We start from the raw sequence: 71,446 nt of genomic DNA, 5'->3' as shown, positions 1-71,446 counted from the left end.
TGTGCTAAAGACTATCATGTTCATCTAGGATAAAAGGAGAAGCAAGGTCTAATATTGACAAGCATAAGATACCTAATTTTTATTAGTTTCATAATTCTCCGCCTTAATCAACAACTTACAAAAGGAAAAGTTGACGTTCGAAAAGGCAAGTTAAAAAATATCTGAGAGGAGCTAGAACTTTATGGGGCTAATTATATAACAGATTACCTGCTCGACATTGATTCAAAGTTTATCATATAATATTAGCTTCTTCATCACGATTTGTTGTGGATTTTAGATTTTTATGAGAGCGAGTAGTACTACATTAATTTATTGAAACTTGATAATGAGTTTGGCATAAAATTATTCATATAAATGCAATATCCTTTTTTATAAATATACCACTCGATTGGCTGGTTCGGAGGAACGTAGTTTGACCATATTGCTCATTTTCATTTCTATTCTCTTCATTATTGGAAGTAAAATTTTAAACTTCTCAACATGTAAATAGATCACGCAAAAAGTAAGCAAATTGGTGATCATAACTAATGGAAACAAATGAATGTTGCTTAAAAGCTGTCACATTTCCAAATGGTTACCCACGCAAGCAGTAGTGAGGAAGTCAACAATTGATGGTCAATATATATCATTAAAGTTCAAAGGCGCCCATAATATAAAATTTAAGTGGGAAATATCTTTAAAATTGGCTTCTATTTCCATTGCCAAAATAGGACTTGGATATATATCAAGAAATGCCTGACATGATAGCTACCAACCTGAAAATACCAATTAAAACTGTTCTTAATCAAGAAATTAAGGGTACATGGATGATCTCTAGAGTCTTTGGCACAAACAAGAGAGCAATATTAGCTCTTGTACAAGTGTAGGTTTAAACCTAACAAGTTGAGTTCCTTTTGAGTGAAGCCTTGATGGCAATTCATCTTGTAAGTAGTTGAAAGCTTGGTTAACCTAGTAACGTGTAAGATTCTCAGGTTCTCGAAATTTGAACATTAAACCTCCCATTGGCCTCATAGATCTGGATTATACTGTCCACTCTCAAACTGTTGACGGTAAATCTCTACAATCTGCCTACCAATAGACAGAGTCTCAATCGAATCAAAAGCAGCAGGAAATTAATTGCCAATACATGGAATTTGTCAATTATAATATCCTATATATATCCTTGCAATTTTGAATCTACTAGGGCATTGTGTTGCGCTTGTGCGCCTACTTATTGGTACTGCTACGAATCAAGGACTTTAATTGATTTTATTTTCGTGCACTTTTCCACATAGAAAATAATTAGAAAGTTAACAAACAGAATAAAGTAAAAGTGATCTTGGTTATTCAAGATCATTGAACAGTGATGTTCTTGTGGGGGTTGGAACAACGGTCAGGGAAATGGCTAGTAGGCAGTTAGTTTTTGTTTTAAATTATCGAAGTGTCAACTCTTTGTGATGTAAAAAGAGGACTACTGACACACAAATTGAAGCGTGGTGGGCATGGTACCGTGAAAGCAAGCCTTGTACCCTAAGGGGATGAGGGGTTGTTTGCGAACTTCGGCTTTCCTCTGGTTAGTTGGATGAAATACTCCTCCTGCTCATCCAAAAGATCTTTGAACAAAGAGAGAAAGAGAGAGATATATATATTTTATTTCTACTTCCCAAAGACATAAAAGACTATAATAACTGTTTACGTGATCATCAACATTCAAGTGATTATTTAATAGCTAAGTTGCATAGTTCGAGCTATAATTTATGAGGTGTACTACATTAGGAGGTAGCTGGATCAGTAGGGCCTAGGTAGTCTACCTCTTCGGACTTCGGTTATGCACTTATAACAACTACTCGCTATCGCTTTTGACAAGTAATTGTTCCAGTAGTTATGGATCATAGACCAAGCTATGATGCCACTTTAGTTTGGTCATCGATCGGAAATCCAATATTGTATATTGAAAAGAAAACCCTCTTTTGTAGTTCCCATATATTTGTGAATTTTTGTTCCATTTGCTGGAAGTATGTGAACGAAACCTTTGAAAAGCTCATGCTTTGTAAAAAGGTTACAGGAAAAAAGATTTTTGAGTATAAAGTTTCTGAGCATTATATGAACTATAATTTCAAGATCAATGATTAATTTGCACATGTGATGCAGCAACTTCCACATACAACAACGTTATACTGTTTAGTAGCAGTTTCTCTTTCTGACTAACATTTTATTTATTTGTTTGTTTGTTTGTTTGTTTATTTATTCGCTTGTTTTTAATCTAAGTTGTAGAAACTTGAGCTGAAACATATATAACGCATCAGCCAACTCAAACTGTCCGCAGAAATTAAATAATTAATCGCTTATTATTATTATTATTATTTTGAGAGAGAGAGAGAGAGAGAGAGAGAGAGAGAGAGAGAGAGAGAGAGGAAATATATAAGACGAAGCAGACAAGCAGAAAACAGATGAGCGTGTAAGATGTGGTACGACATTAAGCGTATAAGACTACGAACAATTGCAGCAGCCCACGTGAAATGTACATGGTAATGGCGTGAGCCAATAATTGAGGTAATGATGAACATCTTTTTTCATGGGTCAAAAAAACTTTTGGGATTTGATCGAAGTCCTTTGGCTTTCCGTTCAGCGAGAGAGAAAAAGAGGGAGACGAGGAACTACGATTTGGTTTGATGCAAGTAAGGAATCAAATTAAACCAGTCTTTCTCTTTTTCCCTTTCCTGTTCCTCCTTTAATATGCGGCGATTTTGGGGAGTTTCACTGGGAGGGGAGAAGGCATTCAAAGTTAACGTAGATCATAGATTCCTGTAACCCATGTGATTTCGAGGTGTAGTCACATGTCAGGACCCTCTTTTCTCTTTCCCCTTGACAATAAAGAGAGAGAGAGAGAGAGAGCAGAAAAATCCACTAGTCCACCTGCAAACTTAAATATCAAGTAGAACCAGACCATTTAATTATTGGGTCATGATAAAGTAGATAGATCATGAGCTACCAACGATTCCACTATTCTTTTCTTTAATTTCTTCTTTTCTAGAAGTTGAGAAGGAATGAAAGAGGGAAGGAATATGTTGGAGATGGGAAAGAAGCCCAGCTGATCCGCCGCGGATTCTGGCTCTGTCCTTTTGACTCTCTCTCTCTCTCTCTCTCTCTCTGTTCTTGCTTCACACACACACCACACACCGCACACAGAGGGTGATGGCTCTGCGGCTCACAACATTCCCATGGCCCCACGGCCCCCGCTCACGGGGTATCCGATCAGCTCTCCTCTATCAGTTTTGCTGTGACTCATTTATTGTTTGGTCTCCCCTCTGGGATTTCCTTTAATAAAATAAAAATGGAAGAAGGGAAAGGGAATGTCAACTATTCTCCACTACCTGAGTTAATCTCATCCTTCATCCCTCGCAGAGCGTGGCGCTTCATCTTCCACACCCTTCATATTATGTACCCACCTCTCCCTCTCCCTCTCTCTCGTTCTATAATACGAACGGTGAGGAAGAAGGAGCGCCAACTGATCTGAAAACTCAAAATATTTTCTACATGCAATTTACACAGGTCTTTGTTTTTAGCTGATTTTCAGGAAAGATAGAATCAAGAAAATCTGAAAATCTTTCCTGTATATTAAAGAGGAAAATCAGCAAGATAAATTTGAGGAAAGAAATAATAATCTTTCCTTCTATTGTTGTAAATCACAGGATTGTGATCTTTCAATTCCAAAATTTTGGATCTATACATACCTGTAAACTTGTATAAATACCCCATCATATATGAAATGAAATGAAGTATCTCTTTTGGCTCACTCTTCTTCTTCTTTTCTCTTTTTTTCTCACGCCTTTCTTCTCAGTTTTCATGAAAGGGAACTTTACAAATCGCGTTACGATCTTAATCTGCACGAGGAAGAAGAGTATTATCGCAAGTAAATGGTTGTCAAACTTAATAGTAATTCATAATTTTGCAATGTATCTCAAAGAAAATGACCGAAATAATGGTATTCTTAACAGAAATGTTGTTCTTAAATAATCTATGTGTGCCATTTGATTCGGTCAAAGTTTGTTTACGGCCTGGAGCACATGGGAACAAGTGGGAACTTTGGAAACACATCATTATTGAGATTTCCGTCTACTTCGGACGTTGAATATCATGAACCCAAAATGAAAAATATATATATAAAAACCCAAAGTCTGAAATAATTATGTACCAAGAATCAGATCTGATTGGATTCATAAGGATTGTCAATTATTTTTCTTCATATTTTCTTCTTGGAATATTTTGCACATGTCGTGTTAGTCCACCCCCATGTATGACTGTTCACGCGCATAATCTTTTGCTTAAAAAAAATGGCGGACCTTAGCCAAATGTACATGTCCAAAGCAACTATATATCAAAAGTAATTGGCGTTCTTTCTTAAAATTAAGCAACTGAGCAGAAACAAGGCCACGTTCTTTTAGAAAATATTCAAGCATATGTGATGAACATCATGAACTTGTGGCAAATAGTTTTGACTTTTTGTAATTTTGACATAAGAAGAAAGATACAATAAATAATTGCATCCTCCGGTGGGTCTCGTGATCATAATCCATTTGGGCAGAGTCTTATTTAATAGCAGATTGAGCAATAAATAGCAGATGCTGGATTCTGCAGTTGTAAGCAAATCGCAGAAGGCACATTGTTTTAAGCACAAAATGGGTTTAACATAGTTTACTGCCTCCTCCATTTTGTGGGCTTGCTCTCTCTCTCTCTCCAGATCTCTCTCTTTCTGTCTCTGAGGAGATGCATTAAGTATGGGGACAGTTGGGCACAGGGAGTCGTCAGAGCAGAGGGGTTCCCTTTTAACTAAAGCCATGTACGCTTGCTTTTGCATGGGAGAATCTTTTTACGTCTCTGTCTTTTCTGTTTATAAGCTTTCGCAACTTGTGAAGCATTACCAATGCGTTGTGGCCGTCTTGATTAAAAGCAGCCATCTTTCAGCGCTCTCTCTCTCTCTCTCGCTGGCACCCGCGCGCACACGTACATCCATATTAGATCCTGTCTACGGAAAATAAAGAAGACGCGCGCGCTACTGTCATTTATCTTGCAATATTGAATGTTTACCCTTTAGCATTAAATACATGATAAAATAAAGAAGGAATACTTAATGAGTTTCATGCGTTTAATAGTCAGAAATACATATATATATAGACACACACACACACACATGAATGTGTGCATGTATACATAATTAGTTTCGTTGATAAACAAGATCTAATATTCATATGTTGTAACGACTTACATAACAGTGATTTACAAGTTGACATCTATTTATCTTACTCTTTCAAAAGAGTTATGAGAGCTACCTCTACATGCTCATTCCATGAGATTCCTTTAAACGTGTGGAACAATTCAAGCGTTTTATGCTCATAGGTACTCTCTGTGAAATTTTTATGGCTTGTTCGACCAAGGATAGTAGAGTTGGTCACATTAAATTTAGAACTAAATGCATGCGATATATTGCGGCAAAGTTAGAACGTAACTTTTCCCAAACAATGACAAAGGTAACTCTTCCCTTTTACTTTTTATGTGGCGGGTTTGCAAGTCATTCAATCATATTGGTGGACTGATTCATCTTTATCTTTCAACATTTCTTATAATTTTTGCACTGGATCTTGGCCTCTACCAACTTGAACAACTCTAAGTCTCTTATTTTGGACGAACTATATATTAAGTATATAATGAGGAAAATATAAACTAACTCGTACAACAAAGGTATATTAAGAAGGACATATGAACAGGGATCCATATGTGCATAAACGCTATATCTTGACTGATCGGTCCTTGCAATCTTAAGATGTGCAGAATAAAGATATTGTTTTCCAATATGTTTGGGCACTAGACCTTAACTACCACAAAATTCTTGTCAACTTGACTTTTTAGACTACCACTCGTTTTCTACTAAATATGATTTAGTTAAAGGAAGAGGTAACAGGAGAGATAACTAGGCACCGAGAAAAGTACGGTTAGTTTTCAATACATACATAATTCTTTTCTACAATACGGTCACTAACATATTATGAACACTAGTATATGTATAAAAAAAACTACTATGAGACAACCAATAAACATGATTAGATGTCTTAGAAATAAGTATCAAATGTAAATATCTTTCCAAAGGAGTAAATGTCAAATAGCTTCTGAGTTTGCAGCTACGCACCTAACTTTCTCCTTTAGGGTTTAGCAGCATTTATGCAATGACGGAGCCAGAAACTTTCGGGTGAGGGGCACCGGGTCATAAATTTTAGGCCCTCTCAAGTATGTGGTAAAATGAATGAGGGACGCTACATATAAATATGTAAATGATTGAGGGAAACCAATATACAAAGTAATCAAATAAGCAGGACCAACTACTAATTAATTTTTCAAGTATTGATTTTTTTTTTTTCAAAATTCAAGATGTACAGTATTTATAGCCTTTATTGTTTGTGCTCTAGTTTAAATGCGTAAATTAATAGTAAATAATTAATTTGGCGATCATTTTTTTATTTTGAAAAAATCTTTGAGGTTATAAAGTTGCATCCTCTTACGTGACAATTAGCGACTTAATCCCATTCCCTCTCTCTTTTTGCTTTTTTTTTCACTCTTTTCTCGGTCGCGTAGGTTAGAAGAATTATTGCAGAAGCGGTTTTGTGCTATTTGGCTGGTGGGAGGTGCATGACTAGCAATTGCTTCTTCGAGCTCCGAAGAGATGAAAGCTTAAATTAGGCTGCATTGTACTGAAGTTAAATCAAATCTCTTGTTCTAATTAATTTGGAAAGCTCGATTCTTTTAATTTTCTTCGATGGTAAGGAACCATTAAAGGCACAAACATTTAGTTGGCCACATTTTTCAAAGGGTAACCTTAATCTGGTTGAGACGTCGTAGTCCCCATTCATGGTGGGGTTTCGGTTAATGTTATCGGAGTTGGCCTCAATAGGCTGGTTTGAATCTAAACAAATTTGGTAGATTTAAATAAATATCTTACATGTTGAAAGTGATCAGTTCTTAGTATGGTTTAGATTCGGATAGAAAGACATTTGGAATTGGTTATGAACTTGCAAAATGGTTTTAGATCAGATTTAGATCCAGATATTGTAAGAGTTTTGTTCTTAATTTGAACCTAAATTTGTGGATACATCAAAAGAAAGAAATGGTAAAGAATATTCTGATTCAAATCAAATCGTTGATATCCCTAAGTTTGCCTTGTCTTTTCAACATTATCGGTGGGGTTGAGAATCGATCAATGGACGTCATTTCAACATCCATCACCAGCAGTACACGATGTGCTTTTGGATTCCAACACTCTCTATCAACTAGCAAGCCTTTTGTTTTTCCATTTTATCCTAATTGGGGGGCCTTTTTTTCATTCGCTAGCTGTCTTTCCTGGTTTCTTGAAGAGGTGTTTTTTGTCTTTTTAGGCACTTGTCCTGTTGGATATAATCAGCTTCACATCATAAGTGATTCGATCCCTCAAGTAGGTTCCACCATTGGCCGAAAGATTTCTTAATTTTAGGAGAGACGATTCATGTCCTCTAAAAGTTCTGGTAATTTTCCACAACTTTTACATTATGAACATACTTTTATAGACCGCCCGCCCGTTATTTCTTCAAATCATAGCCACAACTTTTAGACCCAGATCACAAATAATCCTTGCAGTCTTTGCGGACCCATTAATGATCTTCAGCTGTTCCTTTTCTCAAGAAGATTTAGAGCCCAAGCCATCCAGATCGCAGTTCTAGCCTTCTGAGGCAGTTCCATCTATGTGCAATCCACCTCTGGACAACTCCCCACCTCTGTAAATCAAGGCCAACCTGCTCTATATACCTTTCAACCTTCAACTGCTTTACCTTCGTCCTGCAACAAAACGCGGCCACCAGTTGCATCTACCGGACGCAACATTGCCTGGAGCGTGCAGCAACGGTAGTACATCTTTCCGTTACATCCACAGATACAGTAGTGAGTCGTGGTAAAAAATTAGCCATATTAGCAGTGAAAAAGACAAGATGGGAGCCAATTCCAGTATCCAGATAGAATTCAAAAGTGGAGCCTCTGTGTGAGAGAGAGAGAGAGATCATGACGATGAGGGTAGTAACATCCAAGACCGAGAGACAGAGGTAATAACGAAAATGAATACTACTGTTTGAGTGCTTATTACTGGTCAGACTGCAATCGAAAGCAATATCGAAAAGGAGGGTAATGGTACCCGTGACTCTCGATCTGTGTTAAGGAGTGGGGTCATTCCTTTCCGTCTGTTCCCGGATGTCTCTGGTTTTCCGGGTCATATAAATTTGTTTCCTGTCAGTTCACAGTTACCTGTAGGGTGCCTAAAGGAACTTGCTTAGAATACTGTAAATTGGGCCTTCGAATCAATTTTCTTTTTCCTTTCTCGAAGAGAATGAGAGAGAGAATAGAAGTCCATTTGGGCAGGGCGCCACAGTTATTGAATCACGAGGACAGTATGAGGAGTCTTGGGAAATGAATGCAGCAGAAGTGCTTTTAGTACTCACTACCTGTCTTCATCAGTGTAATAAATGGACCATCTTATCTCCTGCCATATAAAGAATTGGTCGTCATGTCATTCAATTGTTGCAGTTACGGGCTTCAAGGATTAAACCTTTCCTATGCTGTGAGTCTGGTCTAATTAGAGAAGGAGCTATCAGCTGGGTGAAAGTTCATGGCCTTCAATTAGTCTTGAGGTTAGAAATTGTGCATTGTCAAGGAGGCCTCCACAGGTACATCAGATTAAATTACCATGGTCAGGTTAAAAGTCATTTTCCAGCACGGAGCAAAGAAAAAACGAACGAAGAATTGGCGTTGTAGATTTGTGCACTTGAATTGCTTTTTTGATGCACAGAATTCTTTCTGAATCTGGTTCATAATGCACAGATTTAGAGATATCTCTAAAACTGAATCACATTTCAAATACTAGGCATGTTGAATCTGTTGCAGCAAAGGCACAAGGGAGTTGATCTTGGCTTGAACGTCCAATCTCACGTGGTGTTCAGCAGGGATTCTACCCATCTCGTAGGGACAACTGATAGATGTCACCAAGTTGGTAGGATGTCATAATCTTAAGGTGCATAAGAGGCGTCTTTAACATAAAGCAGAAGTTGGGATTAATGAGCTTTAAGGGCAACAAAAAAATGAACAAGTGTAAAAGATGGGAGTTCATTTCCCCTTGAATATTAGCAAAAGAAAATGTCTCTCATGGGACCAATATTGTCTGAGACATCAGAGCTTGAACTTAAATTTTGTCGAGAAAAAAAAAAAAAACGAGTGGTGCTTGTCAATCTAACCACTTCGTAATTCTTTGACATTATAATGGAGAAAAGCAAGAACCCTGTCATCATGTTCATCGGAATCCAACAGCGAAAGGAACAGAAGACAAGACACTGACTAGATTCAAACTCATGGCAATGTGAGCCCAACTTATGACAAGGCCACCTTTTGATCATCAAACATAACATGACTGAATTTATGTATCAAGAAGTTGGGAGCTTCGAGTCCAGACTCCAAGTACCTCCAAAGTGGTAGTTAAATAAATTTAGTTTTCCACATCAAGCTAGGCAAGGTGTATGTATTCTAGAAACAAACTTGTGTACATACTAGATGAGGCATATATATATATATATATTTATATTTTCATGCGAGATCATTCGCACTCTCCTTCCTAACATAAAAGAGGCATCATAAGCTTATATAACTTTCGTTAGATATCAAAGAAACTATATTTTTTGTTGAAGTATGATTTCCAAACTTAATGGCATATTCTTTCGTATAGTTATTTTTTAAAATCATAATTAAGAATGTGAAATTAAGTCAAAACCGTGGGAGAGAGAGAGAGAGAGAGAGATATGTGTTTAACCAGTTCTCGGCCTGTTAGCCTCGTCATGGTGGATATAATCTGCACCCCAAAAGATTGTGAATGGCAAACTTTCTGAAGCATACACAAAGGATTGGGCAACAATAAAAGAATATGCACAACTTTTCACATACCTAAGTTTTTCGTCGTCAATCAGAATGATTCTTAAGATTATTTTTGAAAACTTAATCGTTAAGTTAGTAAAAGTTATAATTTTACCTTTGAAAATTATAACTGTAGCCTTATTGATTAGTATTCCAACGAGGCCAGAACAAGAGTCGTTTCTTCAACCCAAAGTCGCCGACTAATTCACTCAAGGTATAAACCGGAAGTTTCCAACCACGGTTAAAAAAGTGTAAAAAAAAACAACGGAAGAAGAAATGAGCAAAAAAAGCTGGATCTGTACTGGAAGGGCAGGACAAGATGTGCCTATGGAATTGCGGGAAGAGTGAAAAGAAGAGACAGAGAATTAAATGGAGAGGGGACAGCGGCGACTGGCATAATTTACTGTGGAGGGGACAGACATGTTCGGGGAGATAAATTATTTAAAGATGATTACTCCATCATTCATCTCCTCCCCATTTTTCTATTCTCCTTGTTCTGCTTTTTGACTCAACTCGAGGCCGTACCACATTCTTTTCTCCTTTCGTCTGTTCTCTGATGTCCCGTCCATGACGGATACCAAGGCGCCATTAAAGAAGGTCGACGTCCCTGTGCAAACCTCTATCCCCAACCGTTCGGTTTCACCGTTCCCGATCTTCCATGGTGGAAGAGTTACGAAAAGAATACCATTTTCTGGCGTTAAAAGAATTACATGACCGGTCTAGTTTCCCGATGACTGAAGCACCACCAAATGCACCGCAGCTAAGATTGACGATACGCGGAACAGATACGATCACAGGAAGCATTGTGCCGTGTTGAATGAGTGCCCCCACCAAAAAAATTTCTTTGGCTCGGGTGTGATCGATGTGGTGTTCGTGTTGACCCGTTACAGTACTCGTACCAAGCGCCGATACGTGTACAGGAACTTATTTTTCTGGAAATCTTTAATATGAAGGAAATATATTCAAAGTGGTCGACGGGTAGAGGTCCCCAATGGCCAATGCCCGTCTCAAACTTCTTCATTATCGTCCATAGGATTTCAGAAATATTGCAACATGAACGAGATGGAGGGGAGAGAGTTCTCCCCAGCACCGTTATATGAGTTCAATCTTCTCCGTTCGAAAACAATAAAGTTCCAGCTGAGCTTTCTTCAATGAAGAAACGGAGAAAGCATGACCATGCTATGTAAAATGCAGTCAGTCATAGTGAAATCCTCCAGCTATCCTGATCTTTGTCCAATTATGTCTGCCATAGAATGAAAGTGACTAAACACACCCCCAAATGCAGCGAGAGGATGGAGGATTTTTGAGTCCAAGTCCGAGAAGGATGCTATAAGAGGCTCAAGGATACTCTACCCAAATCAAGATGGAGAAAAAGATGATCACCATTTTTGTTATCGAGTATTAGTTCATACACTTTTTTCCTTGCTTTTCTCTTGCCTTCCAGACGCCTCGTATGAGTGAGTAGAGTGACTCTGAAGTGTCACAATCACTAATTCAATTTATTTTATATATATAATGTAAACTATATTATATCAACATGCTTATGTGACCTTATGACACCGCATCATTTTGGTGAGGCCCATATGCTGCAGCATACCGAAGGACAAGCATTCTTCATCCATGGAAGTTTAAAGATCTTAAAGAAAAACAGAAAGAAAATAAATTAATCCTGGTTAGTTCAAGTAATATGCCTTGGATTAAACCGTGTCAAGTACTAGCTAGATAGTTGAATATTATTAAAATAAGTGGGCTTAGCTTTCCACTAATTGGACAATGGGTCAAAGCCTTTAGGTCTGACCTCAACTAAAAAATGAAGAGCAATGGATACAGGTGATTGAGTTCAGTGGTTAATTCCTCTTGTAAAACTAATATAGAGAAAACCAAATTGTTTGAAGCCAATTTAGAACTGGAAGAGCCCCTTGTTTCAAAGAGACGAGGACGAGTATTTAATTCACATTTCATTTGATCTCTACAAACAATAAGCAAAAGTAATTTTAAAGATCCATTAAAGGATCAAAGAGAATATGTCTCCTACGTCAATGATTTGAAGAATTTCATCATAATTTCATTTCACATTTGGACTAAGGTCCAATCAGATTCGCTTCTGCATTTGTAGGCCTTATCTTTCTAAAATGTTCTTCATATGAAAGGTCGGCAGTTTTTATGTTTCTCTGCTTTTACCGAATTGTTTGGACTTCGAAAAATCCAGCTATATGCTTGTCCAACGACTGGATGTTTTGAATGAACAAAGCAATCGGGGAAGGCCCAAAGGTTTCTTTTTCAAACTTATTCTGAAAAGGAGAAAATTAAACAAAAGAGGGTAACTATGGTTTTCCTTTTTCTTCTTTCATGATTTTCAGGCTTCTAAGCCATTATTTACAAGGTTCACTTCAAGGGAAAATGCTTTACTTCATAGAATGACAATACTAATATTAACGAAAACCACAATCTTTAGATTATGTAATTCTGCATTCTGGATTTAGATGAGGATGTTTCATGCCAGCAGAAAATTTGGGCTACAGGTTTTCTTTTGGAAGAAAATGACCATGGGTACGTATGTGTGTTTAAAGCATGCATCTCTGGAAAGCAGAATCTTGGCTTCCTGGATAGGAGTCTGGTACCACTCCAGACCTGAAGGGAAAACATAGTTTTCCGGACATCGAAAGGTATACTTAGATGGTTTTATCTACCATTGTTCCTATGATGATTTAGGTTTCTTGAATTCATGCATTCAAGCAAGTAATGCTAACAGTAATCGAAACTACAAATAACAGAAGGATGGATGATAGCAATTAGTTGGTCAACATAAAATTCATGAATTTGGATCGAGTAAAAGAATGTTCCGTCCTTGATCAATTGGGGAAGAAATAAGAGATTGAAATTAGAATAGAGTCATCAATATTCAGAAAGGCATGAGGAGCTACAGCTTCACTTATCGATGTTCTTCATGAGGTCATCCATTTGCTTCTTTTTTCTAGTTCTTTTGCTTTTTCTCGCAGTACCGTCGTCACCCCATCAACCATCATTAATCGAAGTTCATTTTTTTAACTCATTACCACAATTCGGACGATGCGTTTACAGTAGGACTTCTTCTATAACATTTGAGTCGTGCTCATCGCTCTCTATCTCTCTCGAGCCAATTTGCACCAACCTTTTCTTTCTCTGGTCATGACATGACTGAACAAAAAGCACACACATTCATCTCCTCACCTTCACAGAGAGAGGGAGAGAGAGAGAGATTGTTTATATATATTTGATGGGCCATCACATTCTTTATGAGCTTTTAACATCGGCAATGAAAGGACGTTGCAGAGATTTGGATGAGTCGATAAGAGTGGACGTGTGGTTTTTGTCTCCTCCGCAGGCATGCGTCGCTCTCATCTTTAAACCCAACCGCGGTACCAATGCCTGTGAGAAATAAAGAGCGGCTTTACACCCAAAAGGCAAACCGTCTGCCCTCGCCCCATCCGAATCGGAAACAACAGATTTTGTCCACTCGATGCCCATTAGTTTCTCCTTGGCAGGAAAACTGGTGCTGTCACCCTCCAATTTCTTCCTTTCTTGAGGACCACAAGCCAAAAGCGATAGTACAATGACCACACATGGCGTCAAGTCAAGATCCTTGTTAATATTGCTCTAGATTGCATGTTGGGGTTCCTTTCTGCCTCACCTTGCTTGGCTTTCTTTCCTCTCCACCATGTGAGTGGCTTGATACCACATCAGACTGATCTATCAATGCCATTAAAACCTTTCAAATCCATGGCATTTGTCCATGAATGAGCCCTCTCTCTCTCTCTCTCTCTCCCTTCTTCCTTCCTACTAGACCAAGTTCATCCCTCAAATCATAAATTTGGCCTAAAATCCGTGGATTTATATAGTTGGCACTATGTATGGAGGAAGGGGGTGCTCGTAGACATGTAATTCCAAGTTCAAACCTTGCTGCAGTCCCTGAGTTATGCATCAGTTGTTCGGGGCTCACGGAATATTCCTCTTGGACCTCTCAGTAACTGAGAAGTAAACATATCCACTGCAGGAGAAACCAGAGCTTCCTCCTCATAACTAGGCTGCTTTGAGTAAGAAAAATGCCAGAGTATGTAGAGAACTCGAGTACTGCAAGAGGGCTGTTTGGTTTGTGCACCATTTCTATAAAGAATAGGGACTGACGAATTTGTGTACTTGTAAGTTTGTTTCAATATTTGAAGGAGTTTTCACCTCTGAGTTTTATTCTGTTCAAGAGGTGGCTGAAACACCCACATAGGAGGAAGACTTAAAGAGATTAATGATCCTAGATCAAACATTCTGAAGAAAATCAAACATTCTGAAGAAACTTCAAGTGTTTAATCTACATACCAGCATGACCATACCACCAAATGATTATGTTCATGTGCCATACTACTACATGTCATCATTTTTAGCTTTTCCAAATATGAAAAGCTGGTCGTAGGGATCCACCAAACCAAGCACCCGGGCCAGCTTTAAGCCAGTCGTTGCAGTACTGACTACTGGTATGACAAGCCAAACCAGCTGGACTAGATCTCCCAGCTCAAGATTGGTTTCTTTCTCTTCTATCCAGAGGAACAAGCAATAAGTAAGATCGAAGCAAACTTTGGCATGTGCAAAGTTCAAAAGCTAACAAATGTCAGATCTTCCCTTTCCATAGTTGCAGACTTGGACTTTCTAAAAGCCTGAAGCAAATACCAGAAAGTCCATACTTGTGAGATGCCAGCCATTTGAACCAGAAGGAAAAAAATGAGCCTCCCTAGACTGGTCCCCGTAGCATTCAAACCAGATCGATCTCTAAATACACTAACTAAATTTTTATGCAGTGAACGTAGGATTCAGTGCATGACAAAAATAACTGAAACATGGAGTCCCGATCCTCAGTTGGGTCTGGCCAGTGGGCGTGATTCATGGGTGCAAGATAGATGGTCCTAGAAGTAGAAAAGAAACTTTTCTGAAACTGATCAACTCAAATGGCCGTACTGACTGATGCATCTGCAATTAGAAAAAAGCAGCTAGCCACATGAACAAAGTTTAACTAGTGAGCGAAAGGGACTTGAAGGTGGGTATTAATGAACCATGTGGTATTATCATGTAATATGACTGCATAGTGAACTCCTCAAAGAGAATAATACGTCAGGAGAAGAAAGCACACACACATTCTGGCTTACAAGAACCTGTGCAACAATGTATTTTGACAGAAAATTGTTCAAAAAATTCGGATGGCCGTCGCAGTTTAGCACCTCACGGGCGCCATCTAAGGCTTCAACCTTACTGATGTTACAGTACTAGAAACAAATTGATAAATTATGAGTGCCCTTGTATTGCCATTGGCTTGCAACAACCAGCTGTTTTTCTGTAATTGCATGGACGGACTCATCTGACAACTGGATCTCAAAGCTTAAGAAGGGTAAAGGATGTAGCTATTTCATAAAAGTAATCAGAATTGGGGAATTTTCTTATTCTTTTTTTTCTATCATATCCTTATCAAATTTCCTACTCCGGATTCTACTTCTCTCAAGCCCATAAAGAGTAGAGCGCTGATTTTGGATTACATAAACAATCACTTTTGTCCTTTGAAGCCCTTAAGATTTGTTTAATGAACATGCAGATGACGAAATTACCAAGGTGCAGTCCACGAAGACCACCAGCACAATACCATACCCACGCAACCAAACCCCATGATCATGTCTTTGACAATTTTTAACACCATCTGGTGGGCCTTAAGTTTAAAAATAAGAACCAGCCAGAGAAGATGGAAATAAGCCATCTGCAATCAAGATTTGCTTGAAAGCTTTTCTAATTATAAGCTGTCATGTACAGCGACCGGGGAAATATTTATGCATTATGATCTGTTGCTTATAGTTAGCTGCATAATTGTTAAGATGCCACCTTGACTAAAGTTTGATAATGTACGGCAGGATAAATATGTTCTAAGTTTCAGAATATTTAGGTAATAAATGTTTCATCGTGGCATGAATCAGGCCACTCAGGATTTCAATTAGCAGCAAAACATTTTAAGTAATTATATACTTAATGAGGTGAACTGAAGCAGAAAGCTAATCTTAGTAGGTTTCGTTCCATTAATCAGGAGTCATAGTTGCATGAAAATATAATGTAGCAGTCTCTTGAAGAGCAATATTTGAAACAGGAAAACTGAGTGGTTGCCCTTTGTTTTGACTTTTTGCTGTCACAATTGGAAAGGCATATTTTTTAACAGAGGAGACAGGAAAAGAAATGAGGGAATACATTCAATGTAATTGACAATTGCAAGGTGGAAAGCCCCTTGCTAAATCGAACTCAAAACTACCCACTGTAGCATGAAATTAATACGCATCCAGGCGGCTGCGTTTGCACTGCTTTCACATTTTTCACTGTCTAATGTCATAGAAGATAAAGAAATAAGAAACAGGAATCGTGTGGTGTAGTTTATGCACACTTGAAGAACATCACCGATTGTTTCAGGATATTCAGGTTATCGACTCGAGCCTCAAGTCATCAAACATATGAATGCTCTGTTTCTAGTGCGGTGGCCCTTTTCCTCTGGTAGTCATGTAAAGATAGCAAGCACCACTCTCGTAAAGTCATATGATTATGGAAAACCGCTAAGAACAACACAGGATTCATGCCGACAATCTATGCCACCAACATGAGGACAGAGTAAAACTAGCATAAGTTTGAAGTATATGCACTTAATTTTCAAAGAGAATAGAAATATGAGGATATGTATCGTTGTCTCTCACTTTTCTTTTGTAGTGTGATATACAAAAGAGGCAACGAGTTAACTTGGTTCGGGTTAAGCCCCTACATCCACGATAGTCGTCTCTCCATTCATACTCTTCGATGGAGGTTCCACTCAAGAAAGACCAATGTTTGATTTACTCGAGATAAGGAAGGAGGCACACTCCCCTTCCTATAATTTAGTTCAATCCAATGCTGAATTCTTATAATCTTTATCATTAAGCTGTTGAACATTTTCTCTATCATTTGTAGATTTGCCTTATCTGGGAAGGTGGATACGGTTAGAAAGGTTATCACCGCCATCTCCACAACTCTTGCGCGGTGGCCTGATCCTGATCTGTTCCGGCTAACACTAAGGGCACAACCAATATTTGCAGATAATAAGTTTGTGTTTAAGCAGCTTAAATACAATTTTCAACTATCCGACATATTAAGGAAAGATACGTATATCTGGTACCTTTGCAGGGAAAACAATCTCTATTTTTCAAGCATCTTAGTTCCATAATAGTAAAAAAAAATTCTTCAACACAAAAAAAATTGGAACCAGCAGAGTATAACTTGGAGTTCCTGATTCCTTTCTGTTCATTATAGAAGTGGGTGGCTTCCGGAACCCCAAAGAATAGTATGTTACCATTCCCATTTCCAAACGACCCAGTAATGTTTCAAACGTTTTAGTAACTTAATAACCAAAATCCTGGAACCAACATGTAACTTGGGATTCGTGACTGCTTTCTGTTGATCTCAGAAGTGGGTGGCTTCCAGTACTTAGGAACCAGGGTTTCCTCTGCTAAATGCTTCTTATCTAGTTGTCTTGGTTGATCCAGGAAAAAAGAAAAAAAAAATCAAGTATCCGTTACACCCAATTCCATGCTCTATAACATGACTATTTATGCTTGTAAGAAATCGATAATTTAGTAGTTGACACAGTGAATTAGAAAAAGCGCAAGGAACTCAAATGCAGCATCCAAATGTGAAAGACGATAATTTAGAAAAACGACCTACCAAGATGGACCCTTTGGAAAAATATCACTGGCCTTGACACTTCCCCCTCAAGCTGAAGTTGTGGGGCCTTACGGGCTTCAACCTTGTTGTAATGACCCATAAGTTTTCACTCTTGGTGGGCTTTGTGAACCTATGAGATTTTCATTTTTAATATGAGGAGCTCCACTTTTCTTGCATTTTCTCTTTTGCTTTTCAAATGACAATAAACTTCTTTTTATATGTTTATCGGGTTTCTTTTATTTTTGAAATGACAATCAACTTCTATATATTTTTATCAGATTTCTTTTATTTTTGAAATGAAAATCACCTTCTATATGTTTATAAGTTATTTTTTTGACATAGAGCAGACTCGAAGAGACTTGGTAGTGAATTTGCAAGACATGCCCAGGGACCAGTCCTCAATGGAACTGCTGGTTGAGGGTGCCAGCATGCATATCAACTTCTAAATGTTTATTGTTGGCATGTTTTTTAATATTTAGAGTTTTTAGTGTATGTTTATTGTTGGCATGTTTTTTAATATTTAGAGTTTTTAGTGTATGTTTATTGTTCTAATATTTAGAGTTTTTGGTAGTTGACCGAAGAAAAACTATGATTTGGTTTTTTTTGTAATCAACAACACTGTTTATTATTTGTCTTCATCAATTCAATCAGTTGATTGTGATTTAAAAAGGAGTCGCTCCCTTCTTTCGATGTATCATTTCTACAGCAGCTTGACCGTGACTGAAAGTTTACGAGACCTAACATTTTCTTTTATCCCGACGCCTTTTAGTAGGCCCCTGATTCATCCATGCGAGCCTAGCTTGCACCTAGTCGGTGCTGCGCGAGACCCTTTATTTTATGTGTGTGTAGGTATCAACCTCTTGTACCCCACTCCAATCTGCACCAGTCTTTATTTTTCATCCTTCTTTCTTTTCATCTGGACTTCCACCATCAGAGGACGCTTTGGTTGATGTCTTTCAATTTGAAAACAATCTCACAGCGAGGAACACATGGGGCTAGCATGCATGAATTGACTGATAAGTTTCATCCTAAGTGATCGACATCAGGTATAGTAAGTGATTATCATACATGTCCACTTTCTCGATGACTTTCAAAAGCAAGGCCTATGTGGAAGAAAGTAATGAATATTCTTTGTAACGATTCAACCTACATCGAGCTCAGGCCCTTGGGCTGTCAGATCTCAATCTACCACCTAACAGTTTCAGGTTCAATTTAAAAAAAGTTAAAGATTAACCACTTCAACAATACCTTTTATAAGTTTTCCAATATCTTTCATAATTTTAAATACGAGACTAAACTTTTAAAGTGTTATATTCTTCACATGTGTAGTCACTATTTTTAACTTAAAACCAAGGGAAAGACACCAATAAGATTCACTTTGGCAACACTATGTCTCTTGTGCTTTTTGTATCTTTCGGTAAGACGGCTGAAAATCTCAAATGTAATTTTGTTTTTCTTCGTGTAGCCTTTAACTTGAGGACAAGTTTAACATCTCGATGCTATACCAAAAAAATCCTATCAATGTCTGTAAATAAGTTTCCTAATATTGAAGTCTTTTGCTTGCTTACTATCATCATGCCATGTGTATATTTCATTACACATACTAACTTCTGGCAATGAGTTTTGAATCAAAAACCCTTTTCCGAAAACCAAAGCCAAATTGATGGGCACCTAATGGAACTTAAGAATATGCACTTAAATTTTTCTTGTAAGTATTGCCGTTGCTGTTTACTAAAATAAATATTGTTAAGTTTCAGTGATTATGTATCCAAGTGACCAAGATGCCTTTGAAGAAATCCAATTGTAGACACTGTAACTTTTTCTTCGCTAGTTCGATAATGTGTCGAAAGTTTCTCAACTTTAACTTTAATTTAATTGCCTAAGCGCCGTACGTTCTGATAATTAATTCCTCATCTGCAGGAATATACTTTGGGGAAATGGTTTCTAATCAGAAAAAGTGGTATCCTCTTCCCACCAGAATTGTTTTTTTCTTTTTCCATAAGAAATTGCCAGCACTTGTCATGGTCCTGAGAATCCTTTTCTCGGAACCACCGCTTTGCACTTTTCTCTCTCAATTTTTATTTTACTGACAGATCTCAATTTCTTCTGTCTATATTTTAAAACGTGGCATGCGAGTACATAAACTCTTGAATATTTCTTCAAAATACATACATTACATTCGAATCTTTCTTTTCGTAATTGGAGCACGAGTTGGTGTAGTGGAGAGGACAGAGTTGGTTGGTGACCAAAGTTTTGGTGGTATCAATTTCTTCCTGTTGTAAGAAAAAGGTGGTAATATAGAAAAGGTCACCTTAAAGTAGGGCTGCACGTGAGTCGAGTCTAGCCCGATCTTGGCCAACTCGAGCTTGACTTGGCTCAAAAAACTCTAGCTTGAGCTCAATTCAAACGCTCCTTATAACAAGCTCGACTCGACTACCGCAAAATCGAACTCAACTTGTTTAACTTATTTAAATGTTAACTCTTGTAAGCATTAACAAGTTTAACTTGTGTAAGTGTTAATTCATTTAACTCGTGTAACTTATGAAATCGGTTTCAGCAATATTATATAGAGTATTGATTTACGCATCAAGTCGAGTACTCGAACTTGACTCATTTATTGTTTCGAGTATCTTTATAAGCTCGAACTCGGCTCAATTATAAACGAATCGAGTACAAGCTAAATTTATTTTTGAGCGAGTTGGTTCGATTTGTTGTGCAGCCCCATCAGAAAGCATGCCATCAGACGAACGTAATCATTTGACGAAATTACCCCTACGGTCACGACGGCCGGGACCCATGGCAACGCCATCTTCTCCCCAAATGAGGGAATATCCGAATCAACGGCATCTTCATTCTCCTTCCGACCGTCCCATCAGGCTCGCCTCTATATATTCTGCAACATAATACTCTGTCCCTGTCGGCCCCACAAAATCTTCCTCCTTTTCAACGGCATCGGTAAGGCCCTTTCTAAGATACGATAAGGATGACCCTTACGCAACCATTCCCCAGATTACGTCCAGCCCTCCCTCTCTGTGATACTAGAGAGAGCGAAACCAAATGAATCCCCTGACCCCGAGTGGTTACTTCATGTTGGTTCGGGTCAACGACGTCGCCCTCACTGGCCCCTCCCAACTCTATAAGTTCTCCGGCAGGAGATCGTTGTTGCAGAAGGAGAGGGAGAAAAGACGGCAAGGATGTCGAGGTGGGCGGTGCTGATCGTGTTGCTGCTCAACCTCCTCTCCTTGCTCGTGCTCGCGTCCTCCATCCTTCCGGTGACGGAGCACCAGCCCAAGGCCAACGGCCTGCTCCAGCTGCTCGTCGTCGGCGACTGGGGCAGGAAAGGCGAGTACAACCAATCGCAAGTTGCCGTCCAGGTCTCTCTCTCTCTCTCTCTCTCTCTGTTTCTGCGTTGAGCTCCGCCTTTTTCAACGACTCTCCTTTCTTGTACTGACGGGTTATCGGTTTCTGTCGACCTGTGTGCGAGGCAGATGGGACGGATCGGGAAGGAGCTCGGAGTCGATTTTGTGATTTCGACCGGCGACAATTTCTACGAGGACGGACTGACGGGAATCAACGATCCGGCCTTCGAGGAATCCTTCTCCCAGATCTACACGGCGGAGGCCTTGCAGACTCCATGGTACTCCGGTAAAGTTTCCTACAAGAGCCGAATTCCTCTCTTTTCCCTTGCTCTCTGAGTAGCATCGCTGCCTGATATCATCAACTTGGCTACAAGAGTCGAACCGGCCAACGATTCTTCTACCGGCCTGTCAATCCAACTACAACTTTTAGACTGACTTTCAGATATGCGGGCATATTGGATGCCTTTACCAACGATCCTTCTCCCTTCCCGTCAATCCAACCAATCCAGGACTCTCTTTTCGATGGACATATCAGATGCCTTTATAAAAGGTTTCTGTTTTATTCTTTTCCATTATAAAGGTCCCCAGTTTATGAAATACAGTCCTCCATGAGGGCAAAACTGAGTTTTAGTTAAAAACGGAAAGCAAGCCATCGCCCTCTATATGTGTACGATCCATTATTTGCTCGGTAAGAACTGTACATCGAAAAGAATCTTATAACTATTTTTTTTTCAACTACAAATTTACGTATTCTATTGCTCAAATTTCTGCTTCCGCCATTGGTAAAAGGACCAGTGACACTCGAAAACTTGAGTTGTCTTTGACATACCACTAACGGAGAACCGTCTGTTTCAGTTTTGGGGAATCATGACTACCGTGGCGATGCCTTGGCGCAGCTCGATCCAGCTCTCAACAGAATCGACCACCGTTGGATCTGCATGAGATCATTCATCCTCAACACAGGTGAGGGAGAGAATATTTTTCCTTTACTCACATTGTGAACTTGCCCATGATAGTGGTAGGGGAATCAGTAATCACCAATAGTTTTGGCAACTTGATGCTTTCACATCCTTATGAAATACCACTTTTTAAAAGACGAGTTTGCTTTCAATCTTGCAGTTGAAATTCATATTAGACGTCTTGAACTAAGCATATAAATGCCATCTTCATGTACAATAGAGGTAGGAATTTGGGGAAAAGATGTTCTGTTATACACATAAAGTTAAGCCAAAAGTACAATTTATTTTTAAAGCTCCCATGGAATATGATATAACAGAAAAAGCGCATGCGCTTTATTAGACTTTAGGTTTTTATTATGTCATTATGATTTAATTTTTGTGAAATGCTACTCTGAAAATGAATCACTCATGTTCGTCGGCCGAGTTTCTTTAAGCGGGCATTTATTTTAAAATTTTATGTGCATCACTCCTGCCCCCAGACAGAGTTCAGGTCCGGATTTCTCTTTAAATTCAAAGGAAGGCATGGTTTCAGAAATTATTTATCGCTAAAATCACAGAGGCCAATGAGTTTTCACCTGTGTTTGATTCTCAGGGATCGCCGACTTTTTCATGGTGGACACCTCTCCTTTTGTCGACGAGTATTGGGCCATTCCCAACAAGCACACGTACGATTGGAGGGGAGTGATTCCTAGGCAGCTTTACATCAAAACCCTCCTCAAGGTAAGAGACTTACCAAGCTGTCATTCTCCTTCTGCTCCCGTTTGGCTGTTCTCAAACAAATCGACATCATTTGAAACCCAAATCAGGATCTGGACACCGCCCTGAAACAGTCGCCGGCGAAGTGGAAGATCGTCGTCGGCCACCACACGATCAGAAGCGTCGGCCACCACGGCGACACCGTGGAGCTCCAAACCCTCTTGCTTCCCGTTCTGGAGGTAAAGTTAGCAACTCCGTCCACTGCAATCGCATACACTACATGTGATCAATTTTTTGAACGAAACCAAACTTTGAGTTCATTTTGACTGTGTGAAACTAAAATCCTGCTTTGTTAGATCTTGTTGGTATACGATTTTACATCGCCTCCAAAAGTTTATCCTCATTAATTCTCTATAATGTTTGGAAGAAGAAATTCTGTCACCACATTTCTGAAATCTAATAAACGTTTCGTGTATGTGTGCTTTGGCAGTCCAATGGCGTCGATCTTTACATAAACGGCCACGATCACTGCCTAGAACACATAAGTAGTACCCACAGGTAACAATTTATTAAGCCACTGATTCTTTTGTGTTTGCATCTTCTGATCCTTGCTCTTCTCCGATATGATTGATAAGAAATGTTTAATCGTTTATCTGCGGATGCTGCAGCCCGATCCAGTTTCTGACGAGCGGGGGCGGGTCGAAGGCGTGGAGGGGCATCGACAGCGCCGCCAACATGGAGGGCCTGAAGTTCTACTACGACGGCCAAGGGTTCATGTCCCTCGAGCTCACAGAGACGGAGGCCGGCGTCGCGTTCTACGACATCAACGGCGACCAGCTACACACGTGGACTGCATCCAAGCCTCTTTACTCGTCTCAATGAAATAGATAATCCCAGCAACTTCTGCCTGTTCACGTGTTCGAATCCTACCAACTGCGCAAACGCTTTGGAGAGGTCAAGCTGCCTCGGCGGCTCCAACCAGGGTTTGCTTCGTCGTTCTGCAAGAGGCTCTAAACACGTTTGATTGGCAGCTTTTGCCTTCGTAGCAAGTTTCTTTTTTCTTCTTCTTCTTCTTTTTTTCCTAGCAAAATATAAAAAGTAAAAAATAATTATAAGGAATTGCTGGTCGATTTGGGTGGTCTGTGGTTCTATCTTTGTGGTGGATATGGACAACCCGAATAAGTTATATAGACTTTCCTTTAGCCGCTATGGATCCCTGTAAAATATGTCACCAGATCATAGTTGGAATCATTTTACAATCAAAGCGTGTGAAAAATTTACTTGGTTGAATTTCTATGCATCAGTCATACTATAAGCATCGCGAGAGTTGCCAAAGTGGTGCTCGCCGGAAACTTTTAGCCGAGGTGCACTAATTGAAAAAACTTTACATCCTTTTAAAAGGATCAAGGGGCACTAAGCAAAATGAATTCGGGCCATCGATGCAGAAATTATAAGCAAATAATTGAAGGCAAGTTAGTAAATAATTTTAGTGGAATTCTATGGGCAAACTGCCCACACAAGCCCAGTTGTGACTCCGCCAATGTGGTTTATGAGCTACCAAGTCTGTCATCATAACACGGGTTCCTAGTGTACTAATACTTGAGAAGTTGAGGTTGTGAAAATAAAGATAACCGGATCAGGAACATCAAGATATATACGAAGCTTTTGAAGCCCCATGAATTTTTTATGTTTCAGTGGGCAAAGGGTAGGTAGTGAACAGTTTCCGATCAAAGGACAACCCGAAGAAGGCACGCTAAGCGTGCGTGCAAGCATGGATGTGTATAATATATAAAACATTAATTGATACCCTTGCCTTTTTCCTCTTTCCACCGTTCATCATGGTCTAATTCACTATCTCGTGGTTCAAGTGGCCACAATAACAATAATAGACGGCAACAGCCACAATAATGTAGAGGTCCAGAGGATAACTGGAAAGCATGACGGTGATTGTGAGCTTCCACTTTCAGCGAAATAAAAAAGTATGTTACGTCCGTTGGTTTTGGTGTGTGTTTGACATAAAGAAGGTCCTTTGACAGAGACAGAAAAAAAATCACTTTCTGTAAAACAATTGACATTGTTTATTTAGTCGATTTGTTTTCTTTCTATGTCCGACCCAAATTGCCCTTCTTCTTCTTCAGTTTTCTTGAAGCGATTCATCATATCAATTGTTCAACTGATTTTTCTTTCTAAAATTTCCATACATATTGTGCTGTCTCCTTGCTGGTCCACGCTTTCAGGCAGATAATGTTGAAAGACGTTCAGAGGTATGTCTTTCACCACCATCACGTGGACGGATGCAAATTGTTGGGATACGATTTTGGAGTTTTTCTCATTTTATCTGATCCATATAGTCTCTTGTGTACTTAGATTCTCCATGCACGACCCTTTCAATGTCACCTTACTTTGGAGCCATGCAATAATTGACATTCACGAACATGGCACCAAAAGTTGCCAGCATTTTCACAAGTAGACGTTGAAAGGTAAGCCCAAAATTTATTCCATAAATTTTTATTTTTTATTTTTTAATGTTGGCGCCTTTGTTGTTTACTTATTAATGGGAATCTTTGAAATACTGCCCCTTAGCCCAAAGTTTCTGCCTGGTCGCTCTCATCAGCCGCAATTAACTAAAACCTACCTTCATTTTCATTTTTCATATATGTTTTGCTTGTGGTCGCTGGCATCAGCCGCAATTTCATGAATGTGCTTGTATGTATTACCAAAATATATAAAAAAAAAAATGTCAGTTGAATCGATCACAATAAGGCAGACGCGTCATGCCTACCTGTCTCCCCATTTTCACCCAATTACATGAACAATAGAACTCCCTCAGTTCTAACTAAACCGGTGAATTCTCACTAATGTATTGGGGTGCAATTGCCTCTAGTGACTCCTCATTCTTTTGTTAGTCTCCAAGCTGGTCAGGTTGGCAGGCTAGTGGACTACAGGTCGGTCATGAGTTCGATTCACGTGGGTGTTACCTCATGGGCTTTTTATGGTGAGGTGCGACATCGAGTTGAAGGTGCATTGTTCTCACACCTAGGTATGCGAGAGTTTTAGCTCCTCGGGCATCGCCCCTCTAATTGGTAGCCTAACTGCTATTTATGATTAGGAAAGCTAGCTTATGGTCCTTAATCCACTAAGCTTTTCATCTGGCGTATTTATGTCTCTTGTTTTAGTATCATTAAAGTGCAACCAACACATATATTAAGTACCAAGTTGATTTAGTTTTCAAAGATATCACCCACCATTCAAACAATTCATAAATCCATCATCCATAAATGTCTCTTCTCTCATGTCGTCTACTGTTGTGCAGGGTCGTTCTGTGACATCAACTTGGTTGCTTGACAGTCTCAACTTTCTTGCCGTCTATCAAGTTTATGAGATAAATTCATTGGCTTAACTTCAAGGTCGGTTCACTCCATCGCGTTGCTTCGTGTTCTTGACTTTCTTGCCGTCCGCAGTACTGAACGAGATAATAATAGCTGTCTTGGCAGTGGATCCAAGCCAATGCGTCATCAATACAAGAAATTAAGCTTCATTTAGATGATAAAAAGCCACCACCATGGAAGTTTATGTACTATTTCGGTGGGAAAAACAAACTGGATTTAAGACGGTTGAATGAGACGTGTAACGTGTTGAAGGCGACGGCGTAAGAGCCTTTCCGGGAAGGGAGCTTTTGGTGGGTTGCCTGCTTTCTGATGTCGATGTCCACTTTGATTAAGCCACAGATTTCTGCGTTGGATTAGCACTCGATTATGTTGATCAAAGTAGATTACTGACATCATCAGGAGGTGGGAGACCTTTGATAGGTGAAGACCAACTTAATTTTTACGTATAAGCATTACAAGAGAATAAAATACAAACATCGACCAGTTTCATATCCGGAAATTTTTAGGCCCTGTTGTTCAGAATGGTGGATTATAATTTTCATTAACAGCATTCAACCAGCCAGGTTTTCTAGTCAAGAGTGCCTTAATTCTAGAAAAGAGTTTCACTTTTCTTATTTTCCTAACGTGGCTCAAAGGTGTGGAGGTGCTTTGGGTGTAATGTTCTTGAGTTGGAGAGAGTGGAAGGAGTGGCCCTCCATGTGCCATGCACTCACTCCGTCCTACTTGTCAACAGGTGGGCACCCCTTTTCATGTTCTTCCACCAGAGAGCATAAGAAACAACCTGCTCCCTCCAAGTTACCATGGTAATTCTCAAGATTTCGTTTATCATTGGGCTCTGTGCTGGTTAAAATCCTTGTTAGATTGAAGCAAATGGAAATACTGCCCCGTTCTTTGGTAGTGGACTAAAATATTATAATGTTTTAAACGCAACAAAAGAAGCTTTGGAAAATCAATTTCACCAAGAGGACAAGACTTGTGATCATTTAGCGTGAGGCTTTCTCTGCCAGTTATCACCTGCGGCTGATGCAGAAAAGAGCCTTTTTTAGATTAAGGAAAACATTTTGGGCCCTAAAATAGAAATCTCCAATTGCACGTAGACACGTTTACACAATTCAGCTGATCTGCTTTTTACCAAGACAACATAATACCAATATATATGTATAAAACTGTTCTCCTGACAAGACTGACGTCCAAATGCGTCCAACTAGGTGCCAACAAGTTGTCCACTTGTCCAACGGTTCAGATCGAGCTAAAGTAGGTTGAAAAATTCAATATCTGGGATTTGTTTCTCTGGGATTTGTTTAGTAGTGGAAAAACAGAAGCGAAACAAGTTTTCTATCGATTATAGTTTCGATCTACTACTTTCAAGTTAAGGGTGTTACGACGTTCAAGTTAAAGAAGGTCAAAAGTTTAACGGGCGTCGGAGTCTCACATGCTTAAAAGAATCAAAATATTAGAAAACTTAACGCGACGCTTCAATAATTGAGGAACATAGTGAGAAGGGTAAAAGTACAAGTGAGATCCTTATCACGGAAGAAAGTAAATGGATGATTGCACTTGGTAAGAGTAACGTTGAAATCATATACCCATATCCTGGCAAACAGGTCAAGCCGCACGACTAATGGATTGCCCTGCCCTTCCAACTCTGCTCAATAGAATAAAAAATTGTAGAATCTTTAGCCTGATAGCATTGGTAGCTGCTAGATTTTCTAGCTTCGTTATGTCTATGGATAGCTGGATCAAGATTGTACACGCTATCGCTGCATCGAGGTGTCAAGTACGATGCTATCCACAAAAAAGGAAGAAAGAGAGGAAAAGGTGGCGCGTATGGAAGATGCTTTCATAACCAGACTGTTTCTGCATTGCCCATGCCTGACGTACTTGGACCCTCTGGCTAACAACACATCAGAACAGTCGGTGGGAAAACCACAAACGACAAGCAGTTATGCTGGACCACGCCTTCTTGCTTTCTGCACAAAATTTGCTTGGATCTGGAAGAAGATCACCATTATTTTATGACGTTTCCAAGCAACTGAACTTTGCTCCATCTTTTCTGCAGAGACATTTTTTAAGCAGATACACACAGGAAGGCTTGAGCACCCGAGTGTCACAAATGATTAACAAAATGAACGGGATCAACGGAGCAAAAGAAGCTTTTCATGACACTATCGAATGGAACCGACATCGTTCTTGCGAATGCTTGAACAGGTGCAATAGTATAAATCAAGACCCTAGAATCACTGAGACCTTCAGGAGCATATCAAGGTACTGCCCAGTAAAATTATCATGATGAAACTAAGAACCTTTCAGAATGACATGAAACTCAGCCCTTGAATTTCTGTGAGCACATATGTCCCTTTCGGAAATGACGCGCATTTGACTAACGCAGGTTGGTCTCCTGTAGCTTGTATCCTCTCAAGTGTAGGCAATCGTCTTAACGGACTTGAGTATTGCTACTAATTGACAGTTGGACACCTAACAAGGTGTGCGAGTATTATGCAAAGACGCATCTGGAATTTCAACCATGCATTCAGAAGATCATGGAGGATAAAGCTTGCCAAAAAAATCAAAACTGCTATGTAAGCTCCAGCATGTAGATGTAATTCATGTTTCTCAACAGTGTCATGAAATACTAGGGCACATTAATCCAGACCACACTTATATCGGTTTCCAAAGAGAAGGAGGTTTAGTATGCATACAATTCATCGTCTGCAACGAACTGATAGAGGTCAGCTTAACACCTCACCTTATGAGAAAACAAGAGTTATTCAAGATACAGAGAACAAAGGGTGGAAGATATGGTAATGTCCTAGGCTCCTAGCCAACTAGTGCAATAACATCGTCAGAACATCCAAATTGACGAAGAGGAGGCTATGCAAGCTTGTCAACAACTAGGTTAATATTGCGGGCCTGAAGCATAAGGCAGCAAAAAGGTGTAATAGATAATAATTCAAATGCTCAATATGGAGCCAATGGTTCCAGCATCATATCAAACTCTCCAAACTTCAGCTTTTATGATAGTCTGCAGGGGATCTACTCATAGATCATACAGCAAGCCTATGATTCTTGCAGTGTTAAAGGGCTGATGGTCCCATATGCTAACCATAGTGGAAGACTATCCAAAAGTTGTGTGTGTAAAGTGTGGACATAATTTTCCCAGGCTGCAATTCCGTTTCCAAAGCTTGCAAAACTGAATTCAGGGTCCTCATCAGGAGAAGAAAGCTGCACAAATATCCTTTCTGCAACTTCTTGGTCTGACACAATAACAGGACAGCATTCAACGCTTGCTCCTGACTTGACTTCAATCCCCGACTCACTACATTGCAGTCCAGAACCTTGGAGATGAGGCCCTCTCCACAGGCAAAATTGGACAACCTAACAAAGTTCAATGAAACATAAGACCAATCATGTACTAACAAACAGAAGTGAAAATCTGAAACTAAATGCTAAAGCCTAAACTTTCATGAATGCACCCTTAAATCTGAAGAGCCATGATGCAAATTCAAAAAGCCTCAACACCAGAAATATTTAAGATGCAAGTCACCTATTAGCAATCTGGAGCTCATATGGATTTAGTCACTCTACGTAAAATTGTATGCAAATACAACACCAGTATGAGAATTACATGAAATAGATCAATGACACCCCTAAAGCCCTGTCCAACATTTTTGTCCTGATACCTGCATAAAGACGGCCCTATTCAATGATCAGAAGGATAAACCTCAACTTGAAAATTATTTTGACTGCAACCAAGTGAGCAGGGGCCAATTGTGGTCATAGATCGCAATTATGTGGAGATAAGACCTCATTAGCAAAGGGACCTTCCCACAGAAACATGATATAGCAACAAAACTAAATCTATTTGGCACAATAATCCTCGTCAGTTTTACTAATATCAAAAAGTAGAAGAGAAATCTATCAAGAACATGCCTATCTTTTCGACATACAAAAACACACACGATGTTCAAGATTAGTTAACACAAAGGCATGTCTCTTTTAACTAAAATGTATTTTACAGTCAGATGTTGGGCTCCCAAATCACTTAATTACCCATGAAGCATATTTTTGTAATTATGTCAAACTTATGCACACTTTTAAAATTTTTACTCTTTAATTTCTTTCAAACTTGGTAGTGTTTTTATCTTTAAAATTTCAGTGCATGCTTCTGCCAACTTCTTAAAAACTTTGACCATGTTTTTAAATTTTTCTCACAAAACTAGGTATATTTTACAGATTTTATAGCAGTTTTGGTTTAGTTAGATACAAAATGAGCTTAGAGCCTTAGACCAAACCTAAGTTTCATAATCTGTGATAGTCTACACAGGTTACCCTTCAGTACAATTTGACAAGCCGTTTCATATACATAAACCTATACCCTTCTTGACTGACTGCATAAAAATTTTAGCGTCAGTCCAAATCAGGCATGAACAAAAATTTGAACCAAATGCTTAGTTCTACATCAAAAGCACATGTATTGTTATGTTCAGGAAGTAACAAAAGTTTGCACCATCAATGCACTCAAGTGAGTCTGGATCAAGGATTCTTGCTAGGGTTCTTGCATGCCTCTGGACTTGAACTGCAACAAATTCAACACAAACTGAAACTGACCCAAAGGTCGACTTGTAACTAAAATTTGATCACGACTTTTATTTTTGGCCTGAACACATTTTAAATATCTAACAAAAAACCCAAACAAGCAACATTCAAGTTAAAGTAAGCATGCCATTGAGTTTTCATTTTGTAGCAACACGAGGAAATGGAATTTCCTAAAACCCAGACATGTTAGTAAATATGTCAGAATTTAAACATGTTTTCGCAAATTTCTACATGAGACATCATACCTGACATAAATTTTTAGAAAATTTACTATTGAAAGGCAAAAAGATAGAAAGACACTCCATAAAAGTTGCATAATAGAGGCACAAGATTGGGAAAAAATGCATCTTTTGCAGGTACCTGAAGAGCCTGTAAGCTATTACTGAACTGTCTCTCAAGTATATAACCATCCTTTATCAATAGCAGTGGCATGTTGAGCAACTCAAGAACTTCATCTGATGAACCCAACTTTATACTCGAATTCCGATCATTAAAATAAAAATTGTAACCAAGGATATAAACTCTGGCCCAACGAATATCGAATCCCAACTTCTTAGAAGACTCTGGGACAAAAGAAAACCAGTACATATTGGAGGAGGCTGGCACTGGGAGACGTGGGTCAGGAACATCATCATGGCAGCTCAAATATCTCTGCGAGAGAAGGTCAAGGATTTTGGTATCCTCATCATGTGAACTATCACGGGTGAACCACAATGTCAGTGTTAGTCTTTCTCCATTTGTTATCTGTTATGAAAGAAATAATGAAGTCGGGGACCATTAAAGATAATTACATGAGCAAAAGTAACAATTAAACATATCTCACAGGACTGAGAAAACAACCTCCAAAAACAAGATGTTGATTTACCCTATTTACAATCATGTATTCATAGGATGATAGCAGAGAGAGAAAGAGAGAGAGAGAGAGAGAGAGAGATCAGGACATAGTACCTCATCTACACAATGGATATTGCGAACATCAGCTGTATATATAACAACTGTCTACAATTTCAAGAAATAAATATCATCACTATGTGTTAAACAACTAGGGTTACCAATTGAAATGAAAGTTACTAAATATAATGAACTAATTTCAACAAATATGTCACTCCGCTGAAACTATGCATGCCATGATGCAGGACCGTTCAATCCTCAACTCCATTTACATAACACATTTATCCAATAAAAAAGTTTCACAAATCTTCACTGGATTCATCAAAATATATTTCATAAAAAAGGTAAACATAAAATAAATTGATTCACTTTCTTACTGAAAGGGAAAAACAAGTTGCCATTCTTCCCATGCAAAGCATATCTCAATTCTTAACCCACAATACCAGATATATAGACACACACACACATACACATATCACACACGTGTTTGTTAACAGGTAATGTGCTCATGTGTGCATGTGTGAGTGTGACCAGCTGACCATGCATGAATTTGAGTAACTATGTTACACAAGTGTCAGTGGAGTGCGAAATATATGTCCATATATATGTGTTTGTGTAAAATAAGTTAATATGTATAGAGGGTGAATATATGTTTTGTGTTTGAGAACATAATGTTTTGTCAGTTGATTCTCTTTGATAATTTTGTGTAGGAACATGCAATTCCTTTCGTGCTTAACCAACTACAGGCATAGCAGCACCTGGCATGTACTTGAGTAACAATCACTTACCCCAGCAGTTGGCAAAATGTTATTTGGTTCACCTTCTTGGAAGTGGAAAATTCCGCCCATGAAATCTTTATTGCAAGTATTCAAGTAGCAAACTGCCTTTGGTCCTTCAAAAATATTTGGAGTCAGGCTGACAATGATAAAAGTAGTAAGATATAAATAGAGATCACTACAAGAAACAAAAGATGATTGAAATATTCTCCAAAAGAGGGATGAAACCATAGAGAAATAGAGGATAAACAAACCCTCAAACATCATACTTGATTAAAATTTAAAATATATAACCAAGCTACCAAAAGAAAAACCCAATGTGGATTTTAAGCTGTCCCCACACGTGTTTATTTCTACTATAAAAACAAAGTTCCGTGCCTGTTCCTGGTCCATCTTAAGGTTCCTACGGGTCAACGTGTTACAAGGCAGTATTAGGTATCCGTATAACACTGCTAACACATAGTTCAATTTTCCAGGAGTATGGACTTATAATTAGTTGTAGTGCCACCAGAGTTACATAGAAAGCAGGATAAAAAGTTAAAAATGCAGCTTGCCTGTTTCTGAAAGAAGAAAATGATGGTAATTAAATTCAGCAGGAACATTCGTTGTTTGTTGGATAAAAACAAACCTATAATATTGATCATTTTAACTTTGACTCCAATAATTACGGCAAATAGCATGATATAAGCTCACTAGGTGCAATAATGATTTGCTTTCTCTTGTGGCTAAACAACCCCACTTCTCAAGCTTCTCTTCCAATAACTCAACAAGCTTTGGTTGATGGACGTATAAGAAAAGGTGAAGAAAGCACACAAATGTTTTGTCCCATGTCACATATTTCAGCAAGATACTCTAACCAATCTAAAGTGGAGTGTGGCTAAAGTAGACTTATAAAAGCCAAGATAACAAAATTTCAATACGCACCGCAAAATGCCGCTGTTTCAGATATGGTCGGTTGTCATCACTGTGCCATCCAATCCTCGATCCAGTGGTCCAACTATTACAACAAAAAGAAGCCAGAGAGAACAGGTATTATTATTCATCTCCTTCACCAAATAAGCCAGTGAAAATTGGTACCATGCTCACCTCTAGAACACCAAAAGGAAAGAAAGAGAACAATTTTTTTTTTTAGATTGATTTGTGGTAAACAAGCTCTAGCACCAATTATGGAATGTCATCCTCAAATCAACATAAATACATAACCCATGAGATTGCAGAAAGGAAGGCACAAACAGTTTGTTGACCAAAAAAAAAGTTATGGGATCCAGTTGATACAGTAAGAATCAATCCAAGTAAACGGTAGACGGTAGTGGATGCCTGGATGGTGAAACATATCTTTTAATGAAATATTAGGGAACCAGCAGCACTTCTATATGCATGATGCCATGGTCAACTGGTAACCACCTGATGTCAAAGGCCTCCATGGCTTCCATGCCATATTCTTTGTCTAAGACTCTCAATCAACCTTTTGTATTTGTTGACCTTCATGTGGCATCATTACCAGTATTAATGTCATCTCAAAATGAATACTGGAGTTACTTCTTAACTTTCACCACCAAGTAGCTCAATCTCTGTCCAACCAGTTTCGCCAGATTTCTCATGCTCATAATCTGATAGTCCAACTCAAAGTTTCACAATCATAATTTGTTCTAACTCAATGGTTGAACCTTCATTAAACTAGAACACACATGCTTTGATGCACAAACTTGACAAAGACACAGAATCAAAATATGAGAATTTTCATAACCAAACACTAAAGAAGCCCTGACTGAATGCTCACTATTCAACAACTTTCCCACTTAATTACAAAAACTAAGATGAGTTTAACAGACTCATTTTATACTATCACTCAAGAAAAGAGAAAACAAAATCTCCAGTTAATATTAATCACATAAAAGTATACACAAACATGTTTTCCTCTGTCAGTATGCCTGCTTGCACTCACATAGATCAGCTTAATTATATTGACCTGCTTTTGTATAATTTTGTCTATTCTGACAAAGTTAACTTGCTATGAAGGTGAACACCTGCCAGATAAGGCTTTTTTCCCTTCATTTAGTCCAAGAAACTGAAACTCATGAATCATTAACGTGAGTTGAATAACATGTTGCAAGTGTCCATATGTTCATTAAGCATGGCGATGCATGCTTTGGTTCTGTAACACTTATAACAACCCGACCCACTCCCGGGCTCGGGCCCCTGGTCTGGCGGATCCCAACCCGCCCCCTAGCAGTTTCGGTTCCAATCCTAAAAAGGCTAGGAACCAGGACAATCATCTCATTAAAGCCTCCATTTATAAGCCCTTGAAGATCCCTCACAATCTTCGATACGGGACTAAACATCTGGGGTGTTACAATCCACCCCCCTTAAGGCACACGCGTCCGCGCGTGTGGGACCCTAGGTCCGAGTGTTGAAACTGCTCTGATACCATTATAACAACCCGACCCACTCCCGGGCTCGGGCCCCTGGTCTGGCGGATCCCAACCCGCCCCCTAGCAGTTTCGGTTCCAATCCTAAAAAGGCTAGGAACCAGGACAATCATCTCATTAAAGCCTCCATTTATAAGCCCTTGAAGATCCCTCACAATCTTCGATACGGGACTAAACATCTGGGGTGTTACATATATGATCTAAAAACTTGTCTTTCATCCATTTAATATATTTGTTATCCTGTTTGTAGTTGCTATATTAAAATTTAAAAGTACCTCTTGGCTTAGCCGCCAGTTTCAAATCTCACAGGTGCCATTTTCTCTTAAAAAAAAACTTCACCTTTTTATCAGGCTTGGTGCAGCTCAGCTTGTGGAATGGCTCAACTTATGGTCAATTTGAGCTTATTATCCGAGCCAAGTTTGAGTTTCCTGGAACTCGTCCAAGCCAAGCTCGAGCTGGGATGGAGCCAGCCCCACTCAGCTCAAATTCAGCTCATGTTCACCCCTATCGATAAGATAGAATGTCTACTTGAGTGCCATTGCGAAGCAAGTCCATTCATACAAGCGTGCATGCGTTCAAGAAATTTAGCTAAGCTTGCTTCGTAATGCCTTAGTAGACGGTCGTTGAGACAAACCTAGCCATGCAGACTTAACTTTACTTCCCAATGCCAGAGTGAGCATGCACGAAATGTTTTTAAATATCATAATGTTAGGCAGCTCACAGGCAAAGAAAACTTGATTATGTAAAAATTGTTCAGACAGGATTGAATCTATCACAACGTCGGTGTCTTTGTCTATGTGAAGATGCGTGCTTGCTTATATACTCGGGCCTGACTAGTCTTAAGAGTATGCACTTGTAGAGGCAAGCGTAGGCTCTACTATCTGTTTCAAGCGTTTTATTGAGTCAAATTCGAGATGCCAGCATCACTTCGGTAACGCCCATATATATGGATAGATATCTTGAGTCTGAGGTGCTTTGCTTACTTGTAGAGGTGAACACATAATTGACATGTGGCCCTCAATATCGATTTTAGAATAAAAAAGATAACTTTTCTCAACATTAAGAAAAAGGAAACGAACACTAGTCCATGAATACGGAGGAACAGAAGGAGACACCTGATCAAACCCGTGAATTCTATAAAAAGCTCGTATTCACAACCGAAGAACTCCTCCACCTTCTCTTTCAACCTCTCTGCCATTCGATCTCCATTTCGTCAAATAACAAAAAATGAGAAAAGTTCAGGAGTGAAACAGAAACAGGAAAAGGGAAAGCAGCTTAAGGAAAACATGAAATCACGCGCCTCGGATAGCAACGAAGGGCATGATGAGGTGACCGCAGCCAGTGGCGATCAGGTGAGGCAGAGTCGTCGACAGCACGTTGTCTCTATAACCGATTGTTCCGCAGCTCTTGTGTATGAACTCGAGTTCCTGCCAAGCGCCAACAATGGTGATCAAGACGATAGAAGAAGGAACGAGATGATCCAAACCCCGCCCTAGTTCCTCTATCATTCTGTGAAGAAATGGAGAAAACGGGAAGTTTACCTTACAGAGATCGAGGGAGACGAAGTCCCGGAGAATGAGGCGATCCCGCTCTCTCTCGGTCTCCGCCATTCTTGCCGCCACTGCTCCCTCGTTGCCCTTCCCGCGTCCCGGCCTTCCTATGGAGAGTAAACGGGTCGGGCACGTGTTGAATCTCAGTTTGGAAGCGGTCCAAAACTCAGAGGAATATGAACATCGGTGTCAGATCTAACTTATGTAATTGGATTGGATCATGACGCGAACCCAAACTTTTCTTTGTTCTAAAATGAATTTAAATCCGTATTTAGTATGAGATCCGACATTTGTCAGTGGCACATTGAACTTTTATTAGATTCGGGTCGAGTATTTAACTCGATTGGAATTCAGTTGATCAGGGAGTTGAAAACACTCACAAATATCGGGATATTTTTAACAACATGGCGATATTAACAAAAAAAAAGTGAACAATTTTGCATATTTAGCAAATAAAAAATAAATTTATTCCCATTTCCGTCTCCCTTTTTGCAATTCTTCTCATTTTTTCCTTTTTTTAACGTTAATATCGTTGTAGATGCAAATCTACACGTAAATTAATTATTTATCATCATTCAAACATTATTTTTATTACTTTATCTAGCTTCTTTAAGAATTCTTTTCATTTTACAAAAAATTTACAGAGATTTTATTGAGAAAAACAACTTTGTCAAAAAAAAAAAAAAAAAACTCAACAACAACTTCGCTCTTAAAAACCTGAGAACTATATGACCATGATTCAACAGACCTTGTTGAGAGAAGTAGTCCTTTTTCCCTCATTATCTGGAAATCGGAACAGCCAATCGATCATGGACTTCGCAAAAGCGAAGGTAGATACGCTGCTGTCGACCTGCCGGTCTGGATTGGAGCTGAAGCCAAGATTCAAATCCAGTGATCTGGAAGTTCTGGCAACGGCATGGAAGATCGTCCAGTGAAGGAGTCAAATTCGCAGGCACTGGCCCCGTATTTAACGTGGCTGATAGAGCTTTGTTAGTGTGCTGTTGCATGATCCTTTTGAGAGATCATGCTCTTGATAGATCATGCTCTTGAAAATAGTCAAGCAAAAAGTTCTACAGCTTCAATCATGATCTGTTGCATGATCTGTTGCTTCAATCCTTTTGAGAGATCATGCTCTTGAAAATTGGAAACACGAGCCACCAAGCATGATAAACAGAAGTCTTCATACCGACAATGAATCCTTGCGAACATCTTGCAAACCATCAGCGAAGTGATTGAATTTAGGACTACTATCAGCATAAAAAAGTAACACTGTCCTCAGTAAGATGAAACCAGATTTATCTCAAAAGTCCAACAAAAGCATATTCCAGAATGTCCAAATCAAAAAGTGATTTCACATGCAATATTGAACTTGGGGACCTGTATTTGAGTGCCTTTTCTTGCATGCGACATGCCATTATCAAACTTGATTAATTTGAAATTAACAGAAAAGTCCTAGCTTATCTATCTGCAGTATGAGTACAAGCATGAGAAAGTCTGAATAGCTTGTTCAAGTTTTACATTCCACCAGAATTTAAGCCAAAAGAAATAGGGTTCGTTCCACCAGTGCCACTGATTCAAAAGTAATGTGGATTTTCACACTGAGGTAGTGAAGCTCTGATCGACCTTTCATCCATAGTAATGAGCATCACCAGTAACTAACCTCAAACAATGTTTCAGTAACATTATCAGTGGTGAATAGCTTTACAAAATGACAAGGTGAAATTGTACCATCTCAGTCTATCAAATTTTGATGACTTAGATTATTTGTCATATTTAAATTTAAAAAATAAAAACCATTTTAAGAGACTATTAACCATCAAAAAATAGAAAAGTTACAAGAATTAGTATTTTCCTATCTCATATTGGTAAGGGGCCAATATGGTGCACATTGGCATATCCCAGCCAATACAAGCTGCCAATATGGTACATATCAACCAATTGAAAACCATACTAGTTGATACTAATAACGGAGACCTCAACTAACTAAAGAGAGATGGCAATTGCTCAGAATGGTAGGTGGAAGAATGAATATGATCCAAAATAAGCACAGAATGTGGTTCCCAAAAACATGGAAATCTCAAACCCCATCTTAAGATTCCATTGCAAGGCTTCTGCGCACAATGACCCATGGCCCTTTTCAAAAAACCATATGATTGTTGCTGATTGATGGAAGTCCAAAAGATAACCTGCTACGTCGACAAAAAGGCAAAAATTTACCTCCATCAAAGAGTTCAATCTCCCAAAAAGTTCTCATTATTGAGTTCCACCATTTCCTCTTCTCTTCCAAGTATTGAATAGGGATGTGGATGACTTCCTTCTATATATGGACAAGAAAAAGCAAAGAAAGGAACCATATCTTGAAGAGAAACTGCAGGGTCTCTGAATGTTCAAGCCCATGATAAACTTCCATTTCAATGACGAAGTAATCATGACGCACATGGTCACCAGGTTGCTCACCAATATGATATCTATCACCAGCTCTGGCTTACGAGAATGGCCTTCCCCTTAAAAGCTCTCATATCTTGTACTTTATCCACCAAGTTTGATCAACAAATTTTAGAAAAAAGGAAACTAAAACTTTTTATCCAGTCACAAGCACCAAACTTGAGTATGCTCTGCATTTAATCTAACATGCAATTCAAGTGGAAATATCAGGTCACCATTCCACTAGTTGTTCACACAATTTCAGATTGACAATGCATGACAGAAAGCCTTTTTAGAATAGACATATGACAGTCATTAAAGTATATCCTTTCTTTTAACTTCAGCACGCTCTGCATTTAATGCATGCAATTCATGTGGAAGTATCAGACCACTGTTGCACTAGTAATTCATAGAATTTCATAAAAAGAATGCATTAACAGAAAGTCTTGAAGAAGTACATATATATTATAGTCATTGGAGTATTCTTTCTGTTTAGGAAAAGGCATTGAAGTCATGTAGTGAATGAAACTACACATGCTTATCCAATGGAAAACATCAGTTAACAATGTCTGCACACGCGCACATGCACATACACACACACACGCACATATATGTTGGTATGTTGGAGATAGATAGATAGAGAGAGAGAGAGAGAGAGAGAGAGAGATCTTTGTCAACAGCCATTGGAGAAAAAGAATGGCAATGAAAGGTGCAAAGCAGAAAAGCCTTTAATGACAAGAAGGAAATGTTGCTAATGATTTTATGAATATTTTTATGTGCTTGCATTTTTTTCTTGTGTGTTCCAAGGGGATGGGTATTGTGTATATTGGAGCAGCCTAGCTGATGAACTTACCAGTGTCTTCTACTAGTGGAAACAAGTAAACACATGTAATCACCACGTCGAAAAACCTTTAAATTAGCACAAGATAATGTTTTCCAATGTATAGATCAGATTTTTACAATGGATTAAACATTGAAGGCCCAATTTTTTTTGGCTTATAAAAGCCTAATATTCAAAATAACACAAAAAATAAACTTTTTATGTTACATGCCACATAAAAACACTGTATATAAGATGCTTGATATACGATGTGATGCAAAACACACAAATACACATATCAAATAGATGTATGAGTCTCAGACTAAATTTATAGCTCAACAAGTCATACTAAAACTTGACTGACTCAGCAGAGCGGAGCATGAAATTTCTGCAGCCTTTTTCTATTTTCTGCAAGAAAGGATATCTGGAGAAAAAATAGGTAGCTACAATAATTCTCCTGAAACAATAAAAATGAAGCAATAAAATGGAAGGTTTCTGGACATAAAGTAAATTTGGACCCAAATATGGGAACCCTCAATAATTGTCCATCTCAAAAATCCAGTTTGCTTCTGCCCATGCCTCACATATAATGCCCATAATAGAAATTGCAGTTACACCATTTCTGAAGCCACTGCTTAATAATAGTCACAAATATTTCTATTTGAGAATCATAGATCTCCAGCTAAATTTGGTTGTTCACAAGTCATACATGAGATCTCCACTAGTAATTACAACATGATGACAGTCACTTGAGTAATAATAAATGATTCTCACATTCGTACTCTAACCTAATATCCTGGAGAAGTGGAATTATGGAAGCAGAAAAAATGATAAAGTGAAATCAGAGAATGAAATACGAATATTATGCCACTAAGCATACCTGCGTTTGTCATCCTAAAGCTTCCAGAACAGCATTTGTCGAGTTCTGTTTCCCTGCAAACAAAACACATATCGAAATAAGCCAAAAAAGGATAAATTATTGTCACATCTTCCACGACAGCTTGCTCAGAAAATAAGCATAACGAACTGAGAGGCAACAAAAGATAATTTGTGCATCTAAATAATCATAGCGAGTTCAACACATGTGACATGACATATTTGTATACTTGATCTATTTGGATGCTGATCTGTTTTTGCAACTAATAAAAACTGCAATTCTTTTGCACCTGAAAATGCATTTAAATTTGTTTCTTCTCCCAGCCAAAAGTTACATCTTTCTGCAATACCATAACATTAGCAGGAGGGTAACCAACGAGGACCCAAATATGGAAAGATGCTTTCATTTACTAAAACAAATCCATTTTTCCATAGTTCCTCCTCTATGAACGGATTCATCTGCAGCTGGGAAAGGCTGAAGAAATAATAGCAGGTCATTTTCGGCAGGATTAGGACTGTGGTGAATGTTTGAATCTGATATTTCAAAATCTCAAAAACAACCGAATGGAATTGATCAGCATAGCTAAAAACATTATAAATTTATATAAAAATGACATTTTTTCAGATGTGTAACCAGGATTCTATAAAAGTTCAAAAATTAGTATTCAAAATCTTTTAGCTAATAAAACCCATCTTATATGTCCAAAAGAAAAGGATTTTTATGTTGATTTTTAATAGTTTAAGGCATGAGAAACATATCTACAACAGTTAGTTCTCAAAAGAATAGGCAAGACCATTTACTGAACAGACCCAAAAGAATATGTAAAAATATGTGACTAAAACTTTCCATCTTGTCCCATTGTTATTAGGTTCCAAGTTAGGCTCCAGTAAGAAACATGATGCATGACGTTTTTTAAGGAATCTAAAGATTCTAAACATATGGATGCAGTTTAACTTTTAAATACTTATTTACTGTAGAATACATTTTAGTTTGAATTAGTTTGTTGAAAAGATTTGAATCAATCTTTTATGCAATCCAGGCTGTTGATCTTTTCTGTTAAAAAACTGTAAAAGTAACTAATTTAGTACATGGTTTTAACTAATTAAGACACGATTAACACATCTACAACCTGAGATTGGAATAAGAACATCATTTTCTCATGCTCTTTGCTGGGGCCTGACCAACAGGAGTCAAGTTCAATGCAATTCCTTATGTCATGCACCACACTCGCACACACACACATATAGTTTCCTAGGTGGCTGCACGGTAAGAATTTAACTTTTCTTACGTGAGCATACATAGTTTTTTGTGTTAAGAACATGCATAGAAATTAACTGAATTGCATTATCATGTTATTGCAGCATGTAAGTAAACTGTTTATGGTGGTATTAGAAATGTAAGTTCTTCTATAAGCACATAATTTATTAAAGATGTTATTCATACTTACGATTTCTTAGTAGAGAGAAATGTAACTGTCTTTTTATTGATATTGACAGGAAGCATTTGGAAAAAGGAAAATTTGGAAGCTTGTGAAAAATATGCTCTTTCGTAAATCTAATTTCAGAATGATTATTAGAATATGATGGCAATCTAATTAAGATATTGATTGAAGGGCTAAGGATTTTATTTGATGATACTTATGATTCCCCAAGTAAGAAGTACTTTTGATTGTGGAATCTTTTAAACTAAGTGAAATTGAAAAAATAGAAATAATTATATATTATAATTTTCAGATTAATACTCTACTTAAATGTCGCCTCATCTGTGTTATTGTTGTTAAACTGCATACGGGTGTTTACTGTTTCTGTCCTAACCATGTTTAACAAGGAAACTCAAATTTCCATTTCACTGTGTTTTTTAATGGTAGTAACTGAACGACTAGATCCATGAAGAGCAAAGAGAAATGTTCAGGGGGTTGTTGAAACTTGTACTTATTTGCGGAAATTAAGAGGAAAATAATCAACATAGATATGAATTTGACTAACATAGGAAAAATGAGCTAGAAATTTGAGATGTAATCATCAAGGTAGTATGAGGTAAGATAGACAAATGATCTAGTGCCTTCACTTCCATCAGTCACCGTGCATTAACAAGACAAGTTCGAGAAACCTTTTTGGTACAAACCTCAAGTTTTTGCCACTTTTGCAAGATGTTCATAAGCAGGCCGTCCCCAACAATCAGCCTAAACTTTTTAACTACATCCTCTCTGGTCAGCCTTTTCTCCTGGCAGAAACCAACATATAACATATGACCAATGTTCAAAATACAACATGAAAGTCAATTAAACTTTCAAAATTTTCAAACCTCGAACTCTCCAACGTAATAATCAAGTTGCTTCTTGGCATCTGCATATACATACTTCTTAGTTGCAGCAATCAGTAGCACAAATGGTAGTCTAATGGAACTTGGATTCAACGCCATCTCCAGGAGATTTGTCTGTATATTTTGCTGGCCACTCTGAGAACGTTGGAGAGCTATTGTCCATATGTGGCCTAAAGATAAGCAAAAGAAACTTGTCTTATCTACTATGAACGTGGTACAGTCATAAAACACGGATGCCTTTATCTACAAAATACATCAGGTATCTTTTCATGGTAAGCCACCAAATGACACAACCATAAATCATGGTCCATTAATTGGGAAGTGATTGGATCCCATTCAGTACATGGACAAACTTTAATACCGGGATGTTAAAGAAACAATGGTTTTTACTGATTGAGGTTCAGAATGTCCGCTCTTACCAAATTAGAACGTATGACGATTTGCTTTGTACGTCAGGGGGTTGGGAATCTGTAACTGTCGCTGACCCAATCTTGCTATGCCTTCCCTTCAGTTCAGTGCGAGTCTCTGAATATTTTAGAAAGACTAAGGTAATGCAGAAAAAGGAGATCAGCATCTGAATGATCATGAAGCTGAAAAACTTAATAAAATGCATACAAACATTCAACCATATTGGTGAGACCAGATTACCTTGGGCAACAGGGGGTATCTTAAAGCTCAAAACATAGTCCGGAAGTATGTGTATGTTCATGTCAGTGCCCCAAACGACATAGTGCTTGGGATTACTAAGATCATCCACACCACTGTCAAATCTTTCACTGCTAGGATGGAATTGCTCGGAGCCAAAAGGGGTCTTTTCCATATTTCCCATTATCACACGACATAAGACCATGTGTGGCATGCCAATTTCGTCAACGTCCGAATAACTAGAGCTGTAAGCAAGCATTTGAAATAGAAAATAGACATCTTTCAGCACATAAGCAATTCACGAAGACTTCTTGTCAAAGAGTTATCAGAATGCAACAACCAGGAACGTAGAAACACGACTGTAGCATTGTTAAAAGGAAAAAATAGAAACCTGATATGAGAGCATTCATACGGCGAAAGATATACCCTGCTCCCATAAGCCACTCCATTCGCTGGCTTACGAATTCTTCCGAAGCCATGAAGCATAACCTCGAGAATACCTTCTATCCCAGAACCATACCATGCATATCGAACGTTTGCATCTCCACGGTAACCTTTCACAAACTGAATTGAGTCCTCAAATAACTTTACCCGTTTCTGCGCTAATATACAAGTGGGAGAATACCGATAGATCCCCACTATATCAGCAGCTGTAACGAGCGTTCCCATTCCGATAAGAAATATGTTACGGACACGAATATAATCACTTGAACCTCTATCTAATGCCTGTACCGTATCACGCAGGGCCCCCGACCCGGGATATAATGGAGCCCCATCCCTCAAACTGGACGGCTGTCATCCACAAGCTCCATCCTTGGGCGGCAACTCACCGCCTTCACCAATTAGTTCTTTCATTTCTCCATTGCATTTTGAACTGGGACCAAGAACCCGATCAAAGCCACCATTCTTGCCTCCCTGCTGAATGGTTACAACCCTTGTATATGAAACTCGGACGTGATTCTCATCCGCTGTCTTTGAACGATCTGTTCCGTTGACAGCACTTTTAAATTCCGCCTCAAGTGTTGGTCTATCTGCGACCTTCATGTTTTCGCCGTTCCCTCTGTTCTCGTTCTCACTGTTAGCAATTATGGAAAGGAGATCATCACAGATAGAGAAGATCAGTTACATAACAGCCAACGTCCTAATCTTTTGGTTAGCAATAAAGATGGCAACGATGTTGTTGCAACTATCACAGCGATAAGGGAAGATTCTGAAAACAAGGAAACCAAATCTTGGCAGGACAAGGAAGAAATCTTTTGTAACAAAGGCAGTAGAAAACTGCCTTATAGCGTAGATCCTTAACGCTATATATACCCTTCACGCCATCTGTACTAATTAATAAAAGAAAAGGAACTCTCTTGGCGTGTTTTCTCACCGTGGACGTAGGCTTTCTTAAGCTGAACCACGTTATATTTTGTGTTTGCTCTGCTCCTACTCTGTTTTTCTATATGGTATCAGAGCCAACGATGGCATCTATTTCATCTTCCTCCACGCTGGTACAGATTTCTTATCCTTATCCTTATTCTATCAACGTCTCCAACTTTGTTTCTCTTAAGCTGCGACCAGAGAACTTTCTTTTATGGAAGACACAGATTCTCGCTCTTATTGAAAGCCAAGATCTTCAAGGCTTTCTCACTGGAGACGTTGTTGCTCCTGCTGAATTCGTCATTGATGCAGCTGATCCTTTAGGCCAGAAAAGGACTGTTAATCCCCAGTTCACAGCTTGGAAGAAATCAGATCGCCTCGTCAAGGGATGGATAATCAGTACCTTGACTGAAAGTGCTCTTGGTCGAGTTGTTGGTCAAGAGACATCAAGGGACATTTGGAGCTCTCTTATGGATGCCTACTCTCGCAAGTCGAGAGAGAGAGAGTTTCACCTAACTCATTTGCTTACGTCTCTCAAAAAGGGTGATGATTCTGTTGATGAATACATCAACAAATCCAAAGCAATCTGTGATGATCTTGCTGCCATTGGGAAACCTGTTGATGATGGGGCGCGAGTTTATTGGCTGCTCCAAGGACTTGGTGATGGATATGAAGCCTTTGTCGCTGCCATGATTCGACCTCCTGCTCCATCCTATGAAGAAGTTGTTCCACTCCTTCAAAGTTTTGACACTCGCCTCAAAAGTCCCACGCCTCCTCTTATGGCTATGGTGAATCAACGTCAACCTAACCATAGTCATGGTCGCGGGCGCGGTCGCGGTCGCAACTACAATCATAATAGAGGACGCAATTACAATCAGTTTCAAATCAACGATTCCCACTTTCCCAAATCTGATGATAAGAAAAACAAAAGTGCTGTTGTTTGTCAAATATGCGGAAAAAAATATCATTCCGCTATTAAGTGCTTTGAACGTTTCAATCATGGTTATCAAGCAGAAGATGCTCAACAAGCCATGACTGCTCTATCTCTTGATGATGGAAACAACGCTGAATGGTTAGCTGACTCGAGAGCCTCCAGCCACATGACTGGCGATGCGGGTAAGATTTCTAACAAATCTATTTATCATGGTTCTGATCGTGTGATTATTGGAAATGGTAAATCTCTGCCCATAACTCATACTGGTCAAGGAAATTTGGTCGTTCATGGTTCTTATATTCCTCTCTCTAAAGTGTTATACGTTCCTCAATTGAAGAAAAATTTGTTGTCCGTAAGTCAAATAACTACAGATTTACCTTATACCTTTGAGTTTTCCTCTTCATCTTGCTGCTTAAAGGACAGGAGAACGGGCAAGACAGTGGCGCAAGGCAGTAAGAAAGATGGAGTTTACGTCATTGGAGATTCTAATGGCACCGTTAAAGATTCTAGTCATTTCCATGAAGCTTTCTTTTCATCCAGATTTAGGCGTGTTTCTGCTGATTTTTGGCACTCCAGGCTTGGTCATCCGCATTTTGGCGTCATCAAGTACCTTCATCAAAATAATTTAATTGACGTGCATGTAAACTTCCGTTTCTTGAAAGAGATAATAGTGCTATGGAAGTTTTTGGAAAAATTCATTCTGACTTATGGGGACCGGCACCTATTGCGTCGCATCTTGGGTATCGCTATTATGTTATTTTCATTGACGAGTGGTCACGATTTACATGGTTGTATCCATTAAAATGCAAGTCTGAATTTTTTGATTGTTTTGATCACTTTCGTACATTTGTCGAAACTCAGTTCAATACAAGAATAAAAATTTTTCAATCAGACATGGGAGGAGAATACACTAGTTCAAAATTTACTCAACTTTTGGGCAGTCTTGGCATCAAACAACAATTTTCCTGTGCTCATACGAAACAGCAAAACGGCATGGCCGAAAGAAAACATCGAAATATTACTGAGTTAGGCTTGACTATGCTTTTTCATTCTGGAGTTCCTAAACGTTTTTGGTTCGAAGCATTCAGCAGTGCAGTTTTTCTCATAAATCGTCTGCCTTCATCCTCCTTGAATATGGATTCGCCATACCTGAAATTTTTTGGTCGGCAACCTAAATATGATTTCCTGCGCATTTTTGGTTGTCGTTGCTTTCCATACTTAAGGGATTATGCAAAGGATAAACTTGAGCCCAGATCCCTTCCGTGTATCTTTCTTGGCTATAGTATACATCATAAAGGATACCGCTGCATGTATCCAGGAACAGGGAAGATTTTTGTTTCTCGTCATGTTTGCTTTGATGAACAGTATTTTCCATATAAGAATCCTGCAAAATTATATGATGGACATGGACTAACTCCGGATTTAATTTCTTTTGATGAATGGACTGAGTTGCATGATTCACACAGTCAAAAATCAGTGGCACATTCCCCATCCACCGTAGTTGATGATCAGCCTACTATTTATGAACAAAATGCTGGCCACTCTCAAGACATTCTCATACAGTCTTGTGCTGGAACGCCTCTTGACACTGTCCAAGAACAGCCAGCAGTCAATCATATAAGTTCAGATAGGTCTACTCATATGGATCAACATGAGGACGTCAATAATGTGCCACTGGAGACAGACCACCTTGCATGCCCTGAAGCAAATGTTCCAACTCAGACTTCTATGGATTCTATCGCTAGTCCTGTGAGAACCATGACCACCAGATCTATGGTGGGGACATATAAACCTAATCCAAGGTATGCTAATCTTCATATCTTATATGAGAACATTCCCAAAGAACCCACTAATGTCAATCAAGCTTTGCATCACGCTGGATGGAAGAAAGCTATGGACGATGAGATGAAGGCTCTCATTGAAAATAGAACTTGGGTTTTAGTTCCTTATGACCACACGATGAACTTGGTTGGATCCAAATGGGTGTTTAAAACCAAGTTAAAATCCGACGGGACCCTAGACAAACTGAAGGCCAGACTTGTTGCTCGGGGATTCTCTCAAAAAGAGGGTATAGATTTTCATGAGACTTTTTCTCCGGTTGTGCGACAAACCACGGTTCGAATGGTTATCACTGTTGCTCTTGTTAAAGGATGGGCTCTTAGACAGCTGGATATTAAAAATGCTTTCTTGCATGGGATGATTCGTGAAGACGTGTACATGCGGCAACCCCCTGGATACATAGATGAATCCAAACCTGATCATGTCTGCAAATTACAGCGAGCCTTATATGGTTTGAAGCAGGCGTCACGAGCATGGTATGCCAGGTTAAGTACTTTTCTCCTTGATTATGGGTTTTCTATCAGTTTTGCCGATCCCTCCATGTTCACCTTGCATCAAGGACCTGTTACTCTCATACTTTTAATATATGTTGATGATATGATTCTAACGGGAAGCTGCTCTTTAGCCTTGCAAAAATTCGTTGATACTTTCTGCAGTGAGTTTCCTGTTAAGGATCTTGGTCGCCTAACTTATTTTTTAGGCGTTGAAGTTGCTTGGACAAATCAGGGCCTCATACTTTGTCAAACAAAGTATGCAAAGGATATTTTGGAAAAGGCTAAGATGGAAGACTCTAAGCCTTGTAATACTCCTATGAGTACAAAAATACATAAACTACAAGCAGAAGATAAGACTTTTGATGATGTTACCTTCTACAGGCAAGTTGTTGGTTCACTTCAGTATCTTTGTCTTACTCGTCCGGACATCTCGTTTGCCGTCAATTACATCAGCCAATTTATGCATGCCCCGTTACACTCTCACTTTCAAATGGTTAAACGTATTTTGCGTTATGTGAAAGGAACTCTACATTTTGGGCTTCAAATTTTGAAGCAAAGTACCTTGGATATATATGCCTTTTCAGATTCAGATTGGGCAGGTTGCTCCCATACCAGACGCTCAACCACCGGTTTCTGTATATACCTTGGTGCTAATTGCATTACTTGGAGTGCCAAGAAACAAAATACTGTTTCTCGATCCAGTGCTGAGGCTGAGTACCGAGCTATGGCGTCGACAGCAGCAGAGCTTACATGGGTTCAGTTCCTAATGAAAGACATAGGGATTCGAATAGATAAGGTTCTCTTGCTATATTGTGATAATAAAAGTTCCCTCTTTATGGCAGCAAACCCTGTAGCTCATGGAAGAAGCAAGCACATTCAAATTGATTTTCACTATGTTCGAGAACGTGTTGCTCAAAAACAGCTTGCAACAAAATTTATCTGTTCCAAAAATCAGATTGCGGACGTCTTTACCAAAAGTCTAGCCAAGCAAGTCTTCAACAACTTACGAAACAAACTCGGCCTTGTTCCACGGCCTAGTTTGAAGGGGAGTGTTAGCAATTATGGAAAGGAGATCATCACAGATAGAGAAGATCAGTTACATAACAGCCAACGTCCTAATCTTTTGGTTAGCAATAAAGATGGCAACGATGTTGTTGCAACTATCACAGCGATAAGGGAAAATTCTGAAAACAAGGAAACCAAATCTTGGCAGGACAAGGAAGAAATCTTTTGTAACAAAGGCAGTAGAAAACTGCCTTATAGCGTAGATCCTTAACGCTATATATACCCTTCACGCCATCTGTACTAATTAATAAAAAAAAAGGAACTCTCTTGGCGTGTTTTCTCACCGTGGACGTAGGCTTTCTTAAGCTGAACCACGTTATATTTTGTGTTTGCTCTGCTCCTACTCTGTTTTTCTATACTCACTACAATCAAAGGTAAACATTGGAAAGAAGCATCGTTCCGATTCGTCAATCCATGCAATGGATTGCGCCAACCCGCTTCTCAAATCAAGCAGGATCATGCCAGAAAAATCGACGAGGCAGGGACGCCCATCCAGCACCACCACCAAAGCGGATGTCTTACTGAAGAAGGCATTTGCAAGGGGACCGGTGACATGAGCAGGGAAATCGCGCCACTCCCCTTGCGAGAAGAACATGATCCGCCTGGGCAGCCCGCTCTTGTGGAAGTTCATATAGTTGTTTGTCAGGAACTTGCCAGAGCGACAAATGCACCAGCGGCCATGGCACACCACCGATGCCACCGGCGACGACCATTGCCTTTTCAAACCAGAATGGCTTCTCCGCAACCGCGTCAGGTACAAGGCGCACTTCTCCGCCCGCTTGCGCTTCAACTCCGCACTTCCACTGCCGCCGTGACTGACCTCTCCTTTCACCATCCTACCCGTGCTCTCAACTGCACAATGGGCTCGATTCATCAGAAACCAAAACTCTAGGAATCGACTAGAGAGAGAAAAAATATCACCTACTAAGCTATGCGCATACACAGCCACCGGGTCGATAACACTCCGCAGTAACCTGCCAACGCAAAAGCCGATCAAAATACGTAAAACCTTCATACCAGGCCCACCGGAACTCCAAATTTTCCTGCAGCAAGGACAGCAAAACGGAAAAACAAGACGCAAGACTCGTATTTCTCGGTTATTTCAGAATGTACCTCCAAAGGTGATCAAGATACCAATGGATGGAGCAATCCTGCAGAGACAGAAATCTCTACCGTATAAAAACTAAATTGGAGTGCAAAATAGGAAATTCAAATGAACAGATGGAAAAAATAAAGATCAGAAGTTACAGATGCACGAACCATAAATTTTCTACCAATTAAAAAGAAGATTGAAAAAGCGCGGGTAAAGGAGCTCCCTCTACCCGTGATGGAACCCTCATTTTTGTCAGGTTTTTTATTTTTTTAATGGTGGAGAGAAGTAACGGTCTCGCCCACCTTGTAGTCTACAAGAAGAAGCCCATAACCACCTTATCGGAAGCTGATGGAGCGGGTCGGGTCGGTTACCGGTTTGAGTAGAGCCGCTTATCACAAAAACAAGGGAAGATCCAATTAAGAACCACTGATTAAAAAATATTATTTATATTATTTAAGGGGCCTTGACTTAGGGTCTTGCTTTAGTTTTTCGTGGTCGATCTCTTCTTTTCTTTTCTTTTTCTACTCTTTTCGTAATAATTATATGTTATATCAAACCTGAATCTGAATCCAATACCAACAAGCGGTAATGGAATCCAATTCTGGATCATCTAATCTTGATAAAACCCAGGAGGTGCGGCTCTTGAGGTCCAGTTAGAAGTGCAAGTCGATGAAACTGGAAACTGTAATCCAAAACTGATTCATATTTTCCACTTTTGGATCATAAAGCAGAATCTGAATGCATTTTAGGAAGGCCAAAGATTTACTTAGAGCGGATTTAATTTGCGCACCTTCTATTCTACACAAGCATATAAATCTCGAATCGGGACGAAATCTGATAGAACTGCAATCTTTACATGCAATTTGCAGTCATGTCGATCATTTTTATTTTTATTAATAATATATATTTATATTTTATATTCAAATTTTATTTTATATTTAAAAATTATTTTTTTTTATTGTAACTGGCTAGGATCGGGTCTGAATTTGGGTTTCAAACATGGAGCTAAGGATCAAGCTCGGGATTTGGACATCGGGCCGGTCTGGCTCGATTCTCAGGCCTAAGCACACCATGGAAAGCAATGAAGGTTGAAATGGTCCATGGATTAGGATTTGTAGGTCCAAAATTTCATGCCCATATACTTCTGGGGAGCGAAGCCCACAACTTCAATAGTCTATTCAGTGCTGCACCATTGATTTCAACTAAAGTTTTAGGTCTCGTTTTCCTTCTTGGACTGAATTGCAAAGATGCTCCAATTCCTTTCTATGGACTGAAATTATTAATAGAGCCAACTGAAGACATGCGGTTTCTTGTAATTTACTTGGTCGCAGTAAAGAAAGAAAGACACCATACCTCAACTGCGACTGCTTCTGCTGCTTATAACTCAGGACAGGATCTTGAACATGTAATGTTGATATCAGGTGCAGCCAGCTACCACTGTATTGATTCAACTCAATCTACCCAGAAAAACAAAAAGAACCTTCCAAACTCACCATCTTCTTCTCACTTTCCTAGTTAGTTCAGTGCAGCAGGATCATCATTTTGCTAGAGATGATTTGAACAGCTATGAACAAGATGGAATTTTCTACAACCTATCTTTAACTTGAGAATGACTTTTTAGATCCCGGCTGTGTGGAAGTATAAATAAAAATGTTTAGATCTAATCACTATAGCAAGTGCACCTTATCTATGACTTGGGAATTACCTTAGTTTCACTAATGAGTTTAAGCATTCCTAAGGGGGTTGGAGTAACGAATAGGGTGGGGGGTGGTAGTTTCTGTTCGACCTGTCGAGATGTCAACTTCATATGCTGTAAAAAAGAGACACCAATATGCAAATTGAAGTATAGTGGGGGTGTCACCCTGACACACTGAAAGCAAACCTGTTATCCTGAAGGAATATGGGGAAAGGGTGGAGGCTCGGTTCTCTTGTTGGGTTGTATGATGAAATACTTCGTTTCACCCAACTAATGAGTTTAAGCAAAATTGAACACTCTCCTCGGCTGCAAGCACACCTGGCCTCTTATGGCCTTCCACTAACATTAATTTCAAAAGTAAAAAGCAAGAGGTTTATTAGGGCATACCTACATCTTGGTTTGATCTCTGGGGATGCCTCAAAGTATGAGGTGATCACCCAAAAGCATGCTCGCGTTCTTGCAAACACATATTTCTAAAAGTATATGTTTGAAGAATGCCATGTTCTTGTTCTAGTAAGTATGTTATTATTATACCCAGCATTTGGTTATTGGATCTAAGAACGATATTCTTGAATTTCCTCTAACAATAAGATGGTGTTCTTGAAGCACATATTCTAAGTCCACAATATTGTTCTAGCTAAACCCCAACTAAAACTAATTGAGCAAATTAGGTGGATCTGCTGAATTACAAATTGGACAATACTTTGATCTCTGTTGTTTGATCTTTCAAGTTCTGTCCATAGGTTGGCTGGTTTGGCTGGCGTAAGGTTGGGAGCTTAGTTGCCTTCACGATTTTCCGAGGATGAGAGTTGACTCGACTTTTTCTAAGTAAACTGTTGTTCTTTACATAGATGATCGGCTAAAATGCTAACTAGCGTTGCTTATCTCATGATCAATGTTCAAAATCAATTGCACCCACAAGGCGGTTCTTAGGTTTTCCTCGATCTAATTCCACCAACACAGCGGCCAACAAAATTTCCTCCAATTTTCTGGGTTTATTTCTACAGAAGAACAGTGGAGAATTCGACCAATTTTCACAAACTACTAGTGCCTCATTTATCTAAGGTGGATAAAAGTACGACTACCAGCTTCACCTGCCACAGGCATTGCAGATTGCTCAGGATGATCAGGAAGGAGACTCAGAAGAAGAATCCCCTCGACAACTACTATAAACCATCTAAACGGATCATCTTTCATCCAGAAGTGATCCCTTGAACTTTTACCCAAGCAAGAAGGGTGTGCAAGCTTTTGCCCTGCAACAGACGGCAATGGAGTTTGAATCTCTCAAAGCAGCCACCTGCAGGGGCTAGGGTCTTCTTCTGAGCTTCCTTTGGTATAAATTCTGCAATCTACATAAAGAGATGTTACGAGTACATAAACCCTTTGTGACTGACGTGAATGCTTGGGGCCGACCATTTAGAAGAATGCTCAGGTGCGAATGCCGGGAAAAAAAACAACCAACCTGAGCGATTTTTACCTTGTCATAACTACACCCGCCGTGGCAGGGGAAGGGGCAGACCCCACCAAATTATGTCATGGCGGGCAGGAAGATGCCTGAGTCCCTGACCATGGAGATGTCATTTTCCTTTGCCCCTATGAGATCTCATTATTTTCCCCATCCTCGTTTCTTTCTATTCCATAAATCCTCTACACTCGTTGGCACATCCGGGCATTTCTTGCAATCAATTTAGCTTTATATGTCCCTTTTCATACCTGATCTCTACTTTGGCAGCTATAAATTTTGTTTTAATGGTGGCCTTTATCATCAAGAATTCGTGAGAACAGTAGCATACCCATCATGACTGTCAGCCTCCTATGGAAAGGGACCAGGGTTTGATCAGGTGGGTGCACCTTCCTACCGTCCCAACCTTCCTAGCACCATATAAAAACATACTTGACCTTGCAACATAGAAGACTTTCTAACTCAATATAGATACAGATTTGAACATGCAAAAGGGGTTCTCTGTTCTCTATCCGTCTGGTGATGGTACTAAGTTAATCTTGCTCTTCGGCAATTATTGCATGACCTTTGGTAAAAAGTTCGATTCAATTTCCGTGAATATTTTTATCTATCTCTCTCATATGTTTCTCTCATCTTCTCTTCCGGTTGAATAGTTGATATTTTTGCAGATTGATCGGTAGTCATTCTTGCCAGTTCTTCAAGATGTACATGCTTTCCGGTTTATCTACATTGTATTAGACATCTAAATTTGGTATTTATGTTTTCTGAAATTTATTTTTAAGAACAAGACTTGTCGACCTGATTTCATCTGTTATTGGGCACCTGTTTATAAGTTTTTATATGTTAAACTCTTTTGTCTCTCAATTTTGTAAACTTATGAATTGAGAGTCAACTGTCAAGATTTTCTTTCTTTTGTCCAAACATAGAACTAACAAGCCAAAGAAAAACTTTGAACCTTTGGCTTTTGAATTTTCATAAAATCTTATTTTACTTTAAGGAAATATGTTCTTTTATCTTTATTTTTAGGTTTTCTAAGTTGGAGACTATATCTCTATAATTAGTTTTAATTCATAGAAAGATATATATAAGTAGTTTTTCATATAATTTAGTTTTTTTAATCATTTTTACTTCTCTTTTTATATACTTTTTAATGATATTATATATTTTAAAATTTTGAACATCAGCATCACATCACTATATTGCGCATCCTCGTCGCCTCATAGGTTCAATGCATCGATTCGCATCAACCCACTTAACAACTTTGGGTGGGTGGCTTTAAGTAACAGGATGTGCAGTGCAACCAGGACCACCATGTGGGTGTTGGCAGTGGTGACATTCTTAATCACGTCACTCATGGAGCTAGCTGAATCCTTCTGGCCTGCAGTTGATAGTAGGTGCATAGCCTGGGTGGGATATGAACATGGGGAGTCTAGATCGTTTAGCCGCACTAACAATCATGATCCGTGAAAAGCAGACTTAATTAGCTTGCCCTCTGCAGTCTCCATCTCTCTGCTTCTCATACTGCACATACAAAGGTGCTCTCACCATGTTCAGGATTTCTCTCCTTTAATTTCTTCCTGCCATGTCCTGTTGTTCCACTTTTCACCAACCTTTCACCAACAACAATGTGTACACATCTCCCCTTCACAAGGATGTACCTGTGTCGATAGATAGAGGGAGAGAGAGAGAGAGAGAATGGTGCCTCGAGCCCCTCGTCCAAAATCAACGTCCTTGTGATTTTTGTATTTTCCACCGATGTTTACACCCTCCAACCTTTTTTTCTCAATCCTGCCAAAGATGTCTGAGCATGTTCTCTCTCTCTCTAGATTGCAACGAAGATTACCATGTTCATGCACGCTGTTCTTGGTGCATAATAGCAGAGAGCGCCTTTGTCTGTTTCTGCCTCTTTTACCATGCGCAGATACACTACGGAAGATAAAAACTGCGGGAGATTTTACCATGAGAGCAAGCCCAACAAAGGACTAACTTTAACCTGACAAACAGGCTCTAGGATATGTCACGAGAAAGGGAGAAACGAGGGGCAAGTCTTAATCAAACTTAGGTTTGAGATGTGAAAAATGCTAGAGAAAGGCACCATCGTTCTGCTAGATTTAGGTCTTTTGATATCTGGCCTGCAGCCCCATGCAATGAAAGTTGCAGAGCTTCTTGTCGTTTACTTGAATGTTTGGGATAAAGAGATACTGAGCAGATAAGCCAGAGCAGATGCCCAATAATGATCGCCGATTCGCCGGGACATTCTGAGTACCAAAAGTATAAATCTGAAGCACTATATGAACTTTAAAATTATCGTATTATTTGGCCCTACACAGGCTTATGGTAGTGTCTGCAGGCAAAAAAACTAAAAGTTCCCGGGTGAACAAGAGGAATATGATGCTATCAGAGGTGCAAAATGGTGTAAGAAGGCCTATGGAACAATTGTGGTCTCCGTACTTTATGCTATATTATGAAGGCAATAATTCTAGACATCATGAGAGAGAGAGACAGACAGAGGGATTCTAAACCAATGTTGGGCAGTTGAAATTTCAAGCAACGCCAACTGCATGTTCTATTCTTTGCATACAATGATACAATATTTGAAAAAAAAAAAAAAACACCATGGATAATTGCTAGAGATGCAATCGGTTATGGTTGAGGACAGCAAGAATACCTTAGAAGCAGGGTTGGCAATGAACATAGGCCCTTACAGATTCAAACCCATTTGCAACCATAGAGTTGTCCTAAGCCCAATTAGGCAGTCCATATCAATCATAAAAGAGAAAGAAGCTTAGGAAACTCCTCCTACCCTTAACTATGGAGATCAAAACTTGTGAAATTTTCTCACCTGCAGAACAAATTACATTAATCGAGTCCCACACACGACTTCCACGGTTCCACCTTAGTGGATAAGTTCTTCCACAGAAAGATACCCCTGTCTGCAACGGCATTTATGTCAACCACTCCATGCATTGGGGGGCAGATGGGGGCCCTCTGGCCTCTCTCATCCACCACAAAGGGCTCAAAGATCACAGGGCCATGCCCCAAAAGTAACAGGCAGGGTCCACCAAGCATTAACTGCAACAGCATCTGAGAGAAACACCCCCATCAAATGCATGTGAAAACCGTCCTTGAAGGAGCACCTGCACATGGTTCACCCCCCTAACACAGTTGACACCCAGAAAAGGACATTTACAGTCACCAGTCTTCTGCTACGGCTCACGGATGAAATGCAGTTTCCGCAACCCAAGGCACCAACAATAGGCACCCAGCCCCACAACCCTCCCTTCCATAACCCCATGTTCTCTAGGGTGATTTTAGGGGTACCCTAACGAATCCTCAGCAAGCAACCTGCTGAAATTCACATGGACCCTAAACCCAATCTTCAAATACAAAGTGTTGCCATCATCATGAGCCAGGATAACCACTCTTTAACGTTTTCTTTAAGAGATATGCAAATCATTGTCAACATCCTCAAATTGGTGGGCATCCTCAAGTTGCAGGTCCAGTCAACTGTAATTGACATCATTTATTTAGGGCGGATCAAATCAATTCACTGGTTCTCTTCTTGAACATCAACCAATATGGGTTCTTGCTCGGTTCCAAAGCTTATCACGATTCCCAACTTTTCCAATTTCCAAAAAAATTGCTGTTTAACTTATGTGTCATTTTGCAGAAAGGGAGGGACATAGAAGCCTAGTTCTCATACAACAACACGCATATAATGCAAAGAAGGGCAGAAAGTGTGAGTTGCAATATCTGTTAGTTGGTTTCGAGATGGCTGGAACACCCAACTGCCAAACATCCCTCAGCCACAACCACAAGAGTTGCTCCAATGGAGAAGCCGAATTGGTCAAGGCCGTTTGTGTGTGCTGCAGCATGTGTGAGGAGTGCACCAAGGGCTATGTTGGGACAGTGCAGGATCGTTTCTGCGGGGTTTGGGTGTGCGGGCTTTGTGCAGAAGCCATCAAGGAAGAACAGGCAAAGCTTGGAGTCAGTGTCGAAGCAGCGCTCAAAGTGCACATCTCCCTCTGTGCAAGGTTCAATGAAATGGCCAAGATCGATCCTAGAATCCACATCGCCGGCTCCATTCTTCAAATACTCAAGAAGATAGTGGGCTGCCAAACCACCCCTTCTTCACCAACATTCACCATCACTAAGCCCCGTAGTGAAGCTAAGGAGACACTATAAATCAAGCTTTAGGTTTCTTGATCTTTCTAGCTAGGAAAGTTCCAACTGCAGCAAATTTTCTTTCACTGACATTTTGTAAGCATGTTTTGACATTAACCACTTGTAAAGCCTATACCTCTTAAGCAGGAAAATTTGCTCGATGTTTCACCTGTACATCTACGAATATCTTGGAACTGAATGCAGTTTGGTGCATTGCAGAAGAGCACCATGCTGGATCATGGAAAAGGATAAATCAACGTTGCATGTTCTTAGAGCTTGTAAAATGTACTTCAATCGTAACAGGCACTTGGAAGAGATTGAAAGTTACTTAAGGATAGTCATCACCCTCATACCCATACTCCAGATTCTATCTATATCGTAGCTTCATACAAGCATTTTTGTAACTTTTTCACATCTTGCCTCAACTACCATTACGATTTCTCCTATACCAAGCTGGAGGACAGAAATCGTTGATGATTTTATCTGGAATTTTTTCAAACAGTAATACATATTAATAAGTCGTTCTCAGAAAACAACATTGCACATACATACACAACTTGAGAAATCCCAAAGTACAATACCATGTCCGTTTCATTACAAGCAATCATGAGAAAACACTTCAGTATCTGCTTATACGCAGTATATTAATAGGGTTTCAGCAGCCTAGTGTTTTCCTCCAATAGGAATAAGTAGTTCTCAGCAACAACATTACACATACATACACAACTTGAGAAATCCCAAGGTACAACACCATGTCTGGCTCATTACAGGTAAACATGAGAGAACATCGTACTATCTGCATATACACAGTAAAACAATGAGGCTCCAGCTCGCTAGTGTTTCCCTCCAATTAAAGCAAGAAGAAACGCCCGATACTGGCCAGATGTTTCGGAGTGTACGGCATCTGATAGTGGCTTCTTGTATTTACTTTGATATTCAGCCTTGATATATTGCATATCAATTTCCGCCCTTGTAACAACAATTCGAATAAGTTTTGTATCGTTGGTTCCCAAACCTTTCATTGCTTTATAAAGACCCTGAAAAATATGCATCATTATAACAAAAAAGGCCATATCATTCAGTGATACGTCCAAAAGGAGAAACTGCAGAAAGTATCTAACAAGCAACACACTGAGAGAAATCTGTGTTCACTAGATTCAGCCAGCGGCAAAAATTAATGATATAGTGGGAAAATAGTCTAGATCAAGTTTGACCAGATCTTTAGAATTGCATGAAATGATTTGACATTATTTAAAATCTACGGTGTGTACAAGATATTATTATCCAATCAAAGAAGAAATCACAGACTAGGCTTAAGATATTTTCCTTTTAATCTTCAAGCAAGCTTTTGAGACTAATAAAAATAGATGTGGTCCCTGGACATTATGAACTACTTATTTCCAAACATGTAGATCTCTGAACAGTCTTTGTTATACTTTTATAGGTTGCATGTGATCACGTACAATTTCATGCGTATAGAGTATTAGACCATGAATTGCCACAATTGAACAACTTTACAAAAATAATTGACACTTGAATGAATTATTTCCAAAATCCAAACTACAGAAACACTTTGTAGGCAGCAACGTTATCAGCAGTCCACTGACCATAAAAGGAGAAAAGTTTCCGGTTCAAAGGAACGCTAGAAGAAAAATAGACAATGAACTGATAATTACTATTATCCGAAAGACAGTGAAAGGAGAATTTTGAGATTAATAAAATAGATGTGGTCCCTAGACATGATGAACTACTCATTTCCAAACATGAATTTTATATCTCTGAGTATAGTCTTTGTTATACTTTTATAGGTTGCATGTGATCACGTACAATTTCATGTATATAGATTATTAAACCAAGAATTGCCATAAGTGAACAACATTCCAAAACTACTTGACACTTGAATGAGTTGTTTCCAAAATCCAAACTTGCAGAAACACTTTGGAGGCAGCAATGTTATCAGCAGTCTACTGACCATGGAAGGAGAAAACTTTCAGGTTCAAAAGAATGCTAGAAGAAAAATAGACAATGAACTGATAATTACTGTTATCCGAAAGACAGTCAAATGACCAGTCTCCTAAATCACAGGTCTCATCAGCTGATGTTTCCTTATGATAAACACTTCCCCACAGATGAGGCTTCCTCAAACACACATACAGATAAAATTTGTATAGCTTATGAAATTAAAACCCTTTTCCTCTGATATGTATTATGAAAGGAAGAGTTGAACGAAGCTATTTACATGCCATGGACAGTAGAGGAAAATGACAGAAAGCAGAACCACAGATAAACACAAAGATACCGGCAGAAATTAATATAAACACCTTAGCAAAATATCTAGCAGGATTTTCAGCACATGTCAGGATAGTAAGAAGTGCATCTTCAAACTTTCCAGATGTTTCACTCTTTACAACCTGCATTTGACACTTACTAGGTTTCAGTATTTTGTAGTAACAAAAAAATAAATAGTTATATCAACATAATGTGTGCCGTATAAAAGCAAAGATGATGGAAGTTACCTTTTTGAGCTTCTTTCTGTACAAGTGATGATAAGAGGAAGCAACAGCAGCCAAGTGAGCTCTACTTCTTCCACTGAATATTTGAATGAAAGTACTTTCATCAGTCCCTAGCCTCTTTTCCCCTGCCTTATAGAGTGCTTTTGCATCCATCTCTGCCATAGCTAAATCAACTTCTGGACCTTCATAGCGCCCTGTTGATAAGTATGCAAGAAGCAACTGCAGAACACGTCACTGTTACATGTTAACACAGATTAGCTAGATAGTTTATATTAGAAGGCTGTAGAAGGTAACTGAACGATGCTTTATGGTGAACCAAGAGCAACAAGTAACAGTGAAACTTCTTTTTACAGAAAGGAAGAGTGAGCAAAAACCATTGAGAAAAGGAAGAAATCATATACCATAATAATGTTAGGAAAAGGAAGAAAAGATATGCCAGAAGACTGAAACGTTAATTGGTGTGGTCATGTGTTTCAACTATCCTAAATCAAGGAGTGTGTAAATAATGTGAATATCAGAATTTAGTGACAAATAAATAACCACTAGCCAATAAAATATGGCTCAAACTTATATAGTTATATTTGTACAGTATTTGTATGCCATCATAGATCATCATTTAGAATACAAGAATGGGCTGGATGATATAGCACATTAGAGCTATGTGACACGGGTACGTGTAATTTGCCCAGGCACCCGTGTTGGTACGTGGGTACGGCTGCATTTTATAACATTTAAAATTATATTTTTAAACTTAATTTTTTCTCTAATTTTGACTTTTCCCTTCTTTTATATTTCCCTTCCACTAAGATTCTATATTTTCATTCCATTTTTCTTATGATAAACAATGTTTTGTTTGAGACTTTCTTATGAGATTATAAGTGTGAACTATTAACTTTTTATTTTATTTTATTATTTTTGAAAATATAAAAATTTGTCGTACTCATGTACCCACAATTTTCAAAATTGTCGTGTCTGAACCCATACCATCATACCCGAACCCGTACCATACCCACACCCATGTGACATAGCATTACAGTAAGATGAGCAAATAGTTGTTGTTTGAGTGGTGCCATAGTCATTGTTGCGATAACAATGATAACAAACAAAAGAATGGACAATAGCTCAGACCCCGACCAACTTGCTAACTGGAAAACCTTTAAGAAGAAAAAAATAGTTTGCTAGAACTTTTGGCACCTCTCTCTCTCTCTCTCTCGCTCGCTCTCTTTTGGTTGGGTTTGGGGGTTGGGGGGGTGTTGTGGGGCCATGGCCCTTGTAGGCCCCCGTTGACTCTGCCACTGAATCGAAAAAATGTCAAAAAAGGAAAAGCAACTACTTTTGTAGGAAGTAGCAAAAGAGTAACCACAATGAAGATACCAGTACAGCACTACAACTAACAAAACAAGAATAACACTTATTTAGTTACCACAAAAAGAATATAAAGATACATGAAAACATAAATTGATAAAGTGTGATTATAAGCAGGCAATGTCACTCTTTTTCTTATTATCAGAAACCCAAGTTTTTTCATGAGTACATATAATACATGATAAAAGATCACAGAATGGCAGTAAGCAAAAAGAATAAACAACTTGCCACCTTTTTATGATCACCAGAGGCTAGACAGCCGATCTCGTGCTCAAGGTAGGTGCCAAATTTGCCGTGGTAAGCATACTTTAAAAAATGAATCTGAGATGGGGTACGGGAGCAGATTATTTCTGTGGCCACATCAATATCAATGGTATCACCAGTTAATGCTTGCCTAATTATTGTTGCATCACGGCCTGCTGGATCAGGCATCCATAATAAAACCGCTTTCTGAAACATAGAAAAGAATTAGATCTGCGAGGGGAAGTAGCTGTTGAGAGCAGAAAAAAAAACACCATTTTCAGAAATGGCTGCAAACACTAATACTTTTCATGGAGATCAAGTATGGAATGCAAGCAGGAAAGAAAACTAAAACATGATGAACTCTTTCCTTCAAAAAAATGCCCAGTTTCCAAAGCAATGCTTTTCGATTTCACAAGAGTCAAGACCTTCAGATCTCCACTTAGCTCTGAAGAAAGACGTCTCATTAGATCATCCGTATACATTTTGTGGTACTCTTGCTGGATAAGGCCACGTTGGGCTGCATCACGATGGGCTAGAATATTTACTATTGCTGCACTGTCACACCCAAAACCTGAAAGAATGGCCATAGAAAGTGTTACGGAAGAACCAACTTGACGTGACGTGCTTGCATGCCTTTCCAAGTATAGTAGCAAGTACCATGACATTTTGAAAACATTACAACTTTGTAGTACTGTTTCCAGAAATCAATATATTCCTAAATTTATTTTTTAAGCAAAAAAAAAAAAAAACTGGAAATGTTCCCATTGCTTAGAAGATTCAATTATGAAATTTTCTTACATTTTATATTTTATATTTTTTTCAATATTTTCATATACTTTAAAAGTCCACATATACTGAAGTTAGTCCATGTTTATCTCAAAAAGCTTCTGTTTTCCTCTCAAAATATGATGAGATTTCAAAAAAATGAGATTTGTCATTATGCTTCCGACCCAACCAAAGACAACCAGAATCCCCTCTTCCAGCCACACAAACTGCTACTGATCCATAACTACTTGCAACAACATAAAACATTAAAACCTGCCAGGCCATGATGTTACTGCAATCACACTCATATAGAAATCATGGAAGACAGTAAGACCAACCATACCCAGGCGAGTCCCTGATAAATCTTCAGCAATTGTAATGGCTTCTTTATTTTTCCATGTTTGAGAAGTAATAATCCCATCAATTTGTTTCAATTGTTGGATCATAATACTTATTTTTGTTTCTTTTAAAGATAATGGTACCTAACATGGCTTCAGAAACAAATGAGAAACGTAGATAGATGATGCATATGCATAAGTACATGGGAAGACTTTCTCAAGCACAAAGCTACGTCGTTGAGAAGTAGTTCAGAAAAGCATGCACCTCTGGCGGTATACATTCCTAGATACGGAAGCTGAAGAGACATTTAGCATTCATTCGGAATTGTGCTAACGGCAGTAAAATAGAGAGGCATAAAAATAACGCAGATGAATAATAGCATGTCATTTCTTTAATTACTTCTGAATAACCAGCACGCAATTTTCTGGATGCATTCCCACAACCTGAGTAGTTAAATAAGCAGTAGCACAGCGTCTCTGCACCACATAGGACTAGAATCCCGTCTCAGCTTCCATGTCATTGATCAACCAAACCTCTGTAAGCTCTGGTACCACTACCAGTCGCCACAGAGGGGTGATAGCATAGAATTTCCCTCGCAGAAAGGGTTTCTCAACAACATCACGTTCAAATGGGCAGAAAGTTCCAAGGAAAAGAAAAATTAAAATCAAACCCATAGGGCCATATGCACCTCTCAAATTTTCTCATTAGAAATCGGTCAAATGAGGAAACGATCACCTACATTCAAATTTAGATCGAAATTATAGAGAGGACGCTTGATCAGATCTCAAGAAAAGGTAAATCATTATTATAAACGTTTCTTCAGAGAATCGGCTCTTAATTATCACCAAAAAAATTTCAGATGCATAACTTCCAGTTGGTAAGCTTCAGCTGGTTCAAGCCGTAAAATTCTTAAAATAAACCAAATAAAACAAGAAAATGGAAAGGAAAAAGGAGAAACGAAGACATCGGGAAGCTGGATACGAAGAGCCCGACCAAAGAGAAGCTCGAAAAATAAGACATATCCTTTGTTACCTTTGAAGGCGCGGTAAAGCTCGATGGCATCCTGTTGAGGTGAAGTGGGCGCGGGTGGAACGGTGAGAGTAGCCATCTGTAGCCCCGCAGAAGCACAAGAACAGGAAGAAGAAGCCCCTGTATCTCAAGAAGAAGAAGAAGAAGCTCTCTCTCTCTCTCTCTCTCTCTCTCCAAATTTCAAACGGAAAGCCCTCTGCGTTCAGGGTACGCGAGCGAAGGACTCCTCTGAAGATATCTGGCGCAAGAATCGTACGATTAGTGCGCATTGATACTATGGGAAAAACAAGCCCATTCGTCGGCAACTGCCACGCCGAAGAAGCGCGGAAAATTAAAGATGAGAACACTTCAAACCATTTTTGTCATGCCTCGATCAACCTGACACGCGGCGGAAGAAAAAGCCGGGCTTGATCGCAATCTGACATTTGAGAGAACGGAGAGTACGAACTTTTAAAATAGCTGTTGCTGTTAAATTTCGCGGGATAGGAACCGCGAGATGCAAGAATATGACATGCTATTAAAAAAGATTATCATAAATTGGAAGACCGTTCCCAACTTAAGAAGTCAGTCAAGTTTAGTGAGCAAAAAAAAAAGTTCGAATTTCAATTTTCGTAGCGCTTTAAGAGATTTATTAAGTTTCCGTAATTGTTTTTACTTTTTCTGCTTTTCCATGTCTAATTTTAAGAACTTGGAAGAAATCTTTACCAGTCTTGCACGAAACGCGGGGAGTTCACCTAAAACAATTCTATATTCTGCCAACTTGCCATTATTATATATTATTTTCAAATAAGCTCCTGCTTTATTATATTTATTTATTTGTTCCACAAAATTTTTGAAATTTTCACTCTTGTCTTTTAGATTGGCACCTATCTTGAAGTTTATCTTTCCAAATCCGTGTTTCCAGATCCAGATTTCAAAAATTATCTGATAACGGATCCAGATCTAAAACACTTATCCAGATCTGCTAACAAAATAATAGGATCTGAACAGCAATGCATTTGGATTTAGAGATATGTCATAAAAAGAAAAAAATAATTTGCAGCACCAAGTTGTCAAATTATATTCTTGATGGAGGCAGGTTTGCTTTTCTAGTGCGCCATTATAGGAGAGGCTGTGGGGTCTGCCTTCTTTTGCTGCTGTCTCCAACTTTCTTTAGTCCATGCCCACCTTTTTCTCAGGGTTTATTCTACTTTTGTTCTTGTATGTATGCAGTTGTATGATCGAATCAGCTTGAATTGCAGTAAGGAGCTGACCTTATTACATGTAAATTGTTGTCCAGTCCATGTTTGAGAAAATTAGATTTTTTTTCTCCCGAAAAATTTAAACTGAATTTGAATCCAATTAAGCAGGATCTGATTTGGAAAATGTTGGATCTGGACCGAGTCTAACTGTGTATCCTGCGCCATATGATTCGTTCTTTTCAATGATGAGAGTAGACAATGGCCACCAAACTTGACGAGGAAAACAAGGAACAAAATGGCGGGCCGAGATTTGATCAAACGTCTTCAACTTGACACTTTTCACATTTTTTTCTTGGTCGGGCCGAGACTTTATTGCATTAATTTGGGTGCCTCTTAAAAATTGAATTAATGCTTTTCCTCTTCCAATTTAAAGATCATTAGTAGCAATTTGCTCTCTCCTTAAGGAAGCAGCCTTAAGTTTTTCACTAAATATGTTTTTTCAACTTTACTTCACAAATTTATGGAGAAAAGTTGCCTAAGGGGCCGTTCTTATTACTTTTTCATGAATCTGCTTCAAGAATTGAAGCAAGTTCATAAAATACTGTGCTATAGTGTTTTATGAACATACCTCAATCTTTAGGACAAATTCATGAAACAATAACAAACTATTATTGTTGCCAAACATTCTCTATAGTCACGACCATTTCTAGTATTGGTGTTGGCATGAGACCTACATACAGTGAGGTGAAGGTAGACAACTCTCTGAGGTGATCTGATATCATTATATTGGATTTGAGGTTTCAGATGAATTTCGCATGCATTTTTGGATGGATTGAATCCGACTTACTTGCTCTTGTCCGACCAACTTGCTCTCGATTGAGCGCAACAATAAAGGGAAAAGGGATGCATAATGAATATCTAATATGATCGTGGCCTCTTCTTAATGTAACAAATAAGATGATCTGCTCCATAATCCCTCCGATTGGTCATATATTTTATTAGCACCTTACATTCAAGGGCTGTTTACGTTGGAAGAAACTAGAGAAGCTTTTATTAATCAGTGTTATTATGGATAAGAGGCAGGTGATTGAACGAAAGACCCATTGGAATTGTTTCCTGCTAAAGTCTAAAAACTTAAGAATCCAGTGTGTTTATTCAGAATTGTATACTAAATTTCGTAAGTCTTGTGATTTTAGGAGCCATTTGTCATAGAAACACCTTATGAATGTCCTATAAATCTGATTCAAAGATTGAGACATATCCATGAAACAATACTCAATGTAAATCTGGCTCAAAGTTTGAGACGTATCCATGAAACAATACTCAATGTTTAAGCAATTCATGAAACACTCACAATGTGTCCCTACCACGAAGCAACCTCTTACAAATTCCAATGTTGTCAAATCTATGGATGAGTTCTTTTTTTTGAGTATTTTTTTGGTTGAACGTTTTTTTTGTGACTAATAAAATATTTCACATCCCCATGTGAAAGAATGCTCTTTCAGGACTCTCTCTGTGTTCCTTCAGGACTCTCTTTCTGTGTTCCAATAGATCACCTTGGATCCAATTTGTATTAGACATTCGAGCCGGCCTGAATCCAAGTGCTTACTCTAGTTTTTACCTTCTCGCCTGCACTAGACCAAGCAGTTCTTAATTAAGAGCTTGTTCCAGAAGGGAACACGTTATGTGGTTCCTCACGTTCCATGGTCTCCCACCAAACACAAAAACACCAAAAAAGTGTTCCTGCATACAAATTCGGTCCGGCCGCATCATCTTCTCCCATCCCTTGCGTGTGTGCGCTGCAAACACCATGTTGGTGTCATGTTCTCGAGGTCTCAAAGGAAATAATAGGGATGTCAATTGATTGGAATTAGATTAGGCATTTGAGTGAAATGCTTAAAACAAACCGGATATGAAAAAGCATTTAACACCTAAGTAAGAAATTTGATCGCATTTAGATAAAAAAAAAATTTGACTTTTTGTTAAACCCAAATTTGGTTTTCAACAAATATCTGCATTTGGGTTCAATTTCAAGTAAATGTCATATATCTAATGTCCACAGATTCACAAAGTCAAGTCCTAACGTATCACAATGCGGTTGGTATTCAATTGCGTATTTAAAAAGTTGGATTCATATACACGCGAAATTAAAAGCCTAACTCGTGTCAGATTCGGATTGCGAATTAAAAAATGGGATTCAGATACCATATGAACTTTCTTGATTTATATTAATTGACTTCAAATCTGAATACCCAGTCCTTGCTAAATGGGTATCAAGAAATTGTGGAGGAACCCAATTAACTTGTATGAGTTCAAGACACAGTGCAAAGTTAAGGGTAAGATGACCATTAGAAGCCACGCGTGGTGTTGGATGATGAGGACGCTCGTGGTAATAGTGAATGATAATGATGTGCCGTTGAATCTCAGCATGATGATACAACAATAATTGGTGAAAGGATATGAGACGTAGAGACTAGGAATAATACCACAATGCGTAATCGTAGTTGCAAGTGCATACATGAGCAAACATCTCCTTCTCATGTCAATGAGCTTTCACTTAGAGTCTAAAGAGCTTAGATGGAGTTTGGTAAGAAAAACGTTATGTTTTTAGAATTTTTTACCCAATTGACGATCTGGGATGGGCTACTGCCCACGCCAGCCCATCAAAATTTTCATTATTACTTGTTAACTTCATTCACATTGTTATGACTCTAAATTCATATGCAGTGCATGCACCAAAGTCATGTCACCTACACAAGTGCCCCACAGATGAATTTCATCTTGGCTCCGCCACTGGCGGATCCTAAGTAATATTTGATGTTCTGAGCTTGACCCAGCCTGCCTGGTCAAGCCCACTGAGGATTCTAGTCGGACTAACCGTAGTCTGCCAATGGTTGAATCTAGGATTGAATGCAAACTCCTTTACAAGTACAGCAGAACTGAATTTGACTTTAAAAATCCTCGAGGGGGTCGGCACCACCGACGAGGTGGGGGTTGGTATATGAAGTTAATTCTGTTTCGAATTCTGATGATATCAACTCTTTATACTACAAAAGAATGAAATGCACCTCCAGACAGGGGCAGAGGGAGGGGGAGCCTGTCCGGGCCATGGCTCAGGTGAGCCCAAGAATTTTTTTTTTTACATTGAAAAAATCAATTTTTTTTTAGTTTAGCCCGACCGGTCGCTCCTCGTCGTTCCTCTTGGCCCGACCCTGGCTCGGCCCGCAAATCGTCTTGGCCCGACCCTAAAAAAAATCCTGGCTCCGCCCCTGCCTCGAGACATCAAAAGTATCCTACCTGGATGGGGTGAAAGGTGGGGGCTTCGGTTCTTAGCTAAGGGATAAGTTGAAATACTCGTCTGACTCTTAAAAGGAAATTCAGTGTCACGTTTAGTTCATATAAAGTAAATGGGGTGGGCAATGTCCACACGTCTGAACAGCACAACCTAGTGGCTTCAACCACTCTCGTTAACCTAAACACATTAAGTTAGAGATGTCGACATATAGATTGGATTCACAGATTATCTGAATTCAAATTCAAACACATGAAAATCCAATTTGGATATGGTAATAACCGACTTTTGAAATGTATGGATATTGAATAAAGTTAACCAACTACGTTGATGCATATTATTGAAACATGGGATGTTATTTCTTAAGTCCGAATCCGATCCAATCTTTTAATAAAACAATGTTGAATTTTTTTTCCGCATTAATCTTGTTGGCTATCTACAAATCTGATACATGTTTTTTTTTTTAATTAACTTTTTGTGACGTTGCTTTTCATCTTGACAGGACAGGAGGAAGCCAGGTGCATGCAACAGTAAAACATCTCTATTTAGGAACTATATGACCTCATCCACTAACTAACCGCATATCTTTACTTGCAGAATTGGCTGATTCGAGTTGCATCTTACACTCGACACATTTTCCTTTTTTATTGGGCGATATAATGAAATACTCTTTTTACTCACCTAACTGGTCCCATTCCAATCCACTAAGTAGCCAGCCAAAAGCAACTGCTGGGGTCGCTTCACATGGATGACTTCAGCCAATATTGCAAGCAGCCGGGGGACGATCTCTTTTCCAAGATCACAGAAATCAGGTTTTTTGGCTTCACTAAAAACATGAACTGGTGCACAACCACATTTTTCAAATCGTGCTTTTAACCCCATTATAATCATCCAAACGGGGCCAGAGGAAGCAAAATTGTGATTGGTATCCTGTTATCTTAGCTGGAACTTGAAGTGGGAAAATCTGGTTCTGCCAAGGATGCAGAATATCAAGAAGTTTCCTACACATTTTGTGTGCATGCTTTGGGCTAAGCTGTTGGGAAAAGAAACCTACACAGATCCAAGGTGTAGATCCCTCTGATGCTTTCAATTCAAGATGGATTAGCTAGTCTGAGTTGACCCACCATGAAAGCTGCCAATGAATTGTAGACTGGGTCCAGTTTCATGTCTATGTCAAGTAAAGCTTGAGTTGCCCTGGTCACCAGTCATTGTGGCCCCCTAGCTACAAGTGTTGGCCAAACCATAAGCACACCTAATGTTTGAAAGGGACAAACTTTTTTGGGCATTATTTTTCTTGGATTACTCAAAGTGCCCCATACCTTGGTGTCTGCTGCACCAATATCATAAAAGAATGACTTACAAAGTCAAAAGCTGAGGGTGGCAATGCGCCCACACGATATATGCCACCAAAATCTTTTCTCCTCCTTTGTGATTTTGATTCTAAACTAATAAAAAATGATGCAGCATGATGTAACAATGAGGCATGCTCCTCTTCCAAGTTGCCCATTTCAATAAGGATCAATGAGCTTCTGGTATATGCCTCCTAAATTATATTGAAAATTCTGCTAATAATATTCATAATTTGGCACATCACGTTATACAAACATGTATCCACAACATAAAAACTTTGGTACTAAAGAACGTGCATGATTATTAATGAGTCGATCCAAAATTAGAATCGGAATATGTGGTTCTACTACATATACATACATACATATATATATATATATATATATATATATATATATATATATATATATATATTATATATATATATATATATATATATATATATATATATATATATATATATTGGATTTACGACCTTCGCGTCCAAATGAAGAAGTAGTGTTCGACATCTCAGGTTGCATTACCCAGCTTGCATGGCTTTCATGAGCATGTTCTGGTAGATCTAGCTCTCTGCCTAACCCCTTTCATACCTATAAAGAAAAGGAAAAAAAAAATCAATCAACATCTGATTGTCAAATAAGGATGATCAGATATTTAGTTAATTATTAGTCGATATTCGTATGAAATGAGTTATCACATAACGTAACCTGATTTTTTTTTTTCCTATGTTGGTCCACATTAACTTCTTGTAGTAATCCAATATTTAGATTAATCATCGATCACGCCTTTGAGTTGATAAGCTTAGACCTACTTGTCAGGACCCACGTGAAGCCGACTCGGTCCATCTCAAAACATTCGGTTCTGACTTTATAAGCCTACTTGTTAAGCAAAGCCAAACAATTTTGTACGCCATTATTGACTTTAAAAATTATATTTTAATATCTAACAAGCGGTTCTCGTTGGGCTATAATCAATGATCATGAGGTTATTTTTAAGCTTCCACATATGTTTTAGTTAGTTTCACCATATAATTGCATTTGTTTCTTGTTGCTACGTGGCTGATTTTTCAATCTTAGTTTTAATTTTTCCCCTAAGCAGCTTTGATTTTAATTATGTTATCGAGTTTAAAAAAAACTTGGGTGTTGGGAGACTTTTAAGGGGCATTTGTTAGCTTCAGGACGAAGATCCGTGTGGATCTTATAAGATCACTAAGGATCTGAAATCAGTAGTATATGAAGTCCACAGTTTATTAAAACTGTGGATTTCAACATCCATCCCCGGAACATGGATTTTAAATTCATGCTACATTGTAAAAAACATGGAGTTTATGTCTGACCCGGTTCGCCGGGGGTTGGAGTGCTGATATGGTCGGACTTGAAAACCGCGGATCTCAAATCTACAGCAATTAAATGCAACCTTACGATCTCAAATATGAGGATTTGAGGTCAGACCCCCTCCCATAAGACCTCAAGTTTGATAAGGTTCTGGCTACATGCTGAGGATCTCGAATCCTCATTTTTCTATGGATCTGAAATTTAGTGTTTGTTTACTCTATGAGGCCCCCCATAAGAGGGATTTCAGATCAGCGTTAGATTTGAAATTCGTCGCTATCAAACACATTAGTATAAATAACTTTAATTAGTATAATTTGCAGGCTCTGCTTTTTCTAAATTAACCACCAAACACATTTCCTCTCATCTATTGCATAAAAAGTCTATATTGCTGATTTCCTAAAGTTTTCCTTCTTATTTATTTTTTCTAAATTATAGAATGGGGCTGGAGCTCCTCTTAGTAAAGTTTTTCTTTTTTACGTTTTTTTAGTGATTTTCT

The 71,446-nt window shown here is 38.9% G+C and overlaps 5 protein-coding genes across 8 annotated transcripts; 2 read left to right on the top strand and 3 right to left on the bottom strand.

The window, feature by feature from the left end:
- Positions 1 to 20,804: 20,804 nt before the first annotated feature.
- Positions 20,805 to 23,917, top strand: LOC116263286 (purple acid phosphatase 3-like). Its single transcript, XM_031642970.2, has 7 exons — positions 20,805 to 21,068; positions 21,183 to 21,339; positions 21,909 to 22,016; positions 22,605 to 22,732; positions 22,819 to 22,947; positions 23,199 to 23,266; positions 23,377 to 23,917. Exons 1-7 carry the CDS (start codon positions 20,889 to 20,891, stop codon positions 23,588 to 23,590), a joined length of 984 nt encoding a protein of 327 aa, XP_031498830.1. The 5' UTR covers positions 20,805 to 20,888; the 3' UTR covers positions 23,591 to 23,917.
- A 4,753-nt stretch (positions 23,918 to 28,670) lies between these two features.
- On the bottom strand, positions 28,671 to 39,716 carry LOC116262437 (uncharacterized). 4 transcript variants are annotated; one of them, XM_050080048.1, is made up of 10 exons: positions 37,088 to 39,716; positions 36,336 to 36,446; positions 36,090 to 36,216; positions 35,905 to 35,980; positions 33,285 to 33,357; positions 32,373 to 32,468; positions 31,642 to 31,692; positions 31,054 to 31,437; positions 29,723 to 29,777; positions 29,332 to 29,472 (listed from the first exon to the last, which is right to left on the bottom strand). In XM_050080048.1, the coding sequence occupies exons 1-9, from the start codon at positions 37,148 to 37,150 to the stop codon at positions 29,745 to 29,747; spliced, it is 1,014 nt and encodes a 337-aa protein (XP_049936005.1). In that variant the 5' UTR covers positions 37,151 to 39,716; the 3' UTR covers positions 29,332 to 29,472; positions 29,723 to 29,744. The 4 variants fall into 4 exon arrangements, with proteins under 4 accessions (XP_031497669.1, XP_031497663.1, XP_049936004.1 ...); XM_031641809.2 differs by lacking the exon at positions 29,723 to 29,777 and having other exon boundaries at positions 28,671 to 29,472; positions 36,331 to 36,446; XM_031641803.2 differs by lacking the exon at positions 29,723 to 29,777 and having other exon boundaries at positions 28,671 to 29,472.
- Positions 39,717 to 39,839: 123 nt separating this feature from the next.
- On the bottom strand, positions 39,840 to 50,099 carry LOC116262656 (inactive poly [ADP-ribose] polymerase RCD1-like). Its single transcript, XM_050080164.1, has 10 exons — positions 50,046 to 50,099; positions 49,466 to 49,976; positions 44,316 to 44,502; positions 43,819 to 44,219; positions 43,431 to 43,672; positions 43,202 to 43,325; positions 42,858 to 42,952; positions 42,765 to 42,805; positions 42,585 to 42,683; positions 39,840 to 40,516 (listed from the first exon to the last, which is right to left on the bottom strand). Exons 2-10 carry the CDS (start codon positions 49,957 to 49,959, stop codon positions 40,478 to 40,480), a joined length of 1,722 nt encoding a protein of 573 aa, XP_049936121.1. The 5' UTR covers positions 49,960 to 49,976; positions 50,046 to 50,099; the 3' UTR covers positions 39,840 to 40,477.
- Positions 50,100 to 53,859: 3,760 nt separating this feature from the next.
- Positions 53,860 to 57,813, top strand: LOC116262655 (uncharacterized). Its single transcript, XM_031642139.2, has 2 exons — positions 53,860 to 53,945; positions 57,046 to 57,813. Exons 1-2 carry the CDS (start codon positions 53,861 to 53,863, stop codon positions 57,558 to 57,560), a joined length of 600 nt encoding a protein of 199 aa, XP_031497999.2. The 5' UTR covers position 53,860; the 3' UTR covers positions 57,561 to 57,813.
- A 254-nt stretch (positions 57,814 to 58,067) lies between these two features.
- Positions 58,068 to 64,061, bottom strand: LOC116263268 (annexin D5). Its single transcript, XM_031642937.2, has 6 exons — positions 63,797 to 64,061; positions 62,086 to 62,231; positions 61,649 to 61,867; positions 60,056 to 60,271; positions 59,861 to 59,950; positions 58,068 to 58,576 (listed from the first exon to the last, which is right to left on the bottom strand). Exons 1-6 carry the CDS (start codon positions 63,870 to 63,872, stop codon positions 58,373 to 58,375), a joined length of 951 nt encoding a protein of 316 aa, XP_031498797.1. The 5' UTR covers positions 63,873 to 64,061; the 3' UTR covers positions 58,068 to 58,372.
- Positions 64,062 to 71,446: the final 7,385 nt, after the last annotated feature.

The sequence above is a fragment of the Nymphaea colorata genome, chromosome 10 (genome assembly GCF_008831285.2).
Source record: "Nymphaea colorata isolate Beijing-Zhang1983 chromosome 10, ASM883128v2, whole genome shotgun sequence".
In the NCBI taxonomy this organism is placed as follows: Eukaryota; Viridiplantae; Streptophyta; class Magnoliopsida; order Nymphaeales; family Nymphaeaceae; genus Nymphaea; species Nymphaea colorata.
The sequence above is the reverse complement of the archived record's forward strand: the minus strand, read 5'-3'. Positions and strand labels throughout refer to the sequence as shown.

Bases quoted from the DNA above. Each gene is read 5' to 3' on its own strand.
- LOC116262655 (XM_031642139.2), top strand. From the start codon at position 53,861: ATGCAAAAGGGGTTCTCTGTTCTCTATCCGTCTGGTGATGGTACTAAG. The intron at 53,946-57,045 runs GTAAAAAGTTCG...GTCATTTTGCAG, and splicing joins CAATTATTGCATGACCTTTG to AAAGGGAGGGACATAGAAGC.
- LOC116263268 (XM_031642937.2), bottom strand. From the start codon at position 63,872: ATGGCTACTCTCACCGTTCCACCCGCGCCCACTTCACCTCAACAGGAT. The intron at 60,272-61,648 runs GTGGCAAGTTGT...CGTGTTCTGCAG, and splicing joins CCTCTGGTGATCATAAAAAG to TTGCTTCTTGCATACTTATC. The intron at 59,951-60,055 runs GTAACTTCCATC...TGTCAAATGCAG, and splicing joins ACAGAAAGAAGCTCAAAAAG to GTTGTAAAGAGTGAAACATC.
- LOC116263286 (XM_031642970.2), top strand. From the start codon at position 20,889: ATGTCGAGGTGGGCGGTGCTGATCGTGTTGCTGCTCAACCTCCTCTCC. The intron at 21,069-21,182 runs GTCTCTCTCTCT...TGTGCGAGGCAG, and splicing joins AATCGCAAGTTGCCGTCCAG to ATGGGACGGATCGGGAAGGA. The intron at 21,340-21,908 runs GTAAAGTTTCCT...CGTCTGTTTCAG, and splicing joins GCAGACTCCATGGTACTCCG to TTTTGGGGAATCATGACTAC.
- LOC116262437 (XM_031641803.2), bottom strand. From the start codon at position 37,150: ATGATCGATTGGCTGTTCCGATTTCCAGATAATGAGGGAAAAAGGACT. The intron at 36,217-36,335 runs GTAAGGTAAACT...GGCGCTTGGCAG, and splicing joins CTTCGTCTCCCTCGATCTCT to GAACTCGAGTTCATACACAA. The intron at 32,469-33,284 runs GTGCGTATTGAA...GAAGGACCAAAG, and splicing joins TGAAACAGCGGCATTTTGCG to GCAGTTTGCTACTTGAATAC.
- LOC116262656 (XM_050080164.1), bottom strand. From the start codon at position 49,959: ATGGTGAAAGGAGAGGTCAGTCACGGCGGCAGTGGAAGTGCGGAGTTG. The intron at 43,673-43,818 runs GTTTCTATTTTT...GCTTGCTTACAG, and splicing joins TATGAATGCTCTCATATCAG to CTCTAGTTATTCGGACGTTG. The intron at 42,953-43,201 runs GTAAGAGCGGAC...GCTTATCTTTAG, and splicing joins TCGTCATACGTTCTAATTTG to GCCACATATGGACAATAGCT.